General features: G+C 39.8%; 6 protein-coding genes across 6 annotated transcripts; 2 read left to right on the top strand and 4 right to left on the bottom strand.

Annotated features, from left to right (window-relative positions):
* Positions 1–18,783: 18,783 nt before the first annotated feature.
* On the bottom strand, positions 18,784–19,239 carry LOC307193094 (histone H2A type 1-J). The gene has a single exon (XM_079934618.1). The coding sequence runs from the start codon at positions 19,193–19,195 to the stop codon at positions 18,809–18,811; it is 387 nt and encodes a 128-aa protein (XP_079790744.1). The 5' UTR covers positions 19,196–19,239; the 3' UTR covers positions 18,784–18,808.
* Positions 19,240–19,494: 255 nt separating this feature from the next.
* On the top strand, positions 19,495–19,941 carry LOC307193072 (histone H2B type 1-K-like). The gene has a single exon (XM_079934568.1). It carries the CDS (start codon positions 19,511–19,513, stop codon positions 19,889–19,891), a length of 381 nt encoding a protein of 126 aa, XP_079790694.1. The 5' UTR covers positions 19,495–19,510; the 3' UTR covers positions 19,892–19,941.
* Positions 19,942–20,921: 980 nt separating this feature from the next.
* On the bottom strand, positions 20,922–21,364 carry H4C9 (H4 clustered histone 9). The gene has a single exon (XM_079934360.1). It carries the CDS (start codon positions 21,244–21,246, stop codon positions 20,935–20,937), a length of 312 nt encoding a protein of 103 aa, XP_079790486.1. The 5' UTR covers positions 21,247–21,364; the 3' UTR covers positions 20,922–20,934.
* Positions 21,365–27,734: 6,370 nt separating this feature from the next.
* On the bottom strand, positions 27,735–28,344 carry LOC307192378 (histone H3.1-like; the record flags this gene model as incomplete). Its single annotated transcript, XM_079933209.1, has 3 exons — positions 27,735–28,103; positions 28,174–28,187; positions 28,335–28,344. 3 exons carry the CDS (start codon positions 28,342–28,344, stop codon positions 27,735–27,737), a joined length of 393 nt encoding a protein of 130 aa, XP_079789335.1.
* Positions 28,345–28,409: 65 nt separating this feature from the next.
* Positions 28,410–28,896, bottom strand: LOC307193324 (histone H2A type 1-like). The gene has a single exon (XM_079935149.1). The coding sequence runs from the start codon at positions 28,839–28,841 to the stop codon at positions 28,446–28,448; it is 396 nt and encodes a 131-aa protein (XP_079791275.1). The 5' UTR covers positions 28,842–28,896; the 3' UTR covers positions 28,410–28,445.
* A 228-nt stretch (positions 28,897–29,124) lies between these two features.
* On the top strand, positions 29,125–29,823 carry LOC307193220 (histone H2B type 1-J-like). The gene has a single exon (XM_079934861.1). It carries the CDS (start codon positions 29,167–29,169, stop codon positions 29,545–29,547), a length of 381 nt encoding a protein of 126 aa, XP_079790987.1. The 5' UTR covers positions 29,125–29,166; the 3' UTR covers positions 29,548–29,823.
* Positions 29,824–72,051: the final 42,228 nt, after the last annotated feature.

Here is a 72,051-nt window from a genome sequence, read left to right as displayed (position 1 = left end):
AGGGTATTTATTGTTTTTATAATGTCAAGGTCGCTGATTCGATTCCTCTTGAAGTATATGCCTCGTGGTATTTCGGTTTTCTTCTTCTCAATGTGGGAATATCTCAGGCTTGTGGCGTAGCCTCAGACCAGCAACCGCGAATGCTCTGCGGTAAAATGGAGCAATGGTGAGACTTTGGGTTATATTTGACCGTTACCTCGGTGCTGCCAGTTAAGAAGCCATTTACAACTCGTCTAAATTTTTTTCGAACGTTTATCATAAAAGCGTTGGATTTAAGATTTGAATCCAAAATGAAAACGGGGTGCGCAGTGGGGGATAGGAGGGCACGAGCCCCTGGGGCTGCTGTCAGTCTAAGCACCTCACTCTCCCTGTCTGTCCTTTTCTTCAAGTCTGGCGCCTGGGTCTCCGTGTGCCCAGCACGAGCCTCCTCCTGTTTCTCCCCTCGACCCTTGCACTGTCCCTCAGACTCCCAGCATATTTTTACTCTTTCTCTCGTTTAAATGTATGGGGTTACTTTGAAAATGACATACACGATATTGATTAAATAATGACATAAGTAATGTCTCAAGCACAGTGCCAGGGACATAGTGAGTGCTCAATAAATCCAAGAAGGTAAGGCCTTGCTGTGCTTTGGTCAGTGCTGCATCCTTCATGTCAAGTACTGTGACTGGCTCAAACCCAGCGCCTGAAAAAATGTTTTTAATTAATAAAGGGCATCCACTGTTTCATTGCATATTAAATAATATACTTACAGATTTTAAGTATGAGAAGGCCTCGACAGGTTATTGCTAACTTTGAAGATGAAGGCAGCCACCAGCCATGGAATGTGGACATTCACTAGAAACTGAGAATGACCGCTAGCTGACAGCCTTCAAGGAATGGGAAGTTCCTAGAGATTTATCAGTACCCACTGTTCATAACATATTTCTATTTGTCAGAGTCCTGGTGTTGTTTTGCCTGATATTAGACAACATCAGTAGAATACAATGAGCCATAATTTCAGTTATCTTTCTAAATGTTAACTTGGTACACTTTGAATCTAACATCCAGGCAACTGGCTTTCAGTTGAGGATTTACATTACTTACCTGTGAAACCTTATTAATATATAAATGTGTAGGACCTACTCCAGACTTATTGAATCTCTCTGCTTGATATCGTTGATATATTGTTTATATATTCTTATTACATGGTTTGGATATTCATGGCATATTGTGTCTCAGAATTATTATATGTTATGTATCAAGATTTTTTTCTCTGTAAAGATTATGTTCATTCACATTTATAAATTAGATGCACTGTTTTCTGTCTTCTTTGAAAATATGGTTGATTGTTATGTCTACAGAGATTTTTGCCTAAAATTTATTTTGGAATGGCTCTGTTATTCCTTGCTATTCTTTTTCCAAAATTCCTTGTTAGTGGCATTAGTCTTGTTATAAACTCTCATCAGATCTTTCACTCCAGAAAGGCTAGTTAGTAAAATTTGTTATTTAGATTCCAGGCTGATAGGGTCTAAAGTTGTCTCTGGGGATTAATCTTTGCCCTTCCTGGTGGGGGGGGGGGACTTTTAAAATGTATTATGTCCTTTGTATGTCCCGCTTTATAGGCAAATAGGGAAAGTGAAATGAGCTTTTCTTGTATCTGCTTCTTCTCTTTTGTCTTCAGCTCACAATAGTCCTTATGCCAAAGTGGTATATTTTGGGGTGGCATAGTCTGCTACCCTTCATGACTACCTTTTTTGCTCACATTCCTTGGGAAGTAGATGGGGAAGAACTCTACGGATAAACTGAGGAAAATGAAACCAGGTTTCCAGTGAAGTATAAACAGGATTTCAGGCATAGTGCAGGACTATTTCTACTAAAGTGAAAAGACAGTGACTCTGGTGGAACTCCAGTCATAATCTTTGAAATTTCTCTAGATAAAAGGGAAAAGCCCAATGTATAGGCCAGTGCTACACAGTGTACATTTTAGCTATAAACTACAATGTCACTTAAGATTCAAGAAAGTGGTAATCTACTTGTGATTTATTTCCTCAAAATGTTATTGAGCTCCAATTTTCCCCCTGTGCACTCAGTAAGTTCTCCTGATGCACAAACAAATACAGTTCCTAGGGCTGCACAAAACCAAAATGATGAGGGTCTACATTTGACATTGCTCTCTTGTTCTCAAAAATAAAAATGAGTCTGATTCCAACTAAATGTCGTGGCTTATTAATTCTTTGCCTGACACTGATAACCAAACTCCATCATTTAGCTGACTATGTTGGATGTCACAGTTTAAGAGAGCTGAGACTGAACTTCCAAGACAGAATTTGAAATCTTACTCTCTATCAGTTACTGGAAGATAATTTGTGCTCAATTCATATACCAATCATTAGCAAATCCATCACTTTCTATCAATTACAGGAAACTTATTCACTTTTCCCTTCATCACAACTCTTCTTATTGTGAAGGTATTATCTGGAAGAAGACTCTCCACAATTGGAATAACAATTCAATACAGACTTTACCAGTAATATAAATTCCTCAATGCATCTCCAGCATGTTTAGTGGCAACTACACTGTTGAAATACAAAAACCGAAAGGGAAAGGGAAAGGGAAAGGCCCCGCTGGGATTCGAACCCAGGATCTCCTGTTTACTAGACAGGCGCTTTGACCAGCTAAGCCACAGGGCCCCCTCTCGAACTATGCTTCGGTTATATCACATTTGTAACATTTTCTGTGAAATGTAGCATTTTGCCAGAAACGTACTTGATTTTGTGACAAAGAGAACGCACCTGTATTTCTGAACTATATTTCTACACTAAAGCAGAAACTTCAACATTAAAAAATAAAAATGCATTCTTCAGCGCGAGGTTTTAAAAATTATTTTAAATTGGAGTGAAATTCCTATTTCATGGTGACTATCGCCCTCTAGAGGAAATATTGGATATTGCAACACATTTAAAATTTTTCTCCGTTAATTCATTTTGTCAACAAATGTGGTCACTACTGTATTTCAGGTAGTTTTCTAGGTACTGGAGATAAAGCAGAGAACCAACCAAACGAAAACTTCTTCATCTATAGGATTTGTATTCTAGAAGCAGGGAAATAAAGCAAGTTTTAAAATTTTCTCCCTCCAACCCTCCCCCCCGCAAACAACGAGAGATGTAAGCAGTAATTCCGCTACCGCAAGGTTAAAGAGCCCACGGTGCTACTTTCTGAGCTAATTCACTGCACATGAGCAAGACTATCATGCTTCCTTCTATTTTATCTAACCTGGCATAAGAAAGCAAGCAAAGATAAGGACAGCCTGATGCACAGGAGATTCTGCTCATTGCACCGTTGAGTTAAAACTGACTTGATTCCTGTCTTCATAGGTTGTAAAAATGAGTGGAGGATGCAGAGAATTAAAGAGAAAATTAGGGTACAATGTGGTAAATAACTCCCGCAGGATGCCGTGGGAGCCTCTAACTTGGGCAAGATGCAGGGCGCGTCTTAGCAGAGTCACATGACCTCTCTTCTCAGTTTCCAGGTCAGGTTGATGATTGCAGAAGGGGTTGTGGCATGTTGGCCGAATACAGCTTAGCGTGGGGGAAGAATAGATGAGACCACCATTCTGAAATGTTTAAATAACCGCCTTGTGCCTTGTGCTTTATGGGAAAGGACGAGGGCTTATGTATTCACTGAACATCCACAAAATGCAAGACCTTGGAGAAAACAGAAATCACTTAGGAGATCCTGTGACAGATCTACACACCCGATTTCCTCTAGGCACCCCTCAGCTCTTCCCTGCCTGTCTAGCCTGTGCCTAATCTACTTGCCCTTTCTTACAACAAGATTTATTCATTCCCTTTGTCCCTATGTCCTGCTGCCATTCCTCTCCTTACATAAACAACTTTTCTAATTTGTTTATTGTGTATCACTTTGATCATATATATATATTTGCAAAATTGACATTTTTGTTTTGTGCACATATATTATAAATTTATATAAATGATATATATTATTGTGACTTTAAGATCCATCAAAGTTGCTCTGTGTGCACTTAAATCATTGCTTCTAATTGCTATGTAAGATCCCATAATGGGCACTGTATTTCCTCTCTTCTGTCCCAGTGATGCGCTCACAGGTTGCCTCCATTGTCCCCCCACTCCATATAACATCACTTCCTCATCCATCTCCCTTTATGTACTTGTGCGAGTGTGTATATATATGTGTTTGTGTGTGTATATATATATATATATATATATATATATATATACACACTGATTAGTGTATATATATATATATGTATACTAATTAATCCCAGCTTATTTTTGTCAGTCTACACTCCCACCAGCACTGCATATCCCTTTATCCCTGCCCAGGCTTAACATTATTCAGCTTTCTACTCTGTAATCTAATATGTGTAGAGTGATAAATCTCATCATTGTTTTCTTTAAAATTTTATTTATGTTTTCTAAAGATTTTGAGCATCTGTCTATATGTTTGTTAGTCATTCGAATTGCATCTTATGTACACTGATACTTTTCTTATCATTTGTCCATATTCGTATAGAGGTTGGTGTATTTTCCATGTTGATATACCTGGGGTACATTGTATATTGTAGTCATTAGTCTATTGTGAATTTTAGACCTTGGAGTATTGTCTACTGTTATGTTTCCTGTCTGTTGACTTTGACAGAACTTCATGGCAGAGCCTTGATTTTATTAAGGAGTTATCGTTTTTTCCCCTACTGGTTTGTACTTTTGAGGTTATGCTTAAAGGGTCTTTCTCTGCTACTAGGTTAAAAAATATTCTCTCTTTTAAAAAGTATAGAGTTTCTTTTTTATGTTTGAGACATGATCTGTCTAAATATCTAGAGAAGTGTACTGGGTTTTTCTATGATAGTCTATTGGGGTTGTGTCTTCTAGTGTCCTAAGTTTTGGTTTAGTAAGGGTCTCCAGGATGTGTTGGTGGTCATGTAGCATCCTACACTTCCTTTACTTAGCCTCCTCACATTTTCATGAAATTATGTATTTAGTAAAATTGTGTGCTTTTTCTGTTAAAATATATGTCTGCAAGGTCAGGGAGAGTCTAACAACCCAGCACAAGTCATAGCACATAAATAGTAAATTTTATGAAAATAATTGTTTGAATTATGTTTTATGAATTTCCCATCAAAGAACTTTCCAAAGATTTGTTTTTTGTTTATATTCTTGTAAGCCTGGGCCAATGTTTCATGGACCTATGAGGTCAATCCTAGACTCCCCAGATTGTAAACAAATACTTTTTGGTTTCTTATAAGAAAAGATATGAGAACAAGAATCTTATGTTGCTGTGATTGGTCAGTGGGAAAGTTTTGAACTTAAAGTTTACAAATTGCATATCTGCTTGGGTTCAATCCTTGCTTCTGGCACATGAACTTATTTTCTAATTTGTCCTTTTCGATAAGAACTGGAAACCCCTCACGTTTGTTCCAGAAAACTTATGAGTTTCTGTTTTGTGCTCAGGCTACTTGGTTATTTTTCGCTCTCCTATAATCCTACCCCTTACCTCCAGAGCATAGAAAAAAAATCCAAGTAGGCAGTGTTTAATAGTTACATGGTTGAATCTTTCCACTGTGGTCCTTGCCTACCATCAGTTTGGTATAACCACTCCAAGCCCATCAGTTTTTAAGTAAATTGATTCTAAAGAGAAATGAAAACTGAGAAGACCTCGAACAACTAGGATTATGTGACCTGCAAACAACCTCCTCAGTCTGGTGGCCCTCACCAGTGACTCGATTTCCAAAAGGCTCCCAACTCTTCAACAAAGCTCTGGAAATCAGGGCCCAGAGTTTGAAGGAGATGTGTTGGACCAATATTATATCACAAGGAAGGAGGGAGGGAAGAGAGAGAGATTGTGAACGGGAAGTAAAATTTCTCCTCTATTCTTAGGGTTTCTGGCTGGGCCTGAGAAGTAAAGTAGCATAAAACAGATTAATAGGAGAAAAACATACAAATTTTATTAAGTAAGTTTTACATGTACGTGGGAGCCCTCACAAGAAAAATGAAGACTCAAAGCAGCAATCAGAGCCCAACGCTTATGGACTGGGTTGGACAAACGTTGTGAAAACGTGCCAAGACGAAAGGGTTTGGACTAGGGCAATTATGTGGAAAAGGGACTAGGAAGATAAGGGTTAGTTTAAGGAGGTTTCTTGGTACAGATTTCTCTCTGCTTGGACTCCCCAGTCTCTGGTGATAAGAATGCTTCCTTCCTCTGGTACAGAGAGGGCATATGGGTATTTTATCTCCTGCTTTTGGAAAGAAAAAGGAAGGTAAGAGTGCCCTTCTTGCATCTGCTGTTTTTCAAGTGTCTTTAGCTTAAGATAATCAACATACCAGAGAGGCATATTTTGGGGTGGCATGCTCTGAACCCCTACAATTGAAAACATTTTTTTTGCATCCCATCTTAATGCACAAATATCCCAAGTTTAACTTAGTGAGCAGTCCCCAACTGGCCAGCTCTAACCCAGCTGCAAAAAAAGGGAGGTCGTGTGAGTGCTGCTAACTTCTTTTATAATTCCCTTGAAATAAAGATATGTTTATTCAGCCCCGGTTATTTGCTAGGAACTACAGCAAAAGATGCGTACACACAGGGGTTTTAATTGTTGCACTTCTCTATCTGCAGCACTTCGACAAGTGCTTGGCACATAGCTCAAAATAAATACTCTTTGAGTGACTGGATAAATATAGATTAGTTTAGAAGTGTTCAAAGGGGCACAAATCAAGAATCATGTGTTCACAGATGATGCAACTTGAGGACATATTTCAAGCTTGTGTGTGAGTGAGATGCACTAGAAATGTAATTAAGCTCCAAAAGTTCCTGTGTTCCAAGTCATCTATCTTTGAATCAAATAGCTATATTTTCTGATGTATTTTTCTAGAAACTTTTGTGTCTGGGGACAGGAAGTCTGCACACTTGTGGTTCCATAGTGTAGTGGTTAGCACGTCTGCTTTACACGCAGAAGGTCCTGGGTTCGATCCCCAGTGGAACCAACTTGTAAACATCTTTTTTTTTTTTTTTCTTCCTTTTCCTTCTCTCACTCCAAGGCTAACACAGTGGGCTTTTCGCTTTCGTTTTTGTTTTTGTAGATTAGGCTTCTGAGAGCTGTTTATGAAACAGAATTGCAGATTCTCTCCCGACTTTTCTTTGGGAGCTCCACTTTCATACACTGCTTAGCTCTCTGAGGCAGTGTGGAGCATCGGGTTGTCACCAAAAAATAGTCTTGTTACTTCTGTTATCTCCAGTCATCATAAAAATCAAGCAGAAATAGATTTCAATGAGGCCTGAGCGCTGGGGACAATAAACATTTTCTCACCTCAAGAGTGAGAGAGCCTAATCAGCAAGAATTTCTAAAATTGTAAAACTGGGCGGAGGGGCGAGGATCTGATTTTAGGTCAAAAGGGTGTAACCTGGGCCTCAGATTGGGAACAGTGCCAGAGAAATGTGTGGACGGGGCTCAACAGACGCTGACCCCTCCAGCATTTCTCAATTCATCAGAGGACTCAGGTTTTCTCTCCTAGAAAGTCAAGCTCTCCTAGCTCCTGCCTGGAAGTCTCAGGAAGAAGGCTCCAGGTTTATGCTCCTAAAAGGATAAAACAGAGATCGCTGTCCTGAGAGGCATTTGATGTGTTTGATGGCTGAGGTTCCAGACTAAAGACAAGAGACATCTATGAAAACCTTGACCTTACCCAGTGATCTCCCCAACCCTCTTCGACTCCACTTCCACTCAAAATAAGCAAGCACCGTCCAGCGGGTCAGAGCTGGCAATAGACTTTCACATATCCTGCTCTAAACCATGAATAGAAAGTCAGAATCATGATATTTCTGAAGAATGTATTAAAGAAATATAACAAAAACAAACAAAAAGCAACTTATGGACAAAGGCTACATAGGTAGAACAATGCTGAGAATAAACCAATATTAATATACTCAGAGAGATGGGAGACAACACTGAATACTGAAATAAAGATAAGTGTATTTACACAAGGAAAGAGGCTTTTGTAAGATAAAAATATATTATCAGAAATGAAAATTTAATAAATAGATCATAAAGTGTGATAATATCCTGGAATATCAAGCAAAAAAGTTAGTGATACAGAGAAAATAATAAGTTTATTAGAGGAAAATTCTAGGATGTGCAATATCTAAGTAGTATTACTTCCTGATATAAAGAATAGGGAAAATGCAAGGATGATAAACCTCAAAAAATTAGGTACATATCACAACACTAAAAAAAATCTAGACAGGCAGGGATCACTGAGTAGTCAGTAAAAAGGATTTTTGAAAAGTCACAGAAAGGATAAATTAACAGAGTAGTCGACTTTTCAAAATTGGCACCGGAAGCTAGATGACAATAAAGCAATGGATTCAAATCTGAAAGAAAATGAAATCCACCCTAGAATCCGATATGAAACCCAAGTATCCATCAAGTATGAGTGTAAAAGAGATATATATACAAATATATTTGTATATTTTCAAATATACACTGCCTTGTATAATTTACCTTCAGTACTTCCTTTCTTGGGATCCATGGGAGGATACGTTCTACCAAAATGAAAGTGTGGGTTAAGAAGTAGGAAGACTTGGGATACAGAAAGTATGAGATGCAAGTGCAACATAGGAGATAAGTGAAGGAATAGTCCAGGGTGATGGGAATATCATATATGTGGAGTGTTAAGGGAAGCAAGACCAGACTGTAAGAGTTCAGAAACGTTTGGGGAAGAATTCTTCAAGGAGATGAAGTTGAGAGAAACCTGGATGTGGATAAACACTCTGAAAAGAGATTTAAATAACTGGTGGATGGATTTGGGGCTGAAATAATAAGACCTATTGAAAATTGTGCAAATAAAAATATGATTACTTATTCCATGTGGGAGGAGTAATAATAGTTCATTAGGCTGGTTTAAAATTAGAAAATATGTATAAGGAGTGAAAAGGAATAAATAAGTAATCATTAGTTGCAGATGATATCTACAGAGAAAACTGGAGAATCAATAAATGTTTAAAATCAATAAATGAGTTTAGCACATTTGCTAGATAACTGTCATAATTTTAATTCAGAAATACATAGAAAATAAGGTTTTAAAAATTATACCTAAGCATAAATCTGACAAATTATGTACAGTACTTTCACAGGGAAAGTTATAAAATATTATGGAAAGATAAAAAACTACCTAAATAAATGCAGTGATACAACATATTAATGAGAGCAAAAGTTCTATAAAATAAAAATACAAAATTTCTTTAAAATTGTATATATACAATGAGATTTCAATCAAAATTCCAACAGATTCTAATACTTGGAGGAACTAGAGAGCTTTAGCAAACTAAATTAATTTAAAAGAGAAGAAAAGAATGTTAGTGGTGCTTTCTTTTCTAACGTCAGATGTATTTTAAAGGATAGTAATTAATATGTGTGGTATTTTTGCAGAGATAGATAAATAAACCAATGGGACAGAATAGATAGCACAATGTAGAACAAGGCAAATAATGAAACAAATACTTATATAGGAGAATGGAAGTAGAAGGGAGGGAATTGGAAAGAGTGGGTGGAATATTCATGACTCATCTGAGAACACCGGTGTGGTTTAGGCCCAGAACTGACGCAATCCTCCTTTTCAGTGCTTGTACGAGCTTGTCCCATTGTTGTCATGGTAACTGTCAACTGTGCTGGTGGGTGTGTCATTTAGCATACTAATGTATTCTAATAAACATATAATGAGGCTCAAGGTATACTGGAAGTCAAATCTTCCGCCATCTTGCGTGTAGTTGGTTCTAACCAGTTCTTGTATTTTTTTCTCTTTGCAGCTTCCTCCTGAAACTTAGATAAGAGTAGTTGGTTTCTATTCGAGGGAGGGGGCAGGGGTATGATTCTGGGGAAACAGCCTTGGTAACACTATGGCAAACTTTTTTTTTTTTTTTTTTTTTGCGGTACGCGGGCCTCTCACTGTTGCGGCCTCTCGCGTTGCGGAGCACAGGCTCCGGACGCGTAGGCTCAGCAGCCATGGCTCACGGGCCCAGCCCCTCCGCGGCATGTGGGATTCTCCCGGACCGGGGCACGAACCCGTGTCCCCTGCATCAGCAGGCGGACTCTCAACCACTGCGCCACCAGGGAAGCCCTATGGCAAACATTTTGGCAGGCATGGGGCTAATAAATACCCTAGCTGAAATCTTGAAGTGAACCTTAATTCTGAGGACAGACAAAACTCCTCCAGCCATGGCTGGAATTAGCTTATCACCATCAAAATAGCTGAGGACTGTAGTCACTTTAAGTAGATGCCGAGTTCAGTATCAGTGTTTACATTACTACTACAAAGGCACAGATAGCAATCCTATTTATTTACTTATTTAACAATAACAACAATGGCTTATTTTGTCATGTTTTTGGTTTGTACCTCACTGAGCTAGTGCCCCATGCATATTATGTCCTTAAATCTTTAGAACAATTGTAGAAAGTGGTAACTCTCATTAAGTTCCATTGAAAGATGAGGATGAGGCACAGAGAAATTAAAAAGCAGACCAGGAGTGCCATAGGTAGAGGAGGGCAGTTTTCCCTCTGCAGATGTGATTGGCAGGTTGTGAATGATGTTCCCAACCAATATTCAAGCAATCATAAAAGGACACCTGGAAAATACAAATTTTTAATCTTATAATTCCCCTGGTCAGTTTATATCCGATTTGCTAGTGATGTCATGCAAAGCTACACAATATAACTGTGAACCAGAGAAACTGACATGTCTAGCAGAAATGTATTGGCACTAAGTATCATGTGGTGGATGCCAAGCAAGCTCTCTACTTTCTGAGCAAATCACCAAGTGTAGGTCTTCTTTAACCCATTACTAGCCTGGCACTACAAGTTAATTCTGTGCCAGATTTAGGACCCTAACCCTCTTACCAAGAAGTAGCCTCTGGGCCGTAGTACATGCATTTCCGCTACTCAGGCCAATAACTGCTGGAGAGAGTATGTTCTAGAGAATTGAAAGATCAAGATGTTTGTCTCTGTTCTAAATCTGAGTTTCCTCACTCACTGGTGGGAAAAAAAATTGATAGGAGCCAGTCTGGGTTAATACATACTTGATTCCTGAACTCACCCTTATAAAATTGAGTAGAAATAACACACACAAAAGAGAAAATTGAAGTAGATGTGATCCAGATGAACATGGATGGTCATTGTGAATATTGTTAGACTACTGGGAAGCAGCCTCAAACCTGGGCTGCTGAAGGGATGACACTGAAAATATAAGACATTTCAGCTTAATTACAATATCTCTGAAGCTTTATTGGGTCGAGTTTCACAATCCGTGTCAGGTGGACACATGGGTAAGAAGTGGGGGCTATTTTAGCCCTATGAAGGGAAGGCTTTAGGAAATCGAAGAAGATACCTTCATGCTGAAACTTCTAATAAGCTGCTAAAAATATGAGAAAGAAGACAGTATTTTTTTGAGCACTGAAAATTTATAAGGCCCAGGGAGATGAGGCGCCATGTGTATCTCAGAGCGCTGTGCTATGAGAAGTGAAGTCCCCGCTCCTCTGGGGAGCTGCTTCTTTTCAGTCGTCTCACTGTGGTCCCCAGGTAGCATCTACTGCTTCTGCTTTCCAGCCACCTCCCCACTTCAGACCAACGCTCTTCCACTCCCACCTTACCCAGTCCACTTGCCTCTTTCTAACTCACTCAAGAAACTGAAGAGGCTAGAGATAGTGGCTATTCTTCTGAGTCATGGTCCCACCCCCTAAAAGTTCCTCTAATTTTTCCCAGATTATCAAAGTTTAGTTTCTCAGCACTGACCTAACCACGATACTTATACACCCTACCATATATAAAATAGATAACTAATAAGGACCTACTGTATATACAGCACAGGGAACTCTACTCAATACTCTGTAATGACCTATATGGGAAAAGAATCTTAAAAAGAGTGGATATATGTATATGTATAACTGATTCACTTTGCTGTACAGGAGAAACTAACACAACATTGTAAATCAACTATGCTAAAATAAAAATCAAAAAACAATAAAATGCATCCAAAAGAAGAAAAATAGAAATGTGTGATTCATAATCAGTCCTTTGTGTGCAAGAAAAGATTGCCACAATAAACCGGATCTGCATTTAAACAGTCATTTCATCGTGTTTAAAAGGAATAGTTTTCTATTTTTATTGTTATTACCTCAACTTCTTCATTGGGACTTCCAGCCAATGCCAACAGGAGTGTTGGACATGGGTATGGTTGGGAAGAGAAGAATTGGAGGAAAAAAACAAAAAACAAAAAACATAAAAACCCCCCAAAACCATGGATACTTTCTGTTTGGCTGGCCAGTGGGGGCAGGATGCTGAACATTTGTCTTCAATTTTGCAAAGGTTTTAGAGAGGCTGTCTCCATGGCAGTGTTGAAAAACATCGGTGATGCACATATGAGGAATAAAGATCCTGCTGTGACTCAGATTCGAACCGAGCTTACTGCAGCCACAACGCAGAGAACTAACCACTATATGATCACAGCACAGCACCAGGAAGCATCTGCTTTAGAGCTCTACCTCTGCTCTTTTCTCAGGAACGTCTATTTCTGTCATCTAAAGAAACATACACTTTGTTTTCTGTCTTTATTTAGAAATGCCTTCTCAGTTTATTGCCCTATTCTGCTCCTCCACTTGCTAATACAGTATGTTGCTCCTGGCAAACAAACTAAAAGGAATAAAATTAAGTTTCACTACATGGAATTTTCCAAACATGATGGCTCCTCTCTGGGGTTGCTAACACTTGCGGACTGACTATTCTCACTTCCACTTCCAGCCCATGCAGGTCTCTTGCTTAGTTTTAAAAAGCGTGGTCCTCAGACCTCCAGCGATAGAATGGAGAGGGTGTTGCTTCGAATTGAACCTTACTGGGTCCCATTTTTGGCCAAACTGGTCAGAATCTCCAGGTGCTTGGCATAGAATCTGGCATCATATCAGGTTCCAAGAGTGAGTTCAAAGGAAGGGATATGGCTCCATCCTGACCCATACGCCTGTGAATCTGGCACGCCCCTGGACTCAGCCTGCCCAACTGAGAAAATGTTCAGTGTCTCAGAGTGCTTACATCTCACTGAAACTTGTTTCTCCCAGTTTTGCCAGTTGCCAGAGGGGGAGAGGGAACAGTACTTCTTGTATGGCCTGGAAGCTCTACGGGCCGCCCGCACCCCGTCACAGACAACTCTGCCTGCGCACTGTAGAGTCAGGGTCCTGGACATGCTCTTTCCTTGGTACAGAATGATTTCCTTTCTTCTCTTTACCTGGTTAAATTCCATTCATGCTTCAGCTCTCCACTGAATTCACTGGGGAAGCTTTTCCTGAGCTCCCCTCTCCACACAACACATTCCTCTCCGTCTAAGTCAAATTTATTTTCTCTGTTCCATGACCCTGTTTTAATTTTTCTGTCAGTGTCCCCATATCAGTTTCTTATGATGTATTAGTTACTGGAGTTATTTTAAATTAATGTCAGTCTCCTCCCTCCCTCCGTCCCCTCCCCAACTGTGCTCCAAGAGGAGATAACTGTTGTGTTCAATAGTCTATCGCCAGGCTTCCACATTTAGTAAGCTCTTTATGAATATTGCTCGGGCGCACAATGAATGAATGAATGCACAGAGATTCCAGTCCAATCCTTTATGGAGGCAACTTCTCCCAACAGTATGTGGCCAGGCAAATGGCTTTATTGTGTGCAGAGGCTGTGGGTAGGAAATATCATTAGAAAATGAAGGCAAAGGAGTTCAGAATTACCTCAGCAGCTGACCATATAAAGCTTCTCAGCAGAGCCAAAATGATGTCTTTAATTTTCTGAGGTTTTCTTTATCTCCTTTCTTCTAGATCACACAAAGCCACCCTAATTACTGGCAGGTTTGCTGAAGAATTACCTGCTTCCCAGTATTAATTTGATCAGGGAAGAGAGCTAGGGATTTTCTGTCTCGAGGAAATGAGCTCAGTCTAGCTGAAGGAGAGGAAATGCTGCCTGTACAGGGAATGCAGGCTGCTTTTGTCTCAGGCCTGTTTGAGTTGAACTTCTCCTTCCTTTCTTTCCCTCAGGGACTTCCTCTCACCCTATTTAGAAAGCACCCTATTTATGGACACAAGTGCTTTTCTGCATTTTCTGCTGGGGTGTTTTGGCAATTGGACTGATTTGCATGTACTTCTCTATAAGAAGAGAGAAAAGCCAATCCTGTGTGTTAGTCCTCGGTGTGGCACAGGCCTAGAAAATGGCCTCTCTTCTTGTGCTTTTTATTTTTGAAAGCCTTTCTGCGGATTTTGCCTGACACTTTTACTACAGTGATTCTGAGTAGGATAAGAGACAGGGTGGCCTAATCCAACCTGCTAGCTCTATGTTTATCAATGCCATGGACTTTTCTACTTCCGACTTTCCTAAATTTTCTATTAAAAATAAATTTAAAATTCTCTCTTACTCAGGGGCATAGCTCCAGCAACCCTTTCTTCTCTTTCCTATATTATTTTTAAAAAATCTCTGTAGGGGGAGTTCCCTGATGGTTCAATGGTTAGGACTCCATGCTTTCACTGCCTTGGGCCCAGGTTCAATCCCTGGTTGGGGAACTAAGATGCCATGTGGTGTGGCCAAATAATAATAGTAATAGTAATAATAATAATAACCTCTGTAGGATCTTTCCTACCAGCTTTTATTTCTTTCATCTGAAATGTTCTCTTGCTACCCTTTGAGCTACTAACATTATTATTTCCCCAAAGTGACATGTACCGTATCTGGATATGCTCCCCTCACCAGCTATCAGATAGTTTGTAAGCCTGCTGGTTTTCAGTAGGCCCCATTTCCTGCCACTTAGGCTTTATGATGCATAAGAGTCATTGGTCTGGAGTTATGCATGGCAGACAGAAACGCTCTAAGGAGACTCTTGCAAAACATGAAGAGTATCACACCTGGGGATTTAGAATAAGGCCAAGTCTTACTCTGATGGCAACTATCATTTATTTGAAAAGTAGCTTCTAGCATCTACTGAGCCATTTTAATTACTGAATGCCTGACAGTGGGACATAAAGCAAATATGCGCCCCAAAATATTCACCAGGAACTGGTTGTCCTATGATCTACCAAATTATAAAGATGGATATCACAGTAGCATTTCATTTTAAAATGAAATTCTATAGACAAGACCAGATCTGTGATGGTCTGAGCAAGATGTATAATGCTCAGACTCCTGTGCTGTTTCTATTGCTTTGCTACCTCTCCTTCAACTCTTTTTTATAACCTCTTGGTAAACCCCCTATGACCAGTTAACAAAGGATTAACAACATGGCCCTGTTAGAGCGGCTTTGCAGAGCATTTTAGCACTAGTAGAATTGGATAGCTGTGCGCTACAAGTTATGCTTCCACTTAGAGATGGGAGGTCTTGAGAGAGAGTAGTGAAAAGAAATCCCCCTGTCAGCAGAATATTGGGTGGTACATCTGGTTGTCCACTTCTTATGGTAGGGAATCTGGCCTGATGCAGGAAAAGCGAGTCTATATGTATCTTTACTAATTTATAGACAGTGACTGGTGAGTTATCCAGCTAATCAAGGACATGGAAAACATGACTAGAAAATTATTATCATGAAGGTCTTGTGGAGTGTAATGTACAAGGACACAGTCAGTATATGAGTTACCCCAAAATGACCACCAGAGGGCTTCCACCATGAAGGAGGCTCTTAAGAATGGGGTAGAAATGATGATCTATCCTGTGGATATCAGTCAATCTCTTTCCCCAACCAATCAATGATTGCAAAATTGTCCATGTACAAATTTTTCAACATCTCTCTTTAACATTCCTACTCATACCTTAGACCAAAGTGTATAAGACCAGATAGTTAAGAGAAGGCAGTTATGTGTGGGTTCTGTGTTGAGGTAGCTAATATCTTGATTTATAGCTTTATCTCTTACAAATTGAGAATCTGATTGAATAAATTACATTGTGCTTTCTTGTCTTACTCAGTTGGGGCCGCTATGACAAATATTATAAGATGGGTGGCTTAAACAACAAACATTTATTTCTCATAGTTCTGGAATCTGGGAAGTCCAAGAGCAAGGTGCCAACAGATTCCATGTCTGGTGAAGACCTGCTTCCTGGTTTGCAGGTGCTGCCACCTCTCTGTGTGCTCATGTGATTTCTTCTTTGTGGGCTCTAGGAGTGGGTGGGGAGCTCTGGTCTCTTCTTCTTCTTACAAGAGTGCTAATCCCACCATGAGGATTCTACCTTCATGACCTCATCTAAAGCCATTTACCTCCCAAGCCCCCACCAACAAATACCATCACATTGCGGGGTTAGGATTTCAATATATGAAAGGGGGGCAGGGGGCTCAAACATTCAGTCCCATAGCATTTCTTTTCTAAATTGTAACTGGAACGATACCCACCTCAAGTGCATTCATGTTACATATGTAGCCCATAAATGGTCTGTACTGAATATTTCTTCCATGTTTTCTTTAAAGCCTCATTCTCTTCTCTTTTGGGGCCTCAACTATTCACTTTGAAGCCTTCACATTATGGTACAAAACTGGAACCCAGGACTGGATAAGTGAAGTGATTACTGGATCTGGAGGACGGAGAAAAGGCCAGTGGAAGATTCTCTCTTATTCCTTATTGTTTTACATCACCTTCCATTTGCAATGATTGTGGCGTCTAAAACTCTTACAGGAGTATATGAAATTAGTAAAGGTTTTTAGAAAGTAAGTTTTCTCATTTCTCTAAAAAGAAAACACATCCCTTTTAAATTCCCTGATGAAGGTAAAGAAACTATGTATGCTAAAGTCAGTTTTACAAATACCATCACAGACATTACTCAACACTGATATTTATATTCATGTTAATGTATGTCATAGACATGGAGATGCAGTATCCAGATCCCCCACCAAGGAAAGACTTGCTGCCCAACGACAGAGTGCGCTTAGTAGATAGGCAGCAGCTCTTATCTCCAGGGTTCCCCAGAGTTGCAGATCTCCACCCAACTCAAAGCACGCCCTTCCTCAGGGCAGTCATCAGTGGCAGAAGTAAAGCCTGATCCAGAGACATTTTCACCCAGTGTGGGGCAACTCTGACAGGCAATACAGGCTCCAATGCTCCCCACATGTTTGTCTGGCCTGTATCACAGTTTGACATTCTCTGTCTAATCCTAGTTCCTTCCTCCCTTCACAGATGTTGGTCCCTAATAAACATCTTGCACCCCAAACTCCATCTCAGCATCTGCTTCCAGAGAACTCAACCTACATCACTATATCACCATAATTTTTTTCCTGGGTGTCCTGCATTTTATTATCACTTCATTCGACAGGGCTTCTGCAAGCAAAGACTAGGAGTAGCAAATAAATCCTGTATTGAATTATAAACTATGTTCTCAATCTTTCATAATAAACTCGATATTATTTTTTAAATTAATTTTTATTGGAGTGTAGTTGCTTTACAATGTTGTGTTAGTTTCTACTGTACAGCAAAGTGAATCATCTGTACGTATACGTATATCCACTCTTTTTTGCATTTCCTTCCCATTTAGGTCACCAGAGCATTGAGTAGAGTTCCCTGAGCTATACTGTAGGTTCTCATTAGTTATCTGTTTTATACGTAGTATCAATAGTGTATATATGTCAATCCTAATCTCCCAATTCATGACCCCCCCACCCAGTCAATACTGTTTTTATGGTGTCTTTTTTAAAAAGTGGGCTGGATTCCACAGCTTTTTCTATCTAGCTAATCTGTATTATCAAATTTATTATCTCAGAGATCAGGGTTGCTATTGCTTTTGATTACTTATACACATTAATTTACACACCCGAAGTCCTATATTACGGTGTCCTCCCCCCCACCTCCCTTTAAGTTCAACGCCTAATGGGCCTCCTGGCTGTGCCCAAGAAAAACACATTTTCTGTCCTAAGGCTTTTGCATTTTCAGTTCCCTCTACTTGAAATACTCTTCCTCTGACTGTCTCGTTTTTTTAATTTATGTAGGTCTCTGAGCAAGTAATACTTTTAAGAGGTAATCTCCATTTACCCCCTATCTAAAATGAGTCCCCATAATGCTCCATGGCTTATCTCCTCCCTATGTTTTTCACAGGATGTGTATCATCTTACATATTATATATTCACATGTTTATTTATGGCTCCCTCACCTAGAGTAAATTCCAGGGAGGTAGATTTTCTAGGTTTGAATTGACTGCTGTATCCTGAGTTACTACAAGAGTGCGTTAAATGAACACATGAGTCCCAAAGAAATAGGACCAAGGATTTACTAATATGGGATTAAATAAGTTCTGAATATTTTTAATCGACAAACTCTAGTTCCCATTAGAATTAAATCCTAAAGAAAATGTAAACGGCTGCTGAGTGGAATTTTAAGAATTTCATCATCTGATGAAACTATCCTTTAGTTAGGTCACTTAACCAGGATGCTCTTTCAAAGGACTTTTCTAAACAGTACATTCAGAATTGCTAAGTTTCCTAAAAGTAATCAGTGCATCCGTATTTTGGCTGCCTAAGGACACTGCTTCTAGATAACATTAGTTTTTATTAACTGGACTTCAGGTACTTGCCTATCGGATTCATCTCCCAACTTCTGAACAAGCCTCTCCTGCACATACTAGTCCATGTGAATCTGCAAGTAGTCCTTTCAGTTCAGACCACGTGCCGAATTGCTATTGGGAGTTGCGCTCCACCCCCTCAAGAGGACAGAAACACTTTATAATCTTATCACTCAAAACACAAGATTGTGTGTACCAGCTTTCTCTTTGACAGTGTAGGTGGCTCTGAAAAGAGCCTTTGTATTTCAGCTTTTCTCACCTTGTTACTTATTTGGTCTTATGATGGCTCTCGGTCTTCTTAGGCAGCAGCACGGCCTGGATGTTGGGCAGGACGCCGCCCTGCGCGATGGTGACTTTGCCGAGCAGCTTGTTGAGCTCCTCGTCGTTGCGGATGGCCAACTGCAAGTGGCGCGGGATGATACGCGTCTTCTTGTTGTCGCGGGCCGCGTTGCCTGCCAGCTCCAGGATCTCGGCCGTTAGGTACTCCAGCACCGCCGCCAGGTACACCGGCGCGCCGGCCCCGACCCGCTCGGCGTAGTTACCCTTACGAAGCAGGCGGTGCACTCGGCCCACGGGGAACTGAAGCCCGGCCCGCGAAGACCGAGTCTTAGCTTTAGCTCGAGCCTTACCTCCTTGCTTGCCTCGTCCAGACATAACGACCTCAGCAACGTCACCTCAAGTAGCTACTAAAGGGAAAATGCAAGGACAGCGCTTTTTATAACCCTTATTGGGCGCGAAAAAGAAGGTATGTCATTGGTTAGGATGTGGCTTCATTTTAACCAATGGAAAGGTGAAATTGGGATTCTTGCGTTCTGATTGGGCAGAACTAATTTCTGAAGGTTTCTTGAACAGCCACCAATCAGACATAGGACTTCGACTTACCTTATTTGCATAAGAGTTTCTATATAAATGAGGTACTTTGCGCATTTAGTATTTTTTGTCGCTGTACGTTGCTTGTTTTTGCAGATCATGCCTGAGCTGGCGAAGTCCGCTCTGGCCCCGAAGAAAGGCTCTAAGAAGGCGGTGACCAAAGCGCAGAAGAAGGATGGCAAGAAACGGAAGCGCAGCCGCAAGGAGAGCTACTCCGTGTACGTGTACAAGGTGCTGAAGCAGGTCCACCCGGACACTGGCATCTCGTCCAAGGCTATGGGCATCATGAACTCCTTCGTCAACGACATTTTCGAGCGCATCGCGGGCGAGGCGTCGCGCCTGGCGCACTACAACAAGCGCTCGACCATCACGTCCAGGGAGATCCAGACGGCCGTGCGCCTGCTGCTGCCCGGGGAGTTGGCCAAGCACGCCGTGTCCGAGGGTACCAAGGCTGTCACCAAGTACACCAGTGCCAAGTAAATTTGTCAAGTTATTTTTAGATTAACCCCAAAGGCTCTTTTAAGAGCCACTAAGTTGTCAGTATTAGAGCTGAAAATACGAACTCTGAATTTATAAAGTTATAGCGATAACGTGAGGTATTGAGAATTCCATTGTACTGAATCACACGTACTGTGGTCGTAAATTGTCTCTGAATAGAAGGAAACCAATTATACTACCAAGTGCTTCAGTAACACGGCCCTTAGATCTGGTAAGTTAACACGTGAACACAAAGAGAATCATTCTTGTTTCGAGGGTCTTCTGTGTGAAGTGCAGTGGCTTCCTGTTTAAGCCTTAACAGCCTCTGTCACGTGTCCTTTTTTTCTCCACCACTAGTGTTCTAATGTGCATTTATGTGTTAGTAAACTTGGTCTCCAATGACCTCCTAAAATGCAGCCTTTTAACTCAGCAGTTATCTCGTCCAGCGCATTTGGGGTCAGGACAATGCTAGAACTCTGCGCCGCCCTCCCCGCCCCCCCGCATCCCCCACCCTCACCCCCAGCCAGGAGGAACAAAGTCTGCAAGGCAAAGAGAAACCTGTCTTCAGAGTAAAGGTATGTAATATGAGGGCTCACAAAAAAGATCTTATGTGGCCAATTTACTAGTTTTTAAAAAACATACGGCTAGAGAAACAAGTAACAGATGGGTGGTAAAATGGGGAAAAATAAGGTCATATCCCTCACCCGACATTAAGAAATATAAAGGACTGGAGGGAGATTTTAGAGTTGAGCCTGAGTCCAGGCCTCTGGTCTCATAAAACTCAGGCCTCCAGACAAATCCAACCCGCAGCCGAGAAGCTAGTTGGAGGCCCCACCCGTGCCCGGGGGAATCTTGCCCCGCGATCACTACTGTGCTCAGTCCATTTCCCACACCCTAGAGTTAACTATGTGAACTGCCTTGAGCGATCCACTTTAAATGGTTTAAGACACCAGCGTACAGACGGATTACTTTAGCCCTTTCCTTGAAAACGTGGGGGCCCTAAAAAGGGCCTTTTTAATAAACAAACAGGATCAAACTTTTTTCTTTTAGCCGCCGAAGCCGTAGAGGGTGCGTCCTTGGCGCTTGAGCGCGTACACTACGTCCATGGCCGTGACCGTCTTGCGCTTGGCGTGCTCGGTGTAGGTGACGGCGTCCCGGATCACGTTCTCCAAGAACACCTTCAGCACCCCACGGGTCTCCTCGTAGATGAGACCAGAGATGCGCTTGACACCTCCACGCCGGGCCAGGCGGCGAATGGCGGGCTTGGTGATGCCCTGGATATTATCGCGCAGAACTTTGCGGTGGCGCTTGGCGCCCCCTTTCCCCAAACCTTTCCCCCCCTTACCACGTCCGGACATTCTCAGGAAATGAACAGAAAACTGCACTCAACTTGTCGCAGCTCCTTTTAAAAAGTAACCTCTGCGGACCAGAGTGAAAACCAAACGAGCTGTGGCGGGAATCCCTCTGGGTTGGGGGAGGGGACCTAAACACCTATAGGAACAAGCCGGCCGTACTACTCCCGTTTGTTCTCTTTCAGTCAATTCTTTTGATTCCTCAAGACCTAGGCTATTTTTCTCCCCTTTTCTCATTTAATTTGTTTCGCTCCTCATCCTCGTTAAGCAACAAAACTTTAACATTGTAGATGATACATAAAATAGCACAGAGAAGAAAATATTCTGCTTTTATCTCTACCTATATACATGTGTCTTCTTTCTCTACCAGTATTTGCATACGGTTAATACCATTTTGTGAAGTTTTTCTCCTAATATATGGGGGAAATATACTACCTAGAAATAGAGCAAGATGGGCTAATAAAATAGAGAATTTCAAGATCTTCCAGGTATATTGCTAAATTCTCTTCCACCAAATGTGTGTCAATTTCCATTTTTAATATAAATTCCTATTATTATTTTACTGATAATGGGTAGAATCATTAAAAAAATTTAACTCTATAATAATCCAGATTTGGTTTCTTGTATAGAGAATTAACTTTTAAAAAATTAACCAGCTGGCTCATCAGTATAACATAGTAAATATTTTCTCCACTTATTTGAGGAACTTAATTGATCGTTTATTGAATATTTCACTTAAAATTATTTCTTGAGTTTTTATTCTGCTGATCAGTCTATGTATAGTGCTCTAGCATTTAATTATTTGTAATGTTGAAAAATAAGTATTTGCCAGTGAATTCATACCTCATAATTATTTATTTCAAATTAATTTCTACTATTATAGAAAAATAAATCATTTTATCTAGCTGCAACAAAGTAGTTATTTTAGTACTCTTAACTGTATTAAATCTATACAATTTATTAGGGTAAATTTGTTATTTTTGAAGTACTGTGTCCTCCTAACCTGCAAAATACTGAATCTGGGTCTTTAAATGTCTCAGTAGATTTTTTTTCTAGGTAACATATAATTAAAAATTTTTTTAACTTTCATTAATTAGAAGAGCAGTTAATTTGTCATTAGTGAACAAGTAGAAAATTCAAATGCAGAGAAAAGAAAGTCTATCTTTGTCTTTCTAAGAAAGCCTTTATTAAACGAATGATTATATATTTCAAACATTCTTGGATGTATATACTTAATTTAAAAAATATATACTATTTTACTATTGCTTAAATTCTGAGAAATTTTAATCCCTTCTTTCAGCATTAGCATATAATCCCATTGTTATTCAATGATTTTCTTTCACTTTCCTTTATTTCAATGAGAGTTACTTTTAGCAAGGTTGCAATACAGTATTTTCAAAGTACTCCTATAAACTATAAATTTCATAAAATAAATAAAAACCTTTGCAAAAACGAAACTGATTCAACCAACAGGAACAAAATTCAGTATATGTTACAGAGATGGGTATATATCCAGCATAATTTAACAAGTTAATTTAAGGGCAAATACAAGTTGAAAATAAGAGGCTTAATTCTCCTCGAGGGTCCCTTTCCTTTCCTTTTTCTCTTTCAAAATTTCTTTCTCTGTCCTTTCCAAATGTACGTAAAATGGCTAAAAAAGCCCTTTGCCAGCCTCTTAACTCAGGAAAGTTTCCTCAAGGAGCTTAGAGTCCTCTCTTTAATCATCAAGGAAAATAGTACTCTTTTTCCCAGTTTCCTGACTCCAGATTGCAAAACCTACCTAATGTAATGGGTAGTATCTACTTACCTATATAAAAGAGTGAGATTTTTTTCTCTATCTTTGCAATCTCTTTAAAAGATTGCCCGTGTAGAGCATAATATTTTGAATAAGCATTAAGCTTATTCAATAATAAACTTTCTCTTCTTTTGTTTTACATTATATTTCCCCAACATTAGTTAACTGGAATATATTTTACAAACCCTTCTCTACTTTTTAAAAAAAATATTTGTTTATTTATTTGGCTGAGCCAGGTCTTATGCGGACCTTCATTGCAGCCTGCGGGGTCTTTAGCTGCGGCATGCAGGGCTGGAACCCAGGCCCTTTGCATTGTGAGCGTGGAGTCTTAACCACTGGACCAACAGGGGAGGCCCCCTTCTCTACTTTAAAAATGGGTAAAATGCCCACCAACTACTAGCCTCCCTTCCTATCTGATTTCATGAGTTTTTGCATAACAACTAGTGATTATAAGACTAGCAATGGATGGATATCTGAAAAGTTTGTCAGATTGTTTATAATTTCTGAAATTGATAAGCAAAGGTTTATTGTTCTATAAACATACAATATATTATTTTATAAAAATACAATGCTCTTCGGGCCGTTTTCTAACATAGTAACTGACTTAATATGTCGAGATGAACAGTTCAAATCAAATATTTTCTTTGTGGCTTTATGTTCTTTCACTGTTGAAGGGCAGCTGAATATGTCACCCCAAAGTATGCCTCTTTGTCATAAGGGTTATTTTGAACTAATTATTTTTGAGAAACAGCATAGACAGGTGAATCTCTGAAAACAGAAGTTACCTTTTTGTTAGAGACACATATTTATAGAAGAAAGCTACATTTGTGTCTCCCTCTGTATACTATGAAGAGAAGGATGATCCGAAATCATGAAAAAGATCTTGTGGGAGAAGGCACCCACTTTAACCTGCATAACAAACCCTTGTTTATTATGCGTTTTTCTGATAATGTGTCCCCCCTCCCCTACACAACTTTCTTTTGTCTTTAGCTAAAGATGGTGTGTAAGGTGGTGGCTTGGGCCATCTTGAGGAGTTTACTCATTTTTCCTGTGTCTCTCCTGTATACATGAGGTTTACATGTTAATATAATTTTGGTGGTTTTTCTCTTTTTAATTTGTCTTTTATTCTAGGTAGTCTCAGCCAAGAATTCAAAAGGAAATTTCTTTTTCCTACACAGTACAAATCAAATCCAGCAGCAAACTATTGGTTACACTTGTGAAATATAGCCTATACCTAACCATTGTCTATTACCCCAATTTAAGCCAAACCACCATTATCTCTCAAAAAGACCACTGCAATAGCTTCCTAATTTATCTCATTACTTCTAAACTTTGTATTCACCATACAGTTGCCTTAGTGAACTTTCACAAGAAATGTAAATCAGGTTATGCCATTCCTCTGTTCAAAACTCTTAGAATGATTTGCAGAAACTTACAGCATGGCATATAAAACCCTACATGATCATAAAGCCCTACATGATCTGACCTCTGCCTATCTCTGTGAACTCACTTTCTACCCTTGCTTTCTCTGCTCTTGATCTTCCTTAAATATTCTTGATCTTAAACTTGATCTTTAACTTTCTATCTCAAAATGCCCAAATAGATGGGCAAATGCCCAAATAGTTTGGGCAGAATAGATGCCCAAACTGACTGTAATGGATATACAAATGTCTACAAATATAAGAAAAAAATGTTCAATTACATTATTAACCCACAACATTGGATTTAAATTTAAAAAAAAAAACCCTTAAAAGAATTGTAATGCGAGAGTTTTAATTTGCTTTAAAACTTTTGTTTAGAAATATTCTCTGTGTATCATTTAAAATATAATGCATGAGTTCAGATTTTTTATATTAATACAGACAACAGTATACATCAACAAAATATTAGTATTTGGTGTTGAAGGGGAGCAGACTAGGCCACCCCAAAATACACCATTTAGCATAAGGATTATTTCGCTGAACTGAGGCGTTTGAGATGAAGCAGATCCAAGAAAATCTTCTTGCTTTCCTTCTGTTTCCCTAAAAGCAGGACACAGATTTACAGAGATGTCCCTCCTCCTCTCTTTCCCAGGAAGAACAAAGGTTAATCCTAGTAAACAACTTTAGACCCTTATCAATGGAGAAGGCATCAAATTAAATATGCCTAACAAAGTTTACCCTTGTTTCCCTGGTAACGTCCCCCGTACCTGACCTCCCTACATCTCCATCTTTAGCGGCAGATGGTTTGTAAGCTGGAGTTCTTTTTATTTGTTTTGTTTTGTTTTTTGGCTGCACCTCACAGCTTGCGGGATCTTAATTCCCTGACTAGGGATTGAACTCGAGACCTTGGCAGTGAAAGCCACCAGGGAATTCCCTGGAATTCTAAGGCACCTCTAGAGGTACTCATTTTTCCCTGGGTTTCTCCCATGTATAGATGAGGTATAGTTGTTAAGAAACTTGTTTTTCTCTTTCGAATTTGGCTTTTATTACAGGGCTTGTTACCCGAAAACTGGGTTCGCCTCTTGGTGGGTGTCGCACCAAAAGACAGAACCAAGCCAAAGATCAGGAGAAGGAAGAAAGAATTTATTACTACTTGCAGCAAGTAAGGAGAACACCGGGGATCTTCCCAAAGCAGTGTCTCCCTGAACAGCAAAACTGGGGAAGTTTTAAGCTAAGGGTACATGCATATTCATGAAGGGGCTCGAGCAGATAATTCAGCACAGAATTGGGGCAAAGGTTGACGGAGTCCAAGCTTTAGTTGATCTGAAGTCACTAAGGGGCAAAATTATCATTCCATTCTCCACCTAGGTGGGGGCCTTAGTTCCTGCAGAACTCAAAGACTGTATCAGATTTTTATCTATATCCCTTGAGGAGGAACTAGGGCTTTTATTGTTGAACTATTGTTTCTTGACTGCTTTTCCTTTGTTCCTGCACTCCCTTACTTTCCTTAAGATCATTGATTACTGAGACACGTTCAAGGGCAAGCATTAGATCACGCTTAGATCACAAAATGGCTTAGGCCAAAATGGCTTCTCTTATGTAAATAAAGCCATTCCTGGGAATTACCCGGTGGTCCAGTGGTTAGGATTCCACGCTTTCACTGCCAAGAGCCCGGGTTCAATCCCTGGTCAGGTGCGGGGACCCCCTAATCTATCTGCTTACAGGCTCTCAGCCAAAAACTCGGAAGGGTGGAGGAAAAAGTATGTTTTTTCCCTACAATTGGAAGACATATTTAAAGACAGAACAATTGAATAATGAATGAAATCATTTGGGTTACATAACTTCTAAAAAGCCTATGAAAAGTCAAATATTTTACTGTTTTTTGATGGGTCATTTGAGTGTCTAGCATTGTTAGATATTGTTGTTGGCATTTCTTTTTATTTCAAGAAGTCTTATTTATACTAGGATTGGAAGAAGTTCTATTTTAAGTACAAAAAACAAAGACAATAAAAGGGTATGAATAATTATATGAGATATTAGAAGACTTAAGTGCTAAAGAAATTCCAGCTATGAAGAGGCAGTTTCAGTGAAAAATCATAATTAAGTTGCAAAAGAATGGGTTAGATTGACCAAATCTTACAGCAGCGGTTTTTCACCTGGGATCCATATATGCCACAATGCCTCTGAGGATAAAAATCAGCAGAATGTGGATGGGGCGGTGGCGGTAGTGGTGAGGGGGGAAGTCCATGAGTTTAGAAGGAGAAAAATATATATTTTAATTAACCTTTAACTGAACATTGGCATTTCACTTTATTATGAATTTAGGCCTCAAACCTCAGTACCTGTTACTTTGTTACCCAGTGGAAATCACAGATGTTTCATTTTTCATAACAATTGCTGCGTTATCTTAAACCATCTTTTATACTTATCTTATTACTGATGGCAGTTAGGCTCCCCAAAAGATTGTGTTATGTACTGTGTTAATTATATAAGTGCATTGTCACTCTATCAAATTTACTTTTAAAAATACTTTGATAACTGTAATGTAATAAATTTTTTTTCAACTTTTGCATTTTGTACACTTAAAACATTATTCTGAGAAGTTTCCACTTAGTCACCACACAGCCAAAGGTGTTCATGATATTCAAGAAAAAAAAAGTTAACGTCTTTTATTTTGAGATGACATCAATTCAAAGAGTTCAGTGAGTGGAGAGTAAGAGGCTAGATTCTGCGACCTAGGCAGTAAAAACCATTGGCAGGGGTATTCCTTATTTGGTTACAGCAACAGAAGTTACTTGTCATGTCACATCAAGTAACTCTTTCAAAGGTAACCCTATCAGCTTTGCTGACTTGGTTTCTGTCAGGAGCCCACAACACACTACATTTCTCCACTACTTACCAACTACTTTGTCGAATCATATCATAATCCTCTATATTATTTTCCTTACCCCACACTTACTTTAAGTCTACGAGGCAGAAGTTTAAGTCTGCGTGATTGGCAACACTTTACATTTCAATAGCAATAGTTATGGAAAACATTTCCTCAAATGTCTTGATAGGTTTAAAGTTGGTTAGAAATAACTAACCTGTCAAGTTCTCCTGAGGCAACAGCATTTGAGATTTAGGCCGCAACCCAAATATGAGAAACCTTTCTCGTGCTCCAGAGTGGTGTCACATCTACAGATGTAATCCCAATATTTTAACGTAGCAACATTGCCTCGTGGCACATGTACTGTTAGGGAAAACGTATGTGGCTGACAGTATTTGGGTGAGGGAGACTATCGTGACACGAAGCTCTCCGTTGATCTGTAGGGGAACTGGATGTCCTTGGGCATGATGGTGACGCGCTTGGCGTGGATAGCACACAGGTTGGTGTCCTCGAAGAGCCCCACCAGGTAGGCCTCGCACGCCTCCTGCAGCGCCATCACGGCCGAGCTCTGGAAGCGCATGTCGGTCTTGAAGTCCTGCGCGATCTCGCGCACCAGGCGCTGGAACGGCAGCTTGCGGATCAGCAGCTCCGTGGACTTCTGGTAGCGGCGGATCTCGCGCAGGGCCACCGTGCCGGGCCGGTAGCGGTGCGGCTTCTTCACGCCGCCCGTGGCCGGCGCGCTGCCGCAGGCCGCCTGGTCAGGCCCTTGCTGCACCGTCTGCTAAATTCGAGTCAGGGTGGTGCTTCTTTTGTACCAAAATATCTCAGAAACTGATGCTAATGGTTACCCGTGGACGCACACCTATTAAGGATTAGCGATAAAATCCTAAGTCCGTAGATAATCACTGCAGCGAACTTTCTTTAAAACGTGATAAAATGTTTTTCTTACTTTGCTTTCAACAAAGCAGAGGATGGGGAAGTGACTCAGGCTTTTATTAAATCTCACTACCCCTTTTCATCGTCCAACGTAACAAATGTTAAAACTCTTTTACAGAAAATATGGGTGGCCCTGAGAAGAGCCTTTGGTTTGAATTTATCCGAGCTGCTATAATCCAGGCAATTACTTGCCCTTGGCCTTGTGGTGGCTCTCGGTCTTTTTGGGCAGCAGCACGGCCTGGATATTGGGCAGTACGCCACCCTGAGCGATGGTGACTTTGCCGAGCAGCTTGTTGAGCTCCTCGTCGTTGCGGATGGCCAGCTGCAAGTGGCGCGGGATGATACGCGTCTTCTTGTTGTCGCGAGCCGCGTTGCCCGCCAGCTCCAGGATCTCCGCGGTCAGGTACTCCAGCACTGCCGCCAGGTACACCGGCGCGCCGGCCCCGACACGCTCGGCGTAGTTACCCTTGCGGAGCAGGCGGTGCACTCGGCCCACGGGAAACTGCAGCCCCGCCCGTGAAGAGCGGGTCTTGGCCTTGGCGCGAGCTTTCCCGCCTTGCTTGCCTCGTCCAGACATCATGAAACCAACAACAACACCTCAGAAGTCTTTCAGAACGAAAGCGTAGGGGCAGCACTTCTTATAACCCTTATTGGGCGCGATAAAAGAGGTATGTCATTGGTTAGGATTGTGGCTTCATTTTAACCAATGGAAAGGCGGCATTAGGATTCTTGCGTTGTGATTGGGTAGAACTAATTTCTTACGGCTTCTTAAACAGCCACCAATCAGACACAAGACGTTAACTTATCACCTTATTTGCATAAGAGTTTCTATATAAAAGGGACACATCGTGTCTTTTACCACGCTATTTCTCTTTTTCTTAAACTCTTTAGAGTTGCTTTTCATCATGCCGGAAGCAGCTAAATCTGCTCCTGCTCCGAAAAAGGGCTCCAAGAAGGCGGTAACTAAGGCGCAGAAGAAAGATGGTAAGAAGCGCAAACGCAGCCGCAAGGAGAGTTATTCCATCTATGTGTACAAGGTGCTGAAGCAGGTCCACCCGGACACCGGTATCTCGTCTAAGGCCATGGGCATCATGAACTCGTTTGTCAACGACATTTTCGAGCGCATCGCGGGCGAGGCGTCGCGCCTGGCGCATTACAACAAGCGTTCGACCATCACGTCCAGGGAGATCCAGACGGCCGTGCGCTTGCTGCTGCCCGGGGAGCTGGCCAAGCACGCCGTGTCCGAGGGCACCAAGGCTGTCACCAAGTACACCAGCGCCAAGTAAACAGTGAGTTGGCTGCGAATAATTTAACGGCTCTTTTAAGAGCCACCATATGCTCAATAGAGAGAGCTGGTGCTGGTTTTGTTCCTGCGCTGGGCCTTCGTAGCTCATTACAGTATTTAGTCTGCGAAGTACAGCAATTACTGAACAGTCCTTTAGGACTTTACTGTCACGGTAAGCTTGAGATACGCTAAACTCAAAAATGTTACCTGACCTTGGCAAAGCTCTGGAACTCCTTGTAACCCTGCCCTGGCCTTTTCATTGTCGTTTAGGTACTTCGTATATTTAAAAGGGTTCAGATACCAATTCTGTTACCATTTAGGGTTAAGTAACGAGGGAGGAGTTAATTTTTAAATTCGTAGTAAATCCAAATACTCATGGCTCTGGGACAAAGAATTGGATTCCTGCGGGGTGCAGAGATTGCGTGGGCAGTTTAAATTTGCCCGGGTGCCCGCTCTTTCCCTCCACGGCCTGATTGGTTGCCGGCATCCAGGAAGAGGCCGGGGCTTTCGGTGCGCGGGAGGAATCCACTTCCTGCTTCTCAGTCTAGCACACAGAAGCTCTTTAATAAACATTTTCGGGTAGTTCCTGCTTTTTTCATTTTTGTCTTTTTCTTAGTGCTTTTTCCCTTTCGAGAATGAGATTTAATTAAAAATCAAAATTTTCTTTAGAAAGAAGGGAACTTGGTGGATGTGATTTTCAGCCTGAGAAATACCAGCGCTTTATTTCTAATTAGAATATTGCTTTCGTTTTGCCCTATATCCATATAATTGGAAACATTGCAAGACTAAACATGACTATTTGGGGTCCGATGAAGGCGAGAAGCTTGAGGGCGTTTATCTCAAACTTTTTTCTGAAAAAAAATCCGTTTCTATTTTAAAGTTGCTTTGGTTGGTATTTTTAATGCTATTTTAACTTTGCCTGGAACCAGTGAAGAAAACCAAATTCCGCGTCGTTCAGGTTGTCATAAATGAGAACCAGGCACTCAACAATGCTTACGTGTCTCTTTTAGGTCAAAAGCCATTATCTATAAAGTTTGGAAGCTTCCACTATGGCTGATTTTTTATTTAGGTTGTGATTTTCAATGAATTTAATTTACGTAAATAAGTTACCTAATTTATCTAAAATGGATCTAAATTTAGCATAGTAATAATGTCTAAAAGCAATTAATATTTGTTAAATCCACTGTCAAATGTACTCTTCCCCTTTGTTGACCCAAAGCCTACCCATGTTTCAACGCCCACTTCAGCCTTGCCTGCCCTCTGAAATTTCTTCCCTTTTTTGAGCTTTTTCTAACAACTTGTCCAGAATTTGGAAACTGCCTCCATAGTGTCTCATATATCTATTTGAGTTGCTACTAACTGGCTTGTTGTGTGTTTCCATATAGAGAATGTACACTCATCATGACATGAAAAATAAAGAAAGGAAGAAAGAAAAAAAGTTATTTTCTTTCACCATCTCCATCCCACACTAATGGTAACCGAGTCCTGTAAATAAACAGAACATAAATGATTTTTGTTTCTTGTTGTGTCATGTGTCACGTGAGCCTCCCATCTTCTCCATTAATCCAAATAATTAGATGATAATTTCCAAGCTAAATACTTTTTCGGTTGTTTCTTTGTCTTTTAGTATATAGCAATCAGAATAAAATCTGTGGAAGAAGGAGAGGGATTGGAATAAAAGGTGAGTCATCCTTTATCCCCAGATGAAAATTCATAAAGACTAAATTTTTGAAAACTATCAAGTTGAAAAGTCCCAGCCAATTCTCCTATTACGCAGAAAATTAAACTGCCTAAGAGATATATAAACCAGGTAAATAAATCAAATCTTCATCTTTGGGCCTGTTTGCACCTTGATGGAATTCCCTTATGAGTAAGGGGAGGATTTACTCCTTTGCTTGAAAAACCAAATGCTATCAGTTTATCTCATCGTTCAAGGCTAAACTAACACAGTATGTCATTTGAAAAAATGTACGTTGTGGTGTATCTTATCACAAAAGAAATAGACATTTGTTGCTCACAATACTTAGAACTAACTGCCAGGTCTTCCCCAGAGGTCACAAATCAGGATGACGCCTTGACTATTGCCTTAGATGAACCAGCTGGCTGTAAAGGACTTTTTTTCAAGGTACATTAAATGATTATATTTCCTTTTCTACTGTACACATATTTCTTTCTAAACTAATCTACAACGCTTATTGAAATCAAGGTACCCATTCCCTCAGAAGTTAATAGAGACACACTGACAGAGTCTGTCAAAAGATTAGTGGCTGTATATGTAGATGCCATGCAGATATCTGTTCTTCAATTATAACTTTATCTTTGTTATGTTAAAGTTAATTTCATTATAATACAAATTTCTGTTAATTTTATTTTCAATTGTTGATGATATATGGAAAATACTCAATTAGTAATAACTACATTTACAAACTATCCATTAATTTCAATAAATTTTGTCCTGGATGAGGCAGGGATTTGTCTTCAATGAGGTAGACACTTATTCTAGATTTGGATGTGCTTCACTTTCTCTTATGTTGTTGCTAGCAAGACTATCTGTGGACTTAATGAATACTTTATACCTCACATCTCACAGAATTTTTTTAACTGATCTCAATACATTATAGAGAAAAAGTAAGGCAATGTACAAATGGCAATGAGACTTACTGCAGGCTTTTTTTTTTTTTAACATCTTTATTGGAATATAATTGATTTACAATGGTGTGTTAGTTTCTGCTTTATAACAAAGTGAATCAGTTATACATATACATATGTCCCCATATCTCTTCCCTCTTGCATCTCCCTCCCTCCCACCCTCCCTATCCCACCCCTCTAGGTGGTCACAAAGCACCCAGCTGATCTCCCTGTGCTATGCGGCTGCTTCCCACTAGCTATCTATTTTATGTTTGATAGTGTATATATGTCCATGCCACTCTCACTTTGTCCCAACTTCCCCCTCCTTATATCCTCAAGTCCATTCTCTAGTAGGTCTGCATCTTTATTCCCATCTTGCCCCTAGGTTCTTCATGACTTTTTTTTTTTTTTTTTTTTAGATTTCATATATATGTGTTAGCATACGGTATTTGTTTTTCTCTTTCTGACTTACTTCACTCTGTATGGCAGTCTCTAGGTCCATCCACCTCACTACAAATAACTCAGTTTCGTTCTTTTTTATGGCTGAGTAATATTCTATTTTATATATGTTCCACATCACCTTTATCCATTCATCTGTTGATGGACACTTCTGTTGCTTCCATGTCCTGGCTATTGTAAATAGAGCAGTAATAAACATTTTGGTACATGACTTCTTTTGAATTATGGTTTTCTCAGGGTATATGCCCAGTAGTGGAATTGCTGGGTCATATCGTAGTTCTATTTTTAGTTTTTTAAGGAATGTCCATACTGTTCTCCATAGTGGCTGTATCAATTTACATTCTCACCAACAGTGCAAGAGGGTTCCCTTTTCTCCACACCCTCTCTAGCATTTATTGTTTGTAGAGTTTTTGATGATGGCCATTCTGACCGTTATGAAATGGTATCTCATTGTACTTTTGATTTGCAAATCTCTAATGATTAATGATGTTGAACATTCTTTCATGTGTCTGTTGGCAATCTGTATATCTTCTTTGGAGAAATGTCTATTTAGGTCTTCTGCCCATTTTTGGATTGGGTTGGGTTTTTTTGTTTGTTTGTTTGTTTAATGTTGAGCTGCATGAGCTGCTTGTAAATTTTGGAGATTAATCCTTTGTCAGTTGCTTCATTTGCAAATATTTTCTTCCATTCTGAAGGTTGTCTTTTCGGCTTGTTTATGGTTTCCTTTGCTGTGCAAAAGCTTTTAAGTTTCATTAGGTCCCATTTGTTTATTTTTATTTTTATTTCTATTTCTCTAGGAGGTGCGTCAAAAAGGATCTTGCTGTGATTTATGTCATACAGTGTTCTGCCTATGTTTTCCTCTAAGAGTTTGATGGTGTCTGGCCTTACATTTAGGTCTTTAATCCATTTTGAGTTTATTTTTGTGTATGGTGTTAGGGAGTGTTCTAATTTCATTCTATCACATGTAGCTGTCCAGTTTTCCCAGCACCACTTATTGAAGAGGCTGTCTTTTCTCCACTGTATATTCTTGCCTCCTTTATCACAGATAAGGTGACCATATGTGCGTGGGCTTATCTCTGGGCTTTCTATCCTGTTCCATTGATCTATATTTCTATTTCTGTGCCAGTACCATACTGTCTTGATCCTTCCAATCCAAGAACATGGTATATCTCTCCATCTATTTGTATCATCTTTAATTTCTTTCATCAGTGTCTTATAATTTTCTGCATACAGGTCTTTTGTCTCCTTAGGTAGGTTTATTCCTAGATATTTTATTATTTTTGTTGCAATGGTAAATGGGAATGTTTTCTTAATTTCACTTTCAGATTTTTCATCATTAGTGTATAGGAATGCAAGAGATTTCTGTGCATTAATTTTGTATCCTGCTACTTTACCAAGTTCATTGATTAGCTCTAGTAGTTTTCTGGTAGCATCTTTAGGATTCTCTATGTATAGTATCATGTCATCTGCAAACAGAGACAGCTATACTTCTTTTCCAATTTGGATTCCTTTTATTTCTTTTTCTTCTCTGATTGCTGTGGCTAAAACTTCCAAAACTATGTTGAATAATAGTGGTGATGGTGGGCAACCTTGTCTTGTTCCTGATCTTAGTGGAAATGGTTTCAGTTTTTCACCATTGAGGACGATGTTGGCTGTGGGTTTGTCATATATGGCCTTTATTATGTTGAGGTAATTTCCCTCTGTGCCTACTTTCTGGAGAGTTTTTATTATAAATAGGTGTTGAATTTTGTCGAAAGTTTTCCCTGCATCTACTGAGATGATCATATGGTTTTTCTTCTTCAGTTTGTTAATATGGTTTATCACATTGATTGATTTGTGCATATTGAAGTATCCTTGCATTCCTGGGATAAACCCCACTTGATCATAGTGTATGATCCTTTTAATGTGCTGTTGGGTTCTGTTTGCTAGTATTTTGTTGAGGATTTTTGCATCTATGTTCATCAGTGATATTGGCCTGTAGTTTTCTTTCTTTGTGACATCTTTGTCTGGTTTTGATATCAGAGTGATGGTGGCCTCATAGAATGAGTTTGGGAGTGGTATTCCCTCTGCTATATTTTGGAAGAGTTTGAGAAGGATAGGTGTTAGCTTTTCTCTAAATGTTTGATAGAATTCGCCTGTGAAGCCATCTGGTCCGGGGCTTTTGTTTGTTGGAAGATTTTAAATCACAGTTTCAATTTCAGTGCTTGTGATTGGTCTGTTCATATTTTCTATTTCTTCCTGGTTCAGTCTTGGAATGTTGTGCTTTTCTAAGAATTGGTCCATTTCTTCCAGATTGTCCATTTTATTGGCATATATTTGCTTGTAGTAATCTCTCATGATCCTTTGTATTTCTGTCGTGGCAGTTGTTACTTCTCCTTTTTCATTTCTAATTCTATTGATTTGAGTCTTCTCCCTTTTTTTCTTGATAACTCTGGCTAATGGTTTATCAATTTTGTTTATCTTCTCAAAGAACCAGCTTTTAGTTTTATTGATCTTTGCTATCATTTCCTTCATTTCTTTTTCATTTATTTCTGATCTGATCTTTATGATTTCTTTCCTTCTGCTAACTTTGGGGTTTTTTTGTTCTTCTTTCTCTAATTGCTTTAGGTGCAAGGTAGGTTGTTTATTTGAGGTGTTTCTTGTTAAGGTAGGATTGTATTGCTATAAACTTCCCTCTTCAAAATGCTTTTGCTGCATCCCATAGGTTTTGGGTCGTCGTGTTTTCATTGTCATTTGTTTCTAGGTATTTTTTTATTTCCTCTTTGATTTCTTCAGTGATCTGTTGGTTATTAAGTAGTGTGTTGTTTAGCCTCCATGTATTTGTATTTCTTACAGATTTTTTCCTGTAATTGATGTCTAGTCTCATAGCGTTGTGGCCAGAAAAGATACTTGATACGATTTCAATTTTCTTAAATTTACCAAGGCTTGATTTGTGACCCAAGGTATGGTCTATCCTGGAGAATGTTCCATGAGCACTTGAGAAGAATGTGTATTCTGTTGCTTTTGGATGGAATGTCCTATAAATATCAATTAAGTCCATCTTGTTTAATGTATCATTTAAAGCTTGTGTTTCCTTATTTATTTTCGTTTTGGATGATCTTTCCATTGGTGAAAGTGGGGTGTTAAAGTCCCCTACTATGATTGTGTTACTGTCGATTTCCCATTTTATGGCTGTTAGTATTTGCCTTATGTATTGAGGTGCTCTTATGTTGGGTCCATAAATATTTACAATTGTTATATCTCCTTCTTGGATCGATCCATTGATCATTATGTAGTGTCCTTCTTTGTCTCTTGTAATAGTCTTTGTTTTAAAGTCTATTTTGTCTGATATGAGAATTGCTACTCCAGCTTTCTTTTGATTTCCATTTGCATGGAATATCTTTTTCCATCTCCCCACTTTCAATCTGTATGTGTCCTTAGGTCTGAAGTTGGTCTCTTGTAGACAGCATATATACAGCTCTTGTTTTTGTATCCATTCAGCCAATCTATGTCTTTTGGTTGGAGCATTTAATCCAGTTACCTTTAAGGTAATTATCGATATGTATGTTCCTATTTTACTGCAGTCTTAATGTGTACCACATCCTTCGTTGATAAAGAAGCAGCCTTATCAATTATTGGGAGACTCAAAGTGGCACCTAGCAGTTTTACTGGAGTCCTGTTCAACTGGATACTGTATGTGTGCTGAATAGTGACAAAGAATTGGTGTAATTTCTCCCCTTGTCAAAACACATTTGTTAAAGAACTAAGAGGTAGGGCTTCCCTGGTGGCACAGTGGTCGAGAATCTGCCTGCCAATGCAGGGAACATGGGTTCGAGCCCTGGTCTGGGAAGATCCCACATGCCGTGGAGCAACTAGGCCCGTGAGCCACAACTACTGAGCCTGCGTGTCTGGAGCCTGTGCTCCGCAACAAAAGGCCGCGATAGTGAGAGGCCCGCGCACCGCGATGAAGAGTGGCCCCCGCTTGCCACAACTAGAGAAAGCCCTCGCACAGAAATGAAGACGCAATACAGCAAATTTAATTAATTAATTAATTAACTCCTACCCCCAACATCTTCTTTAAAACAAAACAAAACAAAACTAAGAGGTAGAAATGGAGTGGTACCACTGCTATTACACTTACTTAATTACCAACTTGAAAAAGTTTCACTTTCCATCCTTGCATCTCTGCTGTGTTTATTTTACTTTTTTTTTTTTAAGAAGTTTTAGTATCCAAAGGAGGACTGACAAAATCAGGTAATTTCAGTCAAAATCCTAGTTTTGGAATTTGGAAGTTAATTCTAACATTTATCTGAGGATCAAAAGGGTAAAAAAAAATCCAAGAAACTCCTGAGGAGGTAGAATATGATTTAGTGATAAAAAAAGAGTCATATAGCTATAATACTGGGTGGTATTGCACAGAAATGGACACATTTACCAGCTGAATTAGATAGAAAGGCAAAGATCGTATCTAATTTTTTGTTGAATCTTTAGAAATGAAAATGGTGAGGTAAGTGAGGAAAAGATAAGCTGTTCAAAAATTTATCAGGACAATTGGTTACCCACAGAGGAAAAAAGACCCTTAAATGTAAAAGGAAAACCATTAAGCCTTTTTAGAAGGTAAGCTAAGAAAATATCTCACAGTACCAAAGGATTTCTTAAACAAGAAACAAAAGTTCTAACCATGAAGATAAGAGTGTTATGTTACACTTCATTAGAGGAGGCATTTTCTTTTTAAATTATTTTGCAGCATCAAGACTTCTATGTTCTTTCTTAATTTGGGAAGGACAGAATATTAGTGAATATCAATTTTAAATGAGGAAAGAGTTGAAAAGTCTATTTCTACTAAAATCTGACCTTGACCTCACTCAAGGTCAGATTTTAGTAGGTTCAAACCTTTCTTCTCTTCATTCTACTTTCTAATTCAGAATAATTAAAGTGTTAAGATGTCTTTTCTTATTTTGTCTATAGAGAAAACAAGTCATTTTTTTTATCATATAAGAAACTAAGATTTTCAGAATAAAAGAATTTCAATTATAACCTTAAAGATGTTAAGTTAAAAAAAATGGTACTGATGAACCTAGTGGCAGGGCAGGAATAAAGACGTAGACATAGAGAATGGACTTGAGGACACAGTGGGGAGGGGGAAGTTGGGGTGAAGTGAGAGTAGCATTGACATATATACATTAAAAAATGTAAAATAGTGAGCTAGTGGAAAGCGGCAGCATAGCACAGGGAGATCAGCTCGGTGCTTTGCGATGACCTAGAGGGGTGAGATAGGGAGGGTGGGTGGGAGGCTCAAGAGGGAGGGGATATGGGGATATGTGTATGCATATGGCTGATTCAGTTTGTTGTACAACAGTAACTAACACAGTATTGTGAAGCAATTATACTCCAATAAAAATCTATTTAAAAGTGTTAAGTAAAAAACGCTTTTGACTTAAATTTGAATGGAAAACATCAGTAGGATCTTTTTTTTTTTTTCCTTTTAAGAAAACCCTTATTTCCCCCATCACTTTTCAGAGAAAAGGTCTGCAAGCAATGACCACCCATGGACAATGAGCATTCCCATCACCCAGATTATAGTTTCTCAACTCCTTTTCCAAATAGCAAACTCAGATTTGGTTAAACGTCATGAATTAAAATAGACTTAAAAGACACAGTAACCAAATACCATTTGTAGATCTAATGGAATACCATTCAGACAAAATCATTGTGAAAAAATATTTGAGGCCATTGAGGATTTTTTTTTTAGTACTAGATATTGGATGATGTTAAAAATCATTTAAAATTTTTCTTAGGTGAGAAAATCTTGTATTTTATTTAACTCTGTATCCGTTAGGATGTTTGTGAAAATATTCATGATTGAAAAAAATATGTTTATGATTTCTTTACACTGCTACCCTCTCCCACAATGTACACCTGGATAATGAAACAAAGCAGATGTTGGTAATTGTTGAAGCATGTCTGATGGACACCTGGAGGTATGTTTTCGTGTACTTTGGGGTATACTTCAAGACGTCCATAATCCTTTCCCCGCTTCCCTCCCCCTTACCCCCCCCCCAAAAAAAAAGTTTTCAAAAAAGCTGGCCCAATTAACGAAGATAATTCTCTTTCAGTCAACAAGGGGTGACAATGAGAGGAATCAAGTGCTGGCAAAGAGAAATTCCGGCAACTGAACTAAGGGAACAAGAAGGCCATTTGCACAAGGGAGGAGCTCATAGCCGCAGCGGTCCCCTCCTCCCATCTCCCAGGCTCGACAAACAAGAAACGCTATTGCCATCTTGTGGCCCTTTAAGAAAATGTAGCTAATATTGTTTTGTGGTTTCTACTAGGCAGTCCATTGCTAGGGTTTAATAATTGCATATATAAATAATACAATAAACAATCCTATTTCAAACACAGTCCTCATCTGCCCAGTTCCCCCATCAATAACAAAGAACCACGTTTATTAGTTTCCTGTGTACCCATCTGGAATTTCTTTATACAAACACAAATATGTAAGCGTGGATTCTATTCTGTCCCCATTAACATAAATGGCCAATGGCTATATTCCTCTCACGGTTCTGCCCCTTGCTTTTCTCATTATCTAGCTTGGAGCTCTTTCCTATTAGTAAGTAGAGTGGCTGAAACTTCTCAGCAGGTGCACCTGAGCCAGTGACCCTAGGAGGGTAACATGACGCCAAACCTTTTCCTACACTGGCTGCATCTTCCCTGAAAATAAGCCTGATGCTTATTTGAGAGGAAGCCTGGGACTCTTCGATGAACCTGGTCCAGAAAGCTCTGGGGTGGCTGAATTCCTGTTCCCTTCCTGAGATAGGACTTCCATGCTTTGTAATAAGGGACATTGAGGTCCTGATGCAAGTATTCATCTTGTCAGTGAGGCCTTCTTTGACTGTCGTCTTTAATAATTAAGCCGCCCCATGCAAATTTCCTATCCGTATTACTATATTTTTCTTCATAATATGTATCAAGATCTGGCATGCTATATACTCTACTTATTCTTTTGCTTATAATCTTCACCATACTGCCCTCTTCACCAGAATGTAAGTCCCTTGAGAGATGTATTTTTCTGCTTCGGTCTACTTTGATCACTACTGTATCCCCAAGCTTCTAGAACGGTGCCTGGCACAAAGTATATCTGGATAAAGTAATATTCCTTGGCTCCACTGCTGTTATGGGAGACCCTCAAAGAATTTTCTTTACTTCCTTGGGTGTAAAGAAAGTAAAGAAAAACCAGTATATATATGTATTATCATACATGTAAGAATGCAGGAACATGTATTGATGACAATAACATATACTTTGAACCAAAAGATGCAGAATGGTGGAATGGTATGTTTTAGGAATCAGTCCAGATGTGAGTTTTTTCCAAGCAACTTCATCAAAACCATATAATGGGGTGCTTTTTTTTTTTTTTCTGTACTCAGGCCTCTCACTGTTGTGGCCTCTCCCGTTGCGGAGCACAGGCTCCGGACGCGCAGGCTCAGCGGCCATGGCTCACGAGCCTAGCCGCTCCGCGGCATGTGGGATCTTCCCGGACCGGGGCACGAACCCATGTCTCCTGCCTCAGCAGGCGGACTCTCAAACACTGCGCCAACAGGAAAGCCCTGGGGTGCATTTTCTTTAAGAGCGTCTCTATAATCATTTTCTAGAAAGTATAGTTATCTGAACTAACGTTTTTATATGAAGAACATATTGTCTTTGTGGTTTTAAAGACAACTGTGAAATAAAATTGTTTCACCTGCTGAAAAAAAAAGGAATCCTTCCTTGGGATTCAGCAGATCAAAGACAAATTGTCTTCACTTCCTGCCATTCTCTGAGGGCTCCTTCTGGTGACTCCCAGTTTTCTCTCCCCTGTAAAAACCTTTGCTTTTGTTAAAACTCGGATTGCTGCTTCTTCATAAATTTTTTTCATTAATGATTATTGGTACATACATTATTTTATTTTATTTTTATATGCCAAATAAGGCAAGTGACTCATTGTGTCACGTCAAGATAGTCTGCCCTCTCTGAATTTCAAACTTAGCGTCATTCTGTCAGGAAAAACATGCAGCCTGGTTGGTTTCAGGGGTAGCAGTTAACAGGAAATGACAAATCTCCCTCCCCTCAAAGTACTGTTTTCTGAATTAACATTTCTCCCAGTAGAGAAACACTGGTGTCTAAGGACTTCTCCACATGGGCCAAGGCTCCCATTTCACCCCTGCAGTTAGAGGGACCGAGCACTAGAGGGCGGTGCTGTCGATGCCATTCGCTGCTCATCCAGCGGTAGGACCCTGTGGACTTCTGAGTGGAGACAGTTGTGTTCGCATTTGGCTAGTCTTTTTTCTTCACCTGCTCCGATTTTCTCAAACTCCCTTGCCTTCCAAAATTTCAATCAGTTTCACTGCCCATCGTCTCCTCTCTGGCCATAGTAGATGGAGTATTCTATCTAGTCCAACCAATGAAGGGACGAATTACTGCCAAACTTGCCTCCAGCCTAAACGCCTTTAAATCTGCACTTGGAACCACGTGGCCTGAGATCCTCTTCAAAATACCATCAAAAGGACCTCATAGCAATAATCGCCACTATCTATTCAGTGCTGTGTACCACAGAAAGATAAAAATCGAATTACTCACATTGTTTTATTTAATCTAATTTAATTTATTCATGAACATATATCATTACCCCCTTTTTAGACGTGAAGCTGAGGCTCAGGGGAAAATTAATTCAAGTCACATGGCTGGTAAGTGGCAAAGCCAGTACTGGAAAGCAAATTTTTTTGACTCTAAAATGTGTGTTCTTTCTTCCATCTCAGCTCATGTTCTCTCCATGTTCCTTCTCCATGTGTCCTTGCAAGTTCTCTTAACACATATTTACAGGTTTGAGGATTCCTTCACCAGTTAAAGAGATATCCCCACCTCCGAGGGCTTGCCAGATCTTATAGATTATTCCTGCACATTCTTTTTCTTTTCACTCATTCCTTCAGCCATTTTTGGTACATAGTACTGTAGAGGAAATGCTGTGTCACATATAGGCCACCTCTTACTTCAGAGGCTGATGGAAGGAACATGGCCCAGCATCTGGGGCCCTTCCGTGTTTGAATAGCTTCTGGTTTCTTCACCTCTAGTCACATCATCTTGTAATCTTTCTGACACAGCTAAAGAAGTGTACTTCAAAACTCAGTTTGAAGTGTAACTCCTCTGCTCCAAGTTCTTCAAAAGATCTTCCATCCCCTTAATCTGAATTTCAAACCATTACTCAGCATTATGTACAATTTTCGAGCTCACTAAAAATTCATTTCTATCCGGAATGAATGTTTTATACCCAATTAAACAAGTTCTTCTTTCCTCAGAGAGAAGTTCCCATTTCCATGCCTGCGGCCTCTACACTCTTTCCTTGCCTCAGTTTTATTCTTTAATGCCCATTCTTGATTCATTTGATCTGATATATTGTTTTTCTCTAAACTCCCACAGCTTTTTTATTTATACTTGTTTTGTGTTTTTACTTTCCCACCATATATTTTTTAGGGGGTGCGTGTGGCTTCTTTTCTGAACATCTCCATCTCCCCAAGAGCAGTAACTATCACACTGTAACCTAGCACATTTTCAACACCTAGCTTGTAAACTTCAGTATTTGTTGATTTGTTCTGGAGAGTGGAAAGATCTGTGGTTTTTTTTGTTGTTGTTGTTTTTGTTGTTGTTTTAGAACAACTTTTTATAGATGTCAAGATAGGAAATGAAAAACAGACAATTTGTATCTTTCCTTTTCCACAATTGACAGTTTCCTGTGTTCAGGCCTTGACAGTGTTTCCTACCAAGGAACTTTGTCTTGATATGTTTCCTGCTCCAAACAATATGTGACTTAATGACAAATTCTAAAATTCTACTGGCATGCTCTTAAAAGTTGTCCATATGATGCATATCAAATAAATTAATTTTAATACAATATAAGGATTGTTTTTTGTGCATTCTGCTGGTAAGCAAAAGGTGTTGGCTTCGAATCTGTACAGGATTTTGTTTTTCATTGTCTAGTACTGCCTGATACTCATTTCTTTCCACAAAACTGTTGCCCTGGATTGTCTCATTTGTTTTATTTAGGGGAGAGAGACAGAGAGAGAGAGAGAGAGAGGGAGGGAAAGGGAGGAGAAGAGAGAGAGAATGGGAAAGAGAAAGAGTCATCTAAATCGGAAAGGAAGTCCACCCCTGAAACTTTCCAGTTTTTCCCCATAGAACGCTTTTCCTCTAACTGGCGACTTGGAGATGGTTTTTTGCGAGGCAAGTCTGCCATCTCCCCAGGTTGCCGGCTTCCTAAATAAAGCATCTTTCTTTTTCCACCAATGCTTGTGTCTTGAACATTGACTTTTGAGCGATGAGCAGCCAAATATGAGTTCTGTTCCAGCTCCAGCCAGTAACATTCTGGCTGGTCTGAGGATTAAATGGACTTGAGACAGCTTAACAAGAGAAGATCAAACCAAACTTTAATAACACGTATATGTGGGAGAGACCCAGGAAAACTGAGTAACTTGACAAAATGGTCAAAATCCTCATCTTAAATACCATTCTCAGCTAAAGACAAAAGAGGATGTTGGGGTAGTGGTTTGGCAATTCAGCGGGGAGGGAGGCAGTTAACATGGAGGTGGGAAAACATATGCTTAGTAAACAAATGTTCCTAGGCCAGGCAGAGACAATGGGAAATAGAGTAAGCTCTGATCTCTATGCCCTGCCAAGTTTCCCACTGCCAAAACTAGTCCAGATTTTTTTGTAGATACCTCTGGTGATAGCTCTAGTGTGCAACAGCCCTTTTATCTAAATTCTTTTAGGCAGTTAAGGAGGAGGCAACAAGGAAAACTCCTGGAGTCTTGTGTCTTAAAAATAATCAGCCTAAATGAATCCTCATGCCAAAGGGATGCACTTGGGCTGGCAAATTTGGCTCCCCTACAGCATGTTTACCTTGTATATGCATGGGAGATATCCAGGAAAACTGAGTACTACTCCCTGAAATGCCCCGAGCCACTACATTAAGTGCCATCTTCAGCTAAAGACAAAAGAAAGGTGGTGGTGGCTGGGGACGTCAGTTACAGGAGGTTATCAGGAAAAACACAGTGCGCGAGGGTAATGTCCTTATGCACATTTAAGTCGGGTACTTTCTCCATTGATAAGAGTTTCTCTTCCTGGTAGGGATTCACCCTTACAAGTGGAGACTTCCCTTATAAATGTTAAGTTCCCTTTTAAAAGGGTAAAGTCTACTGTTTTTTAGTGCATCTCCTGTGTTTGTTTTCTTCTCAAAAATAATCAGCTCAAAATAATCCTTATGCCAAAGAGGCATATTTTGGGGTGGCGTATTCTGCTGCCCTTCAATTGGCTAGGGAAGAATCTGCTTCCAAGCCCCCTCAGGTTGTTGGCAGAATTTATTTCCTTGCAGCTTTAGGACTGAGGGCACAGACTTCTTGCCGGTTGTTAGCTGGAAGTATCTTTTAGTTCTCAGGGGCTACCTGCACTTCCGAGAGGTGCCTGAAGCTCCTTGCCAAGTAGGCTTTCCCTCCTTGACCATTTACATCATGAAGCCAGCAAGGATACTCTCTAGAGTGAATCAGCTAGCAAGAATGAGTCTTATATAGCTCAGTATAATCACAGGAATGATCCAATCATCTTTGCCATATTCTATTAGTTAAAGTAAGTCCCAGGTCCAAGTCACACTCAAGGGGAGGACATAGACAAAAGCCCAAACACCTGGATGTGGGGCTCATGGGAGGGGTCTGTCCACCACACACATAAAATGGATAAATCTCAGAATAATTAGGCTGAATGAAAGGAGTCAATCAAAGTAAAGTACATACTGAACTATATTTATACAAAACTTTAGAAAAAGCGAGTTAATCTATAGTGACAAAATGCAGATCAGTTGTCCTGTGGGGATTGGGGACAGAGGGAGCAGGAGAAAAGAATTACAGAAGGGGACAATGGCGCAGTGGTTGAGAGTCCACCTGCCAATGCAGGGGACACGGGTTTGTGCCCTGGTCCGGGAGGATACCACATGCCACGGAGCGGCTGGGCCCGTGAGCCATGGCTGCTGAGCCTGCACGTCCGGAGCCACAACGGGAGAGGCCACAACAGTGAGAGGCCCATGTACCGCAAAAAAAAAAAAGGGGCAATGAGATTTTAGGGCTGATAGATAAGTTCACTATCTTGATTGGGATCATGGTTTCATGTGTATACATATGTCAAAATTCATTAAAATGACCTCTTTAAATATATGCAGTTCATCATATGCCAATTTTACTTTAATAAAGCTGTTTTTTAAAATAAAAGCAAAAACTCAAATTTGGTCAACTTAAAATATAATAGGAAAAGGAAAATTTGCAATATACTTTCTTAAAATTAGTTATGAAAAGCCTACAAGTAAGGAACAAGAACTCTAGTTCACAAGTGGAAATGCGTTAGAACCTGCGAAGTGCTCGCAGGAAAATTTGTCTGGTGTCCACTTGGTGGCTTGTGAGAGTCCCACCCTTTGTATAGTCAAGGATGTCACTTCCTAGCAGGCTAAGAACATTAAATATGTGTACCTCAGGGAAAGAGGACACCCTTTCTTTCAGTTTGGGGTACTTTAGTGGCAATGTGGTAGAGTGAAGGGCATGTATGTAGCATCTATTACCCAAAAGAACAAATATTAATCTCAGAATGGGGTAAAATATTGCTTTATTGTTTCCTATTGATTCAACCTTCAATTCATTTAAAGTTGGGCTCAGATAGGGTCCTACAAGTCACTCTTCCCAGACTTTCCGATCATCTCCCCTACCAAATCCTGGGACACTGTGTTCCTCTGAATCTCTCTAAACCATGCTTCTCCTTTCCATGTGGCCCTTACATGGGGCATCTTCATTTTCAAGTCCTCAGGGGTACAGTCTGGGAATGTCCAACCCAATCAATCTTCAGCAACAGGTTCTTGGTTCCATCCTTAAGCTGCATCCTGCCTGTGGCCTCTTGGAAAGAGGTTTGTGTGGTTGTCACTTGAAACTAACTTACCTCTGAATTTCTTAATGTTTAAAAAACTCGTGTACTCATCTCTTCAGTGCTATACATTTCTTCAATTTTGGTCAGTAGATTTGTTCTTGAGAATCTAAGTAATTGAAATTCTACCTTGGTGTGTTTGTCCTGTTGAATATCTTTTTGATGAATTTATTTTAATGCTAATTGTAGTAATGACTTCTAAAATGAGGGACTAGAGAGATCAGACTCCAGTTTCTACCAGCTTCATCTGTCTTTCACTTTCTTCTCCTCCTCCACCTACATAAAGAAATTTTATCAAATAAAAATCAGAAGCCAATCAGCTATCACTGGGAACCATCAATGGGAAAATCCACACATGTAACAGCTGGGAGTAGGGAAGGGAGAACACGTTTCTCCTAGGTGGATTCAAAGTTCGATCTGGACAGACGGGATTCTTTTCTCCTTAACAAAGTGCCAAGCCGACGAGGGTGGGATTCGAACCCACGCGTGCAGAGCACAATGGATTAGCAATCCATCGCCTTAACCACTCGGCCACCTCGTCCTCTGACAGGAACCTCTTGGCGTGCCTTATTTCAGAGTTTATACTAGGGAACTCGCTGGCTATCCCGGAGAGAAAGACGCTTAGGAGACGGCTTAGAGACGTCTGGGAGACGTGGAGGTGGCTAGCTTCCACACGAATGGACAAAGAACTGGGATGGAAAAGCTGCGACGGGGGCAAAAAACGGGCTTAGCTTTCCCAGGAGTCGTAAAATTGGTTGAGACGTGGTAGAAACACATCTGCCTGGGCTTTCACTCCCAACCTGGGCTGGGCCAGTTTGCTGTCACCAACCCTCGTCAGGGGAGCCTGGGCCCGCGGCCCGAGAGCGCGGCCGGCTGTCCGCAGGGGCAGAGGTTCCCAGAGCCGGTTCCACTGGAGTCGCTGTCAGGGGAACTGACGAATGTGGATTCCTAATTCGTGGTTAATGAGACAGTCTGGAAAATTAGACGACGGATCTGAATAGGGCTCAATTTCTATTCCGTGTTGTTGCCGCTTCTACAATACTTTCGGGTGACATTGCATAGAGAAGAATCTTTAACTTCGTGGGGCTCTCCTCCCGGGTCATCCGCATCTGAGGAACCATGAATTCTGTTTTCCTTCCAAATTCCTATGTGTTATTGAGTGGCTTTCTAGGGGAAATGTTTCCCAACTTTCATTCTATATTCCAAGGGATGAGATGCTAAAAATGTTGAGACTCACTTCTAGTGAGAAAATGATTCTGGGAAAGGGTGAAAAAAGCTATTTTAGCTGCTTTTTTTTTTTTGGTTTTTGATTGGTTTGTTTCATGGAATGAATAAAATGCACGTGAAGGAACGAGGAGTAGGGACTAATTCTGACTAATCATAATGAATCATAAATGCCTGACAAAAGAAGGTAATATCGAAGGTGAGTCTTGAAGAGCAAATTTTCTAGAGGTGCAAAAAATGAGGGTGTCCCAGACTGAGGAAAGCACGTGATCAAAGGTGAGTAGTATCTAGAAAACTGTTGGAAATCACTGTGGCTGGAGCGTTGAAGCACGTGAGTGGCTGATCAGGAAACATCACTAAATCTGAGAATGGAAGGTGGTCATGAAGATTTTTCTTTTGAAGCCCAAGCAAATCAACCACAACAGGATGAACAACAGGAAACACAGGGGAAATCCTGTAGGAACGGATCCCTGCGGCATTTTCACACTCTAAGCGTGGGGACACTACCTTAGGTTGCTCTAACATCTTCTTGAGTGAAGACCACCCTTTGCTTGTCCCAAAGAATTAATCTCTCTTCTTAACCTGGAAAAGTCCTTATATTTTAGTGTTTGTTGCATTGTCCTGCCTGGATCTTCAACCTCAATTTAACCCACTTCCCTCCACCTTGCTTTCCATGCTTAGTCCAATTTATGATTTTGTATCAAGAAGAATCTATTTCCTGTCTCTTCTGACAAGCCTATTTCCCTCACGGGGTGCTCTCGACCTTTTTCATTTTAACCTGGATAAATTTTTTTATCCATACCTGGTTCTCAGTTTAAAGCTTTTTTTTTTTTTTTTTTTGTTACGAGGGCCCCTCAATGCAGTGGCCTCCCCCATTGCAGAGCACAGGCTCCGGACGCGCAGGCTCAGTGGCCATGGCTCACGGGCCCAGCTGCTCCGCAGCATGTGGGATCCTCCCGGACCGGGGCACGAACCCGCGTCCCCTGCATCAGCAGGCGGACTCCCAACCACTGCGCCACCAGGGAAGCCCCTAAAGCTTATTTTTTTAATTAAAAATTTAAAACCAAAGTTAACCACACATGTTTAAAAATATCAAGTAATTCAGAAATATGTGTATGTAAAAAAGTGTTCCTCTCCCTCTTTGGTAGAGGCAAAGATTTTCAGCCATTTGGCTTTTTGTTTGTGTTGTTGTTTCTGTTTTTACCAACACGTCTCCAAATATCATGCTATGGCAGAGATGGCTAGTTGCCATCAATATTTGTGCTTTCCTTCCAAGAAATGGAAATTTAGTAGAGTTCATAGCCACCCATGGGAAGATTACAATGCACAACTTTCCTTGATGTATGGTCATGTGGCCAATTTCTAAACTAGGGCATTAGAGAGAAAGTGGATGTAAAACTTCCAGGTTATGTCCAGAAGAGGAAAGAAATACCATTCACTTCTCTCTTCCTACTGTATCTGCTTGCTGGAAAAGGCAACATCATAGGAATGAAGGTGTCCTGAAATATAAAGAGATTGGACCCAGCACCCCATAGAAAGGAGGGATCCATGAGATAGAAGAATGGAACCAACATCCTGGAGCCAAAGTATCACCCTGCTCTTGATTATACCTTCAAACTATTACATGAGAGATCAGTAAACTTCTGCTTCCTTTAAGCTACTGTTCATTGGGGTCTTTGTTACAAAGATAAAACTGTATTCTAATTAATACTGATGCTTTTATTTCTACTTTTTGATTTTTTAAGTTTAGTATTTTCTATTGATTACCCCTTATACAAAAAGAAGATTCACTTCTCTATTCTCACCTTAAACACCACCATATACAGATACAGATACTCTTCCTATCAAAGTTTCTTCCAAATATAATTATATCATAATGTGTATTGAATTAGTATCACTGTTCATATATTATGATTGGCAAATATCATTCACTGATCTCTCACGATGTTTTGTTTCCTGAACATTAGTTTTTTTCTCAAATTACCACAAATAACCATAAATTTTTGACAAAAGAAATTGGGTGTTTTTTATACTTGCTATACGGTTTTCATCCTGAGGTCTTTCTTCACCATCATCTGCATACTTTCTTCCCCTGGAGACCCCATTTCCCAAGTAAGTAGCTTCCTGAGAAAGAGTTTATTGGAGATAAGACTTTGGAATATTTGGGTATTGGAGAATATCTTTCAAGTTTCTCTAACACTTGATTGAATACTTGGTTGGGTATGGAATGCTAGGCTGGGGAATATTTTCTTTCTTCTAGCTTCCAGTATTGCTTTTGAGAATTACAAAGTCATTCTAATTACTATGCTTCATTTGCAATTAGTTTTTCTCTCTTTCAGGATGATTTCTTTGTCCTCAATGCTCTGAAATGTCTGAAAGATATGCCTTTGTATGTTTCTATTTTCATTCACTGTTCTGGGACCTCCATTACATCATTAAATTTGGAAAATCATGTATTTCAGTTTGAGAAATTAGCTTGAATTTTTTGTTTCTAATTTTCTCATTTATGTGTTCTCTATTTTCTTGCTTTACCTTTTTTCTGGAGTTTCTTATTCTTGTATTTTAAACCTCCAGGATGTCTCCTCTAATTTTTTTTAAAAAAATTATTATTCTCTCCTAGTTACATTCTGTTTATACTTTTTAAATAGACTCTATATTTTTGGTAGTTTTAGGTTTACAGAAAAATTAATTCAAAAGTACAGAGTTAAAAAAAAAAAAAGTACAGAGTTCACACATACCTCCTCCCATCCCTCACAGCTTCTCCTATTATTTACATCTTATATTATTTTGGTACATTTGTTACAACTGATGAACCAATATTAATATATTATTATTAACATGATTCATGTTAGGGTTTACTCTTCCCTTCAGACAGTCTATGCATTTTGACAAATGTATAATGACACGTACCCATCATTACTGCATCGTACAGAATAGTTACACTGCCCTGTGCTCCACGTCTTCATCCCTACAGCCCCCATAACCCTGAGAACTCCTGACATTTTGTTTCTATACTTTTACTTTTTCCAGAATGTCATATAGTTGGAATCATACAATATGGAGCCTTTCAAATTGGCTTCTTTCACTTAGTAATATGCTTTTAAATTTCCTTCATGTCCTTTTGTGGCTTGATAGCTAATTTCTTCTTATTACTGTATAATAGTCCATTGTACGATGTACCACGGTTTGTTTAGCCATTCATTTACTGAAGGACATTTTGGTTGTTTCCAAGTATTGACAGTTATCAATAAAGCTGCTATAAATATTCATGTGCAGGTTTTTTTGTGGACATAAGTTTTCAACTCATTTGGGTATATACCAAGGAGCATGACTGCTGGAGTTGCCTTTGTATTTTTACTCCACATTCTTGAGGATGTCTTTTACATTTTATTCCAATTACTCCATTACGTTTTTCATATCTACTCTCACAACTTCAATTTTAAGAGACATCTGTACTTAAGAGTTACCCAGCATTCTCTTTAAAAAACAAGAATAGTTATAATAACTTTCCTGAGATGTTTTCTCCTCTCTGCATTATATTTTCCTCTATTTTTTTAGTTCACTTTTATCTCTGTCTTTCATATTAGACACTAACTTTAGATGTCTAGTGATCTTTGGTTCCTGATCTATAGATATAATTAGGCCCTACAAATAACTGAAAATGAGATTATGAGTCCAGTTTATTGATTGTGGGCTATATGACAAAGTGATCTGCCTGTGCCATTTACTATCAGACAATATGTTTAACTCATCCTTCTTGGGATAGTAAAATCCCTTGAAGAAGGATCATTCATTCAATCTGCTTAGATGGCATAAAACTGACTTCTTGAATTCTGAGAAAATTCTTAAAGGACAGGAGTTGGAGGAAATTCTTTTTGAATCTCAAGCTTAATGAATGACACCATCTACTCCAAATTATAAAGTTAAATTACAAATAAATTATAAATTTATATTTGTATATACAAAGAGACAATATATTGCACACCACTTCTGAATAAGGACCTGTGTCTTCATACTTAATGGGTTCCCAAAGCTGATCAGGGAAAGATAAAACAGAACAAGGAAAGGTAAAAAGATCCATGCTATTTCAGAACACCAAGATGAGCAGGGCCAGGTGAGCCTCTGTGGTGTCATAAAGCAAGGAAGAAACTGCGGCGGTGTGTGTGTGCGTGTGTGTATGTGTGTGTGTCCACTTTCAGTTTGGGCCACATAACCACACGGTTATTCTGAGGAAATAATTTAGCTAGCATGAGCAAAGTAACTGGATTAATACCTTCCTGTCCATCTATTTTTCATCTTCCAAATTTCCATACTAATCAGTTCACCTAAGCGTTTTCAACAATTCCAAAGTGAGAGCTTTTCCTGGGGCCAAGGATAAGGCTACTGGTAAGTTTCCACGTTTGGGGTGGGGAAGACCTTGAACTTCCAGTATTAGCGATTGCTCCTCGTGGTTTTTCTCTCCGGGGGGAAAATCTCTGGCCGGCAATATTGCCCGGAATCTACAGGTAGGCTCTGGTGCTATGTGCTTCTGTGAGAATTCTACACTTCTTCATAGGACGCATGATAATTGTAAACATTTAGTTACTTGTGATATTAAATTCCATTGAAACAAAACCTTTTATTATAATTTTTAATTCCTGGTCCTCCAACGCATTCCTGGCATCCAGCAGAGGCTGACACGCAGTATTCACTGAATATCGATTCGTTGAGTGAAAAAGTGAATGAACTTTGACCAGGGAATGCAGGTCCGTGGCGCAACGCAGGAAAAGAAAGAGGTAGATTACAGTGGGATTAAATGTAAACGGTCGATTACAGTGGGAGCCGCGGCAGCAGCAGCTGGGGTGACTTACTTTAGTCAGTGCGGTAGCAGTAAATGCTGCGATTCCGAAAATGATCACTCAAGTTGGACGTAGCAGTGGAAATGAATATTCACGTCTCTACGAGACGAAGGAAGGTACAGGTTGACCATAATTCACGCTTCCCCGCCCTACTCAGTCAAGTACGCACACGCACGTACGTATGCACGTACACACGTACGCACAGACTAGATGCCCAAGGCCTTCCTTCTTGACTTTCGGGAAGGGATCCACTGGAGAACTGGAACTGGGCCGGCGCCAGCCAACTCGCATCAACACTCCTGATACCTCCCAGTCAAGGAGATCTGGAATTAAGCACCCAGCTTCTCCGAAGGCAATCCTGCTGTCAATGTAATGAAAGCCCATCTTTCTGGCAATAGTATTAGAGAAAATACTTTTTCTGATTCCTTATTCCAATTGGTCGAAAAGGAGGTGGGCTCGTCCGGGATTTGAACCCGGGACCTCTCGCACCCGAAGCGAGAATCATACCCCTAGACCAACGAGCCACCTCTGCAAAATAAAAAGCACGCCCTTACTTAATATAAAGAGAATTAGAAATCAGATTTCTTTTTCCACACTTTGAGTCAGAAGGATGAGCCCCAATTTTCCTGACTATTTAATCAATATAACTGTATTTAAATTGCAACTAATATACATTTTGGGGCCTTATGATGACCTCTTAGCTTAGGCTCAAGTTACTAAATTTTTCATCCTTCCTCCAGTCAGTTGTGTAATAACCACTCCTAAGTGAATTCCATCAGTAGACTAATCTGTGATTTAATTGACAAGATTACATAATAAAGGTTACATTAGGGCAGTACTCTATTTTTCATCCTTATTTTTAAACTGAAATATAGTTGAGTACAATATTATGTTAGTTTCAGGCTTGATCCATATTTTTATCTAAAGAAGTACATATTCCCAATTTCATTATGTATTGATACTTCGTGGTGTGACAAATAATTTGAGTGACATTCATGTTAGTTTTCTATACTTTACTTTCATAGCGGAAATTGTCTGACATTTTCTTTGACAAGTCCCCTAAAACTTGCTTTTTCATAAGTAAGCATTTTTGTCAAGATATTATTTCAACATGTGGTCCCCTAAAACAGGATTGTACCCCAAGTACAGGTCATTATTATTGCATCTGTTTTATGACTTTGAAATCTCTATATTCTGCTAGGACTGAGAACAGAATCCTTCAAAGATTTAACACTTTAGAAAACATCTTGCAAAGACCTTCTCTTCAGGGCAAGCAGTTGTCTTCAAATTCTTTATAGATTGGCATCCCTGCTTGCTGAGTTTCTCATAAGACTTCTCTGAAAAATGGCAATGCTGGCAGATGAATGCTTAGTTTGGCTCCCTCTTGTATATCTCTTTAGCTTTAGAAGAAGGTTTTGGCTTTTCAGTGAGGATTGAGAGAGGAATCTGAAATGCCAGCTCCTTTGAAAGATGGTTCTTTTTCCCTGTTTATGTCACATCCTTATGACACCTCATAATCATAGCCTAAACCTCATAGCTAACTCCTGTTCGTTCATCATAAACCAGCCATTATGAATGTTTGTGTCCCTCCAGATTCATATGTTGAAATCCTAACCCCTAATGTGATGGTATTAGGAGGTGGGGCCTTTGGGAGGTAATTAAGTCTAAATGAAATCATGAAGGTGGAGCCTTCATGATGGGATTAGTGGGATTATAAGAAGAGACCATAGCGCCCTCTCTCTCCCACACCCCCAAAGAAGAAATCATGTGAGCAACAGCAATATGATGCCTACAAACCAGGAAGTGAACTTCACCAAACACTGAATCAACTGGACCTTGATCTTGGACTTCCCAGCCTCCAGAACTGTGGTAAATAAATTTCTATTGTTTAAACCATCCAGCCTCCAGTATTTTGTTATAGCAGCCTGAGCAGACGAAGACACCAGCTTAGACTTCCCTTGCCTAATAAGCCCTCACTAAATTCATTGAACTGCGATGCTGTTGCTTCTCTCTTTTCTTCCTCCACTTCTAAGCTACACGGTTAACTTACTCTCCACCTAGTATCTAAATTACCAGGCTCTGTATCTGCAAAATAATATTAAATAAACAGTTAAAAAATCAACAATCAAAATGAGGCATGGAGTTATGGTTGTAAAAGTACATGTTAATGACAGATGAAGTTAGGGGCCAATTAGGAGAGGGACTTGAGGAGATTCTTTTTCTTTATGAATCTAAAAAGTCGATGACCTGGAGAACTCAAGTCAATCTACATTGGGTGACACATTTATTGGGAACCTCAGTGTCTCCTCAGATAAATAGGTGGGTTTGAACTTCAAGGCTCCCATTAATGTTATCGGCTCCAGTAAGACACACGTGCCATCTTTCAAGGGACAGTAAAATCTGACAAATTTACACTTAGCCTTTCACTGCTTCTGATTAAATAGTTGTTACTTGACAGACACACCACTCTAAGACACCCAGAGCAGTTTTTGGAATGAGAATTTTTTCTTCGCTGTTCACAAGAGGATGAAAAATGGACTGAGCAGGTGTTACTTTTATATCTACTCTGGCTGCTGGGAGGGGTGAGAGGTTACATAAATTTCTAAAAAACCTTTGCAAGGCATTTACAGCCAGCATTTAAGGATCAACTAAAGGCAATCTGCAAACACGGTATACTCCTCCTGGAGTTTTTTGGCAGAGCCTTTCTACGTGAGGACCAGCATAACCATGAAGAGTTATCTGGCCATGAGGCCTAGTGATGTTTAAATCTCTGCCGATGTAGCTTCACTAGTGAGACTATTTTTCAAGCCTATAATTAACGAACATGGGTCCAGTATCAAGAAGGAGAATTTCCAGAAGTTTTGAACATTTAACCATGGTACATATAAAGCCCAACTTATCTTCTGATTCTGACCTAAAGTCTTCATTTATCATCATCTATATATCTCTATCTATTTATCTATCTCACTAGTAAGCATTTTTCTGATTTGAGACTTTCAAAATGGGTTAGACTCAGATACTATCCCAAAGTACATAATGGATCAGCTCCCTCATGGACTAAAGAAAACCCAGATGTTTCTGGATGGCAGCTGGGAAATGATCAGCTGTTTTTGCTCTGGACCCTGGCAGCTTCTTCTTCCATAAGTGACAAAAGAGCTCAGAGTCTTCTCTCTTACAGCCTGCCCCTCACCAGCCCTGCTCCAATGGTCTCTCTTCCAAAGCCAAAGGCTGTCCCAATCCACGGGTGTCAGGTGTACTCACCTTGGAGGCTCTGTGCAGCACTGGGTGGTGTCCTGGCAGAGCAGCGCCAGCCAGGCCCTGTTTATATTTCCCAAAGTCCCAGTACTCATGCCTAACTCTCACTGTTGTCAAGATGTCAACATCATAAGTTTTGCCTTCACAGGGGGTAAAGAGCTTCTGCACAGTGTTGATCCCTGGGGCACATCTCTATCCTCTCCTTAATGCTCCATAATTTGCTGAGCCCAGAAACATTCCAAAGCCAGTTATAGTCAGTGGACAGTAATGAGTAGGAGGCACTGTGAGGATGAGTAGTTACCACTGCACAGCTCCCTGAGAGATTCAGGTTTCCTAGACTTTACTGCAGCCTCCTGCCATGCCCTCCACTCACCACCAAAGCTCAGGAACAATCTGGAAGAAACATCTGAGAGTCAGAAGTGGTCATTTAAAAAAAATTTATAACTATCCTCTTCATTGATAATGAAAAATCATCCAGTGTTAGAAGAAGGATACTGGATACCCATGATAGGTAGTATCTAGAAGACAGCAAAAGAGGAAACTTCTGGAATGCTGGGTTCTTGATCTGGGTGCTGGATATATGCATATGAATCAGTTCACACAACTAATTGAGATGTTCACTTATGATTTATGTACTTCCTTGTATGTTTATTTCTATTAAAAGTTTACTGCCTTTATATAGAAACCCTCTCTGATCACAATAATGCTCTTTTATCTTAACTACTTTGCCTTGTATTAATATGGGTTCTCCAACATTCTTATTGTTTGGTATTAGTCAAGATATTTTATTCCATAATTTTATTGTCAATCTAATCTCTCATTATGTGTTGGATAGGTCTCTTGAAAATGGAAAATAGAAGCACTTAATATCTAGTTTTATATAATATAATATAATACGATATGATATGATATAATATAATATTCACAGGCAGAAAAGAATAATGGTTTGATCTATGGCCTCTAGAATTACCTTTCCTGAGTTTGATGCCACTAATTCCTAGCTCTGAGACCTTGGGAAAATTACTTTGTGCTTTCTCACCAGTAAATTGATGATAGTGAAATTAAAATTTTAATATATAGGAAGCATTGTATAAATGTTTGATGTTTGAAAGAGTAAAGCTTGTCTGGATTGAAAGAGTAAAAACTCAGCTCGTACTGAAAAAGGAAAAAAAAAACCCAAACACTGCCATTCACCCAGCTGGGAGAACATACACAGATAAAGCAGGCTGCAAAATTAATAGGAAGCATTTTTTCATGTGCCTGTTGGCCATCTGTATGTCTTCTTTGGAGAAGTGTCTATTTAGGTCTTCTGCCCAGTTTTTGACGGGGTTGTTTGTTTTTTAGATGTTGAGCTGTGTGAGCTGTTTGTATATTTTTGGATATTAACCCCTTGTCAGTCACATTGGTTGCAAATATTTTCACCCATTCCATAGGTTGTCTTTTCATTTTGTTCACGGTTTCCTTTGCTGTGTAAAAGCTTTTAAGTCTGATTAGGTCGCATTTGTTTATTTTTGCCTTTATTTTATTTTGCCTTTGGAGACTGATTTAAGAAAATATCTCTATGATTTATGTCCAAGAATATTTTGCCTATGTTCTCTTCTAGGAGTCCAATGGTGTCATGTCTTATATTTAGGTATTTAAATCATTTTGAGTTTATTTTTGTGTATGGTGTGAGGGAGTGTTCTAATTTCATTGATTTACATGCAGCTCTCCATCTTTCCCAACACCACTTGTTGAAGAGAATGATTGTATCTTGTTTTAATGAATAAATAAATTGAACATAGTGGGGGGTTTTTAGACATCATTTGATAGTTCCCTGGTACTCCCTACAATACAATCAGCCTTTTTGTTATCAAAGAGCTACAAAGTAATCCAGTTCTACCTTAATTTAACTGAAGGATTTCTTAAATTGGAACCATTAAATATAGGTATTTGGTACAATGCATAGTTCTGGCATTAAGATATCTGATGAATCCATTTGGAAAAAATATTTGATGCTTTCAAATTTGTTACACATATTTATGGTACAAAATCTTAGAATTGAATTAAGCAGGCTTTACTCCATTTTGAAGACTCTACCGTATTCCATTATTGTCCTTGTACACTAAGATTTTTTATCCCTGTTCTAAACAATGGTAAGTGCCTACTTTTTGCCTTCATTATAACATGTCCACACAGTTTTTGAATAACTCAGCTATATTATTATGTTATAGTAAATTTGTTTACGAGCTTATTTTCCTCACATTACTGTGGCTTGCTTGAAGGCAAGGGCTATGTTATTTACCTTAGTTTCATAGCTTTCCTGTGAAAGTTTCACAACCTTTTCCTAATATCTAGCATGGAGAACAAGAAAAAACACTCTCCAACTTGGTCATTGGTAATTGTCGGAAAAGCAAGGGATATAAGAGCCTGGAAGAAATTAAGAGCATCATTTTAAAATTTAATCATGAAGAAAAGATTATTGAGCACTAAGAACAGACAGGAAGTATCTATATAAATAAGGAGATGTTGTGTGATTGCTGGCACAAAATGGTTAATGGTAAATTGAAATTTGAATTCTCCAAATAAGTGCTATTCTGTGCTTATCTCTTAAAAATTCAAATTGAATTTAGAAATTTAAATTAACTCTAGAATCTTAAAAAGAAAATAATTTAAAATAGAAGAACACATGACTAAATTGTTACATATCTAAAGGAGTGTCAGGTAGGAGGCAGAAACTGATAATAATTTTAGAACGCACAGCTATGGCTGGTGGACATGTCAACTGCCTCTTACCTTTCATGTATTTTTAATTTTTGTTACCAGTAGGAAAGAAGTAAGACGATGAACTCTGCATCAATTTTTCCTGTGAAATCGCACATGAAATCAAAGGAAATAATGGCTGAAAAATCTCAAATTTGGTGAAAGACATAAAGCTCCAGATATAAAAAATCTCAGAGAACTCAAAACTGTTTATACTCAGGCCAATCATAATCAAGTTTGTAAAAATTAAAACATAGAAAAAATCTTGTAAATGGCCCAAGAGAAGCAATACTTTTACCCATAAGGGAACAAAAATTCTCAAATGACAGTGAATTTCTTACAAGAAATGATGGACCTGAGACAAAACTCCATTGATCACCTGATCCTATAAAATCTCTTACTCTAACTGGTGGTCCACAATGACACTATGGATCTTCAGGAATTATTGTCAATTCAGAGCCAGTGTCTATTAATCTCTGAAAATACTGATTACATTTCCTTTCCCATTACATAGTGCTCTAGTAATGACTGCAGGTGCTTCTGGGGAAGGCTGAGAGGTAGATTAACAGTATACAATTTTGGCAGTGTAGCAGGGATGGGTTCCAGTCTTCTTCATCCCAGGCGTTCCAGATCTGTGAATTGGCTCAAGTCTGGGAATTGATTGATGATCTGTTTTAGTGATACATGTCAGATTTCTGTTCACCAGATCTGAGGCTTTTCTCCTTATACAGTTCAAGTAAGACTTCAGTAGACCTCTCATATGCTTCAGCTCTACAGACACCATGATCAACCAGTCATTACCAAAGATTTATGTCAGTCAGCCTATTCTGATTAACATCTGTAATTGTACCCACTTTGTCTTCGATGATTAAGTGCTACCACTGGCCCCTGTCACCTTGAGCTCCAGTCATCACCCTTATGTTTAGGGATTCCAGTACAATAGGGAAGACCCACGATAAAGCTCTTCTTTTATGCTGGGGCTATCCTCATGAATTTACTAGTCACAGCCATGGTGAAAGGCATTCCTCTGGAACCCCTTGGTTTGGATGAACAGAACCAACACAAACATTGTCTCCAGCATCCCTAAGACTTTGGGTACTTCCCTCTACAGTATAGTAAGAAGGTCCTGAGATTTCAACTTCATTTAATGTAGGCCATATGTGGGTCTGTTTTTTAATCAACAAACATAGACAACTTTTAGAGTCATTCCTAGGCCCTCAAGTTAAAATTTTGAATTCATAATCTCTGCTCAGTAGTCCCATATCAACACATTTTACCTGATCTAACTTTATATTACTTTCAGCTTGATCCTGCACCCTTAACATCCATTCCCACGTGCATATCTCTAGCTGGAATCACGAGCAATCTGGGAACTGTTTCTGAATTAGTTTCTGCATTGCAGATGGCTTTGCTCTAAAACCTGTTCCAGGATTTTCATGTTTCCAAAGAGCATCCTGAACTGCCATAGTCATGTTGATCATAACTAGATCACCTATTTCATAAGCCGCTAATGGAAAATCTGCCTCCTTCATGTCTGGGCCTGACCCAAACCAAAACATCACACTGAATCCAATCACATTTATACATCTAGTTTTGAAGTTACAGGAAATATGGGGGATGACAGCATATGTAATGACACCATGGGAATGAATAATATTCAGATGTCAAAAGTTCTGTTGCACAACAGTCCTGGTTTCAGAAAAAAGTAAATGATATGAAATTTAAAAAGAGGAGTGAAAATTTTACAGACACTTGTTGAAGAGACTTAAGAGACAATTGAAAAGAACACAGTGTTGGATCTTTCTGGAGTCTTGTTTCAAATAAATCATATGACTACTGCTACTAATAACAACAATATAGTTACAAAGATTACTGAAGGTCTGCTTCATATTAGGTGTTATTAAAGAATTAGTATAATTGTTGGGTGTGATATTGGCATTGTATTATTTTGTAGTATGTATTAGCAATGTATCCTGAAGTGTTTACTCTGGAATAAAATAATATCCTGAATTTACTTTAAAATATTCTAGCATGGTAGGGAAAAAAGAGACAGGATACTTGAAAAGGACTGCCATTATGTTACTGATGGTTGCTGAGGGATGGGCCCATGGTCGTCGTAAGTCATTACATTCTTCTGTATTTGAGTGTATGTTTCACATTTTTTATATTAAATATAAAGGCTCAAGGGCCACATTCTGGAAGGCTGAGGATTGAGGGGGCTCTACAGCTCTCCCAAGCCTGCCGGGACCTGGCAGGGGAGTTTGGGTCTGACCTGGCAGGGGAGCAGAGTCTCCTGGAGACTGAGGATCTGGAAGAAGAAGCGAGAGGAAGCCACAGAGCCACCGCCTCCACCCTCCGGACACATTGGCCATAATCACACTACAACTACAATTGTAAATATTATAATATTATAAATATTATTGTAAATTGTAAATAGAGCCTTTGGGGTCTGCAGCACTATTTAGCCCGGAAGTAACCAGCAAGGTCTTCCGTAGCTGGAACCTGTTTGCTCTCTGTTCCTCCTTACAATTCAGGATCTTGAAACTAGCGAATCAGAGCTTTCCCGCCGCCACCTTCACTTTGCTAAGTGCTGAGCAATGAAGGGTCGCCTTGGCCTTGGCCGAGCCCTCCTTTTTAAAGACTTAAAGCCCCCTTAAGTCCAGATGGGTTTGTATGGTACTGAGACTGAACCCACGTCAGGCAAAGGCTTCCAAGGGAGGGAGTTTGCCTGGAAAGTTCTGGTGGGACGTGGCGTCTAACGCTCTGAAATTAAGGGATACAACTGGTACTCGGGAGGAATAGTTCAAATGGTAGACGCCAGCGGGCATGAAACAGGAGGATCAATACCCATGTTCCCCAAAGTTTCTCTTCTTGTGGTAGGTGCGTTGTGGGTTCTTTATAGAACTGTAGCCATAGCATAAGATGCTCTATCTTGAGCAGCACGGATTTTTTTAACTTACATATGTTTTCCTTTCTTGCTGACCCTGACATGTCTTAGATAATGACTAGTTAACTAGGTGAGAATTAATCTTGCTTGTTTAAGAATTCCAGGGACTGGCCTTAAAGAGGTGGAAGATGGCCGAACTTGGAATAGAAGATTAATTGCACATAAAACCATCAGAGGATGCTGATCAGACCACCCCATGACCAGTTTCGAGATGATTATCAGAGCTGACTGTGCTCTTCGGCACCTAGTTCCCCCACCTGTGCACCCCTGACACTCCCTTCTAAAACCTTTGTCCTTTAACCTTTGTCCTGAGATGGTCTCAGGACATGAGTCCACAATCTCCCCAGGTTGCTGGCCTCCTGAATAAAGCAACTTTTCCTTTTCCACCAACACTTGTCTCTCCAATATTAGCCTTTCTGGCAGTGAGCAGCAGAACCTGAGTTGGACACTGACCTCCTCCTGTTACAGAACATAGTGTGTAGGCAGTGTAAAAAGCAGGAACCACGTGCGGCTTGTAGAGAGGGGAATATTTTATAAGCTTCTGGTTTTTCTCAGGTAAATGTAGAACACAGGAAGATGAGGGTTTTAATCAGTTCTTCAAATTAATGTCTATGAGTCATAAAGGAAGACACTGAGGTAGCAGTAGGTCCATGTTCAGAAAGCCCGTATGTGTTGGACATTTTCCTCTCAGGGTTCAAATGACCTTCAGCAAATCTTACTTCCACCCCTTCCTTCCTTGCTCTCCTTACCTTAAAGAAGCCAACTTGTTCTCTCCTTGGATACTTTCCAATATTACCCATCCCTCTGCTCTTCCAATGCCTCTGTAAACCCTCCTAACACTTCGTCTTTCTTTCTTTTCTTTTTCCCCAACACTTCCAATGATTTGTTTTAGGTTTAGATTTAGAGCCCTTGAGATTGGTGAGGGCAGGAGCACTTGGTTCATCCCATCATCACCAGGGCCCAATCCTCCACCTTGAAGAAGTAATTATTGAGTGAATGTGAGAATGAGTGAATGAGTTAAAATATATATCATACAGGGTTGCTAAGTAATGTAAGATAAAGTTCTCTTCCAGTTACTCTTTGGGACAAGCATTAAAAATGTTTGTAGAGAGAAATGACAAGGATAAAGAATCATTTGGGTATGAAGATGAGGGAGGAAAGATTAAAAAAAAAATGAGAAGTTTGGAAAGGTGCATTGCAGTCAGCCAGAAACCACCATCTTTAAGTATAAAAACACACTGCCTTATTGCACTGCTATAAACCACAACCTGGATATGCTTTTCACCAAAAATGATACTATACACTGGAGTACTTTTATTTAAAAGAAAAAGGTTTGCTTCAAATTGGCTTTCCACAGAGCACTTGCTTCTGTGAAGCCAAGTGTTTCATCAAAGAGTCATATATTCAGATTTCCTTTCCCATTAATGCAGTTTCTTTTTCTCTTCTTCATAAGTTACCAAAGACTCTAAGTAGGTTTGCAAGCAAGCCTAATGAAGTTTGTAGGTGGTAACTGCTCTAGGGGATGTGGAAGAGGGGCTGCCAAGTTTCAGTTTCCTGATGAGAGGTTAATTTCCCAAAGAGAGGAATTGGGAAAAGCAGACCAGGAGGAGACTCATAGGCGAGTCCAGGCAATAGAGGGGATAACTGAACCTCTGAGATGAGTTTGCAGATACTTTTTACATTATGTCTAATTTTCAATATGTTTTAAAATTGCCAAAATAAAATGTTTTTACTTTTTTTTTCAAAAAGGAAGAGTTTGGAAAAATATTTTTACTAAATAATCTTTAAGATAATAATTTTAAAAGAGAAGATAATGTAATTGGAAAAACTATGTAAGATAATGTAATTGAAATTTGAGGAGGGAAAAAATCCTCAAGTCATTCTCCTAATTGGATAGACCTCAGACATTTATACATACATAACCTATACTCTATTGTTATATAAATATAAAATACTAAAATCATTGTGAAACTAGATTGTCCTTTGTACTGAAGAATCTGGCTTACTCAAGTATAAGTGGAGGTGTTGGAAAAAGAAACAAAAAATTTGGAAACAAAATTGGTCGATTGTTAAAAAGATCCATAGAGTTCAAAGCCCTTAACAGTTAATTCTCCTAGATACGAGTTGCTTGAAAACAAAAGCTCCTTCAAGAAGTCTGTTAAATATCAAGAGAACAATATGTCATGGTAGAGTTGAAGAATAATCTGCAAAACCTGTTATAAGAAGTCAGCACCTTAAATGCAAGAGCGTGCACACTCACAGAGGGGAGGGAAACATGACAGAGCTCATAGAAGGTGGAGAGGAAGGCAGACCTCATTAGGCCAAACTCAGAATACTGACCAAATACTTAAAGAGAGCATAACTGGAAATGCTAGTAAAGTTTCGAAAACACTCTCACCCCAATTCTTCACACCAAAAGCGCACACCCGACGAGGATGGGATTCGAACCCACGCGTGCAGAGCACAATGGATTAGCAATCCATCGCCTTAACCACTCGGCCACCTCGTCCACTTATAGTGACCTTTTGGCGTGCTTTATTTCAGAGTTTGTACTAGGGAACTCGCTGGCTATCCCGGAGAGAAAGACGCTTAGGAGACGGCTTAGAGACGTCTGGGAGACGTGGAGGTGGCTGGCTTCCACACGAATGGACAAAGAACTGGGATGGAAAAGCTGCGACGGGGGCAAAAAACGGGCTTAGCTTTCCCAGGAGTCGTAAAATTGGTTGAGACGTGGTAGAAACACATCTGCCTGGGCTTTCACTTCCCAACCTGGGCTGAGCCAGTTTGCTGTCACCGTCCCTCGTCAGGGGAGCCTGGGCCCGCGGCCCGAAAGCGCGGCCGGGCAGAGGTTCCCAGAGCCGGTTCCACTGGAGTCGCTGTCAGGGGAGCTGGCGAATGTGGACTCCTAATTCGTGGTTAATGAGACAGGCTGGAAAATTAGACGACGGATCTGAATAGGGCTCAATTTCTATTCCGTGTTATTGCCGCTTCTACTTTCGGGTGACATTGCATAGAGAAGAATATTTAACTTCGTGGGGCTCTCCTCCGGGTGATCCGCATCGGAGGAACCACGAATTCTGATTCCTCCACGGCCCCCGCGCCCCACCAGATACCTGTGTGTTTTCTAAGGAGAGTTTGTTCAACTTTCACTATGTTTTCCAAGCGTTCTGGTACTGAAAACGTCAAGAAACTCAACACTAGCGAGAAAATAATTCGAAGGAAGAAAGAGGGGAAAAAAGAGTGTTCAGCTCCATCTCGTTGTTTCATAAGAATGAACACAACGAACAGATGAACGAACAAGAATAGGAACTAATTCTGACTAATCAGATTGATCATAAATGCCCAGGAAAAGAAGGTAACATTGAAGGTGAGTCTTGACGAGCAAGTTTTCTAGGGGTGGTGAAGAATGAGGTTGTCCCAAACTGAGGAAAGGGCCTGAGCAAAGGCAAGGAGGCATACAAAGCAATCATATGAATCATCTGTTGTCAGTTCTGATAGCAAAGGGTAAAGGAATTATATTACTTTCACAAGGAAGGACAGTATAATTAACAGGAAAATTGTTAAAAATAGGCCGTTCACAGGAAGGGACGGTGAATCATTGGGAAAGTAATACATTAACTCTCATGTATTTGAAATTATTAAAGAGGAATTTGAAAATTAAAACACTGAAAACATATACTTAAACAGATTTATTAGATGGCAGATTAGATAGAGCAGAAGGGAGAATTAGGAAACTGGAAGTTAGATTTGAGGGAACTATGTAAAATACTATCCACTGATACAGGTAGTTGGAAATTAGGAAAGAGGAATATGAAAAATGAAGGCTAGGAGAGAAGTTCTATCATATATCTAATCATAGTCCCAAAAGAAATTATTGTGACAATAGGAAAGAGTCAAGTATCTCCAAGTACGCATCACATATGCTTCAACAATCATCAACATTTTGCCAAACTGGTTTTCCATATTATTGTGAGGTTAATCTCAGGCATTATATTACTTTGTGTTTCCTTTCATCTGTTCAATAAGAATCTTTAATAGATAAAGAGGGCGTTCATTCATCTTCAAAATTCTAGAAGTTATCAGTATAATTTGTTGAATAAATAGTTTTCAATCAGCCAATTCTGCCACTATTTTCAGGAACAGCTGTGGAGAGAACAACAGTTTTTGTTTGTTTGTTTATGATGCTATTGTCTATTACTTGTGTTTCCATTTATTTTCTATTGCCATTAAGAGTCTACAAAGTAGGAATGCTTCTAGATTTCACTGTTTAAAATGAGATGGTCTATGTGTAAAACAAGAAGCAAAATTATTCTCAGTAGATTTCTACAAAAGTGCAAGGCTTGAGTAACATAAGCTTGCAAGTTCAAGACTACTACCTTCCTAATAGTCTGCCCTGCCGCTCTCTTCCACTCCTGCATTTTAAAATCAAGACTAAAGTTGCTCCTCATTGCCTTCATCCATCACTTCCCTCTTTAGGCAACCAGTCCAACTATTCTCATGGTGATTTAACTCTCAAAACCTGACTGAGTTTTCTCACTCTCTGGCCATGCTCTGTGGATGTCAGCGGTCTCCTGGTTAAGTAATCAGAATGCCAGCTCCAGCCCACTGTCTACCCAGACATCAAGACAGTAAACTGGCACCCTGAGCATACTATAAGCCTGATTAAAACCCTTTAATAACTATCGATGACCTACACCCTGGCGATAGACCTCTGCCCTCTCTCACCAGCCTCCCCTGCACTCTTCCACTCACACTCTGGCTGCATTCTGTATTTGGTAGCGATGTATTTGGGGAAAATCAAAATACCTTCTGTGGGGAAAATGTGTGAGAGTAGCTCATGTTTTTTCAGAAGCCACATATGGAAAAGCCTGGACTGTGAGGCTGTGCTGGAGCTTTTCTCTTCTTTACACCTGCAGAAGTCTCTAAACTTCTCTATTCAGTGATAGCCCTCCCTTTATTACAAAAGAGGAAGGCAGAGCATTTGGAGAGAGCTAAGTGATGAGTTGGTGGTCCTGCTCAGGGCTTCCTCTTCCTCTGCGGAGAGGTCCAGGAAGTTAAAATAGGGCGAAGCTAGAGCTTTCCTAGAGCGACCTTCCAGGTCTAGCTGTTTTTCACTCTCCTTTGCTCGGTGGTCGGGGATTCCTGCACGAGGCTGCTTATGAGTTGTCTCAACTCCATTCCGTACAGTTTGGCCTTGGTGGGCATAAAATTACCAACGGATCCTAGAGGGCCTGAAAGACATATGGATATAGTGAAGACATCGATGACGTCAACTCCCAGGGGAAGGGGAATTAGCTCAAGTAGAAGAGCACTTGCTTTGCGTGCGAGGGGTAGTGGGATCGATACCCCCATTCTCCAGTTTTTGGGTCAGCGGCTTATGAGGCAGATTCAAAGCCAGGAATAATTGGATGTGTTAAAGGGAAGTAGTTAAAACATTCATGTTTTTTCTCTATGAGGTTGTTTACCATTCTACAACACCCAAGACAAGGGCACAGTTGTGGGGAACAAATCCAGAGCAAGTGATGACACTTAATGAGGAAAAAAAGAAGGCCGCGGTGCATATATTTATTTTATTCTCTGTAATTATAGAAGCTTTTAAGGATTAGAATTGAAACCTAAGTGGAGCCTTGACAGAATCATATAAACTTTAAGATATCTCATTTTCATTATTTTATGACTATATTATGCTCTGACTACATTTTTCTTTTTTCTCAAAAAAAAAAGCATTTGAATATATATATTAGTAGAACTACTTTGTTTTCTAGGTGCTACGGTCTGAATATTTGTGCCCCCCTAAAATTTATATTTTGAAAATCTAATGGTCAGGGTGATGGTATTAGGAGGTGAGGTCTTTGGGAGATGATTAGCTAATGAGGGCAGAGCCTTCATGCATGGTATTTGTGCCTTCATTTACAAGGTCCCAGAGTATAACTGATTCATTTCACTGTACAGCAGAAACTAACACAACACTGTAAATCAACTACACCCCAATAAAAAAAATTTTTTAAAGGCCCCAGAGAGCTTGCGTGCCCCTTCCACTATGTAGGAAGTCAGCAAAACCAGAAGGCTCTCACCAGACACCTGATCAGCTGGTGTATTAATCTTGGTCTTTCCAGTCTCCAGCACTGTGAGAAATAAATGTTGTTTTTTTTTTACAAGCCATCCAGTCTATGTATTTCTGTTATAGCAGCCCAAACCAACTGAGACACCATATTTACTCTTTTCATGAAAGTTTCTAATTTTATAAAGCCCAATTTTATCTTACTAAGTTTACAATGTATGTTTACTGTATGTTTTTATACTATTCTGCAAAAGGAAAGCACAATTTGGTAGGGCTTTGTTAAAGTAATTAAACAAGGAGACCATTAGACTGAGGTGGCTCTAAATGCCTTGGTAGCTTAGGTAAGCAAACCAAGACTGGAATCTGAGAAAATGAAATTTAAGAACAGCTTATCACAATGAGCCAGCTAGGCTTTCCCACATAAAGCAGTCTTAAGCTATAGCCAATCAAATAATTGCTTTGCTTTGCTTCTGACATCTCTACAAAAGTCTTGCCTCTAGCTTCTGCCTGCAGAGCCTCCTAACCACTTTTTGTTTGGCACTCCCTAATTTGAATGGTTGCTTGCTCAAATAAACCCTTATAAATTTTAATGTGCTTCAGTTTATGTTTCAATGGGTGCAATGGTTAAGTTTTTAAATCTAAGGAATTAAAATCATATTAAATAAAACAAAATGTCTAGTATGATACAAAATACTGCATTTAACCTAAATATATACTTTGACAGCTTCCAAGATACTCTTGTGGCTTAGCAGGAGCTATGAAGTGATAAGGTATCCACTTTATTATCTGGTGCTTTTCTGGATGGGACCTCCCTACCTTTCCCAGGGAGATGACTCTGTGACTGGACAATGTCCTGGTACATGCAGGACATATTTAGGAATCCAGACCTCAAGAGAGAGTTCTCTGGACCCAGCTTTATTACATGCACCTTCTGTGACCTGTCCTGGGTGGGACATACATGCTTTCAAGTATGGGATAATATTTGCAGCTAGGAAAAGTACTCTAAATTATTTAGTTCAAATCACCCTCTTGGGGTGAAGTAGGGAGGCATGTGATACGACGTATGACCAGGCATACTCCTTGTGTCATTGTGGAAGGGGGAGCATATTTTTAAGTCAAAATCACTACCTACTTCCTACCTACACCACTCACAACAATATGCTTTTTCCTGTAATGTTGTTCTACAGATTTCTGGTTTCTGGGCCTCATTATCACTAGTCCTTTTCCAGGCCCAGACAGTTGGATCATTTGAGGATGCCAGGTTTTGTTTCTCAGTTGATAAAAGCTGCATGGTGGTTAGTTCATCAGGGTGAAATTAAATGTGGGAAAAATACTACAGGTGACTCTCTTTTCAGAAAACAGTATTTTATTTTCCCCCCAAACCAGAGCTTTAATCAAGCAGGAACTCCATGCAAGTTCCCACTTTTGATTCCCTCTAATGGAGTTCAATGCTTATCACCTCGGGGAAGTTACTTAGCGATTTCTAAGTACGCACCAGGGGATCCCTGAGGAATGATAGTCATAAGAGCAAAGTGAGACGGGGTGGTGGAGGGGGTGTCAGGAAATGTTCTTTATTTGAGATCAGCTTGCAAGACAAGGTGCGGATAAAGAATTAGAGAAGCTAACCCACTGCAGCACAAAAGATTCATTCAGTCGGTAATTGCTTGACGCTAATTGGCGCTAAGGGAGCGGTAAGAATAAATGCTATAGGACAAATTCAAAGAAACACATCGAAGATGGTATAGTAGACAGGAAAGCAAAGGGGAAAGGGTCTCTTCAAGGGATGCTAATCTCCGATTGGAAAATACTGCTCCAGGTGAGGATTGAACTCACAACCTCGGCATCACTCGCACACATACTGCCATATAAGTACCGCGCGCTGTCCAATTGCGCCACTGGAGCTCCTATATTTCTTTTCGGTCACCCATTACATCGCCTATGCAGGAATATTCAGTTTTTCTCCGGTCGCAAAGGTACAAGTGCCTCCATCCTTCCCGGAGTCCCGCAACTGCATCTTGCGCACAAAGGCGGACTGTGGTCAGCTGCAGACCCCACCAATCCTGAAGACGCGGAGGGTGCTCTGCGGAAACGGGGGCGGATACTTTCAAGACGACCGCGAAAAGTGCAGACACTCGGGAGACTCCGACCTCCTCTTTTGTGACTTTTAGTCATACAAGTACGGGACCCTCTGGCCCTTTATTTCCTCCTTCTTCACAAAGTCAAATTTGTTTCTCCTTCAAGATTAAGTTGAAATGCGATGTCATGAAGAGCTTCCCCTGACTTCCCTTCCAGAGTTAATTGCTGTACTTCCATGCTGCTGGCACACTTATTTCTGGAGTAGCATTTCTCTTGTTGTATTGTAATGATGAATTTACATTTGTCTCTCTGACTTGATGTTAGTTTTTTGAGGAATTTGGATTAAGCTTTACCTGTGAATCCTTAGATTTTCACATTTTGCTTGGTAAATGAATATTCAATATATGCTTTTTGAGTTATCAAGATTAAGCTTTAGAAGAGATTGGGAAGCAGTTGGACATTGCTATCAATGATGGCTACTTTTTATTGACAGCCTAAATAGTTGCCAGGACTTTACCTGCTTTGTGTAATTTAATCTCACCACAAACCTGCAAAGTAAGTATCATCCCATTTTGCAGATAAGGTAGTGGGGTGACTAAAAAGTAAAGTGATTTGTCCAAATTCACATATTCCAGCAAAAGGCAGAGTCTCTCTCTAAGTCTGCTCTTTTTTTTTCCATATCAAGTTTCTTCTACGTGAACAGTGATACGAATAGAGAGTAAACATTAAGACAGAAAATGTTAAACTATGCTTATCCTGGAAATGAACAGATTGTGATGAAGAAATAAACTTAAACTGCCAACTGTTATTTAAAAAGCAAAAATAAGCCTGGGACCAGTGAGTGTTATATACCTTACAGACAAGTTTAGGTAGCATAAACTACTGATTTCCAGAGTTAGGAACTTAAGATTCCTGCCCTGTCCTGGAACTATTTAAGGTTGAGCTTCAGATCTTTACACTATTATACATGTATTAGCCTCTGACACTCCAAATTCAGAAACTGTAGTGTCATTTTACTATGCAGTCATGAAGATAGGTGATGTATGGCATTATTAATGGCCAAACTTAACACAGTTCTGATTTATAAGTCAATATGTCATCATGTACAATTGATGTACTTGCTCTGAATACAAATACTGAATATAAGCTGTATATCAAATGCCTTTTATGGTGGTTAGATCTGGAAATTTATATATGTCTAATGTGAGTTAATAATGTAAGGAATGGAGCTCTTAAAAATGCTTTTTAAAAGTATTTCATTTTATTCCAAACATGGGGATGGTGTAGGGTATAGCAGCTAATACTGCTTGCCTATTCCACCACCAGTCACCAACACCAGCGCCCCCATTCCTCCTTTCCAACAGAAACATGATTTTATTCACATAACCTTCTCTCTACTGCCTTGGCTTTGCAGGAGGTGGGCCCAATTCTCAGCTCCTGAGGCAGAATTATGATTGATCTAATTAATCACAGCGGTCACATTCTTGGCAGTACTTGGATTAGGTGAGAATATATGACACAAATTTAGCCAATGTGGGGGAAATCCACTGGGGAGCATATCAGAGAAATTGTTCTCAATAAGAGATACAGTAAAGAAGTCTGTTTTTTCTTCTGGACTTTACCTTGATATTGTGAGAGTTTGAGGTACTGCGAGGAAACCAGCTGGAGTATGAGATCCATATATTGAGAATGACAGAACACAAAGATTCAAAAAAACTGGGTCCTGATGACATCATGGAGCCACCGAGTTAACGAGGCACGTAGCCTCACTACCTTCCAGACTTGTTAAGTGCGATAATAAATCCACTTTGTTTAAGCCAATTGCATGCTGTTGTTTGAATTGTTGTAGAGCTATTACTGAAAGTTTCCTTGATTGGGGAGGGATCTTTGGGCTAGGTGTCTTATAGTTTTATAAGCATTGTGTTGTAAGTCCTCCTGATGACTGGTATCATGAAAAACTCGAAGCCAACCACTAAGTGGTATTAAATATATCAGTCTGGTGCGCACTTGGTTCACTAAGCTGTTTCTTTTATATCAGCAGACTAGACATTCTCTTCACTTAGAAAGCCTACATCTCAGCCACTAGCTCCAGCCCAGCGCTACCGTCTGATTGTCGCTGGCTTTAGACTTAATGGACACACGCCCAGCCTCAGCCCCTGAGCACATAAACAGACACTGTGAGCCACAAACCTATATTCGGGAAACTAGGATTCTGCTGCTGTATACGGCACTCCACTGCTCTTCCAATTAAACACCCGGGTTGAGATAACATGGAATCACAGACTCGTGATGCCTACGTGTACCATAAATTAAATTGTTTTCCTGTTGCTCACTGGCATTTTTCTCACTCAACTCTTCATTCTCGCATGCAGACTTTTAATGTAAGATTAGTCATTGTAGATACCGAGCGTGCTGCCCTTAAGGAATATAAAATAGAGTGGGGAGGACCGCTGAGCAAACAGCTGTTCACAACACTGTGATAAATGCCAAAATGAGGGGTGTGTTCTGCACCCTAGGAGTACAGGAAAGAACACCATCTAAACTGGGGAAGAATTAATAACTCGATTAGGTTTGCGAGTATTTCCCCTATTCCGTTTGTTTACTCTGGTCCCTGTTTCCTGGTTTCCTTCCTTCATTAGCAAAGCCCTAAAAACTCCATCATTTGCTACTTCCAGGTCCCTCACCACGAGGTCAAGGACATGAGGCTGGCAGGTTATTGCTATAATGAGGCTTCAAAGTAGACCGCGAATCTTTATATTCTATCATCTGGGAGAGAAGAGGGCAGACAAATCAGAAGGACAGTGCACATCAAGCCACATCCAGAAATTCGATGGTATGAAAATGCAAAAAACCTCGTAAAGGCTAATTAATAATGGTTTAAAGAAAACTGGCGAAAGCAGGGCCAGTGGCGCAATGGATAACGCGTCTGACTACGGATCAGAAGGTTCCAGGTTCGACTCCTGGCTGGCTCGGTGCTATTGTTCCCTGTTCTCGGGGAAGGTGTGTACTGAGTTATTTACAAACCACTGCAGGCTGTTTTATTATGAGAAGGTCCTTATAAAACCTGTGATGTTATTCTTCAATCACCACACAACTGAGAAGAATGGAGGGAAGATGGCACTGTGGCGGGGCAGGACTAGAAAAGATATACAAAAGAATAGGACAAGAATCTTGCACAAATCTTCTGTACCCACCCGTCTTGCATGAAAAACTCTCCCTTTTCAGAACACTTGCCTCTTGAGAACACAGTACTCTCTTGAGAGTTAGTGTGAATAGAATCCTCCACGAATCCTGCTAAAGTTTCTCCAG

The sequence above is a fragment of the Stenella coeruleoalba genome (genome assembly GCF_951394435.1).
Source record: "Stenella coeruleoalba genome assembly, chromosome: 10".
NCBI lineage: Eukaryota > Metazoa > Chordata > Mammalia > Artiodactyla > Delphinidae > Stenella > Stenella coeruleoalba.
This window is presented reverse-complemented; position numbering and strand designations above follow the sequence as displayed.

Coding starts and splice junctions, on each gene's coding strand:
- LOC307193094 (XM_079934618.1), bottom strand. CDS start 19,195: ATGTCTGGACGAGGCAAGCAAGGAGGTAAGGCTCGAGCTAAAGCTAAG.
- LOC307193072 (XM_079934568.1), top strand. CDS start 19,511: ATGCCTGAGCTGGCGAAGTCCGCTCTGGCCCCGAAGAAAGGCTCTAAG.
- H4C9 (XM_079934360.1), bottom strand. CDS start 21,246: ATGTCCGGACGTGGTAAGGGGGGGAAAGGTTTGGGGAAAGGGGGCGCC.
- LOC307193324 (XM_079935149.1), bottom strand. CDS start 28,841: ATGATGTCTGGACGAGGCAAGCAAGGCGGGAAAGCTCGCGCCAAGGCC.
- LOC307193220 (XM_079934861.1), top strand. CDS start 29,167: ATGCCGGAAGCAGCTAAATCTGCTCCTGCTCCGAAAAAGGGCTCCAAG.